We start from the raw sequence: 72089 nt of genomic DNA, 5'->3' as shown, positions 1-72089 counted from the left end.
CATATTTCTTCTTTAGATTCTTTCTCAGTTTGACTCTTGAACCATAAATTTCACTGTGAGCCACGACTAATGCAGAAGTCTTCAAAGTTGATTTACACAAGTAAAAGTTCTCTCGACATTTTGTCACAGTTGCAGAGAAAGCAGAACACACTCTTTGGTAAGCTGCTGAACATCATCAAGCAAACACTCATATATCTATTTTGATTTAAACCATTATTACTTTCATGGTTGTTTGAACATGCATGTTCTCTTCACTGTTCAGTTGTTGTAAGTGATACCCATATGTCAACACTGGACACTATTGTTGTGTGAACCTTGATATGGATTTTTCACATAGATGTTGATGCTGATAAGGCAAAACACCAATAACAGCCAACTCTAGGACAGATTTTCAAAAGATCGACTGCATGTCAAGATGTTTTATTACAAATGACATCCTATGTCATTTTGATTTTTTTTACACATATTTACATCACTCGAGACATAATCATCACCCTGCTAACACCCGCAATGTCAGCTATTAATCATCGAACTCCCCATTTAATATGCTCATCTGTTGCTTTATAATTAAACACAAGAACCCCACATTTGCCCCCCTTTTATTGGGGAGGCGATTAAATTAATCATGACATATGCTCGCTACCAGCCATTTGTTTTAGTTCACAGTGTCGTTTGTTAAAAACCTCTACCAAATTCATGTCAAGTATATTAGCACATTCAAATCCAGATGGGACAGCATACATGAATAAAGTTTTGCACAATTTTTCTTTCTTTTTTTTTTTTTTAAGTTTCCAGTAGTATAGGAGCAGTAGAAGTCCAGATCAAGTCAGCTCACATTACAAACAAACGAGTGCAAGGACCTCTATGATACAAAAATTATTCAAATCTTTCCTTAAGAATGTGTACTGTGTACGCAGATAATGGTATCAAGGGTTACATTTAAATAGAAATTGTGACCAATGAGAAATGAAGAGTTTTCTGACCAATCATTTGAGGTAGAGAGAGTTGTTCTTTCTCTTACTTGAAGCCATTTGTAGCCAGTGCAGCATGCCATACTGGTCCAAGTGAACAATACATAACACTTAATACATACCAAAATGCTAGCATGACAGCAGCATGTGCAATGGCTTTCGAACACTAACGCTAACTGCGTACAAACTAAACCAACCATTATTTCCCTCTGACCAATACGAAAGCACAATATGCTACTGCAATTAAAACATTTTTTCATGGTTTTATTTACCAGTTGTCCCCCGCAAGAAAGTTTAAAAAAACTTTAAGTGTATTCACATTAAATGGTTTTACTATCATTGGTTAGTTTTTGGGGAGCTCGCTGCCACAAAGGCTCCTGGCCAAGAAAAACCTTCACCATTTCTAAGCAGAAAAAAAGAGGAAGAATAGGTGTTGGCCAAGTGGAAGGGAAGAGCTGGTGTTTGTATGAGTGCTGTAAAAGTATTTAGCAAGACACATACAAGAGAATACAAAGCCTGTAACTGTAGAGCAAAGTAAATGTCCTCCTTATTGTGCCATTGATGCAGCAGCCCTCCACATAAAGGAGATACATTGTACTGTACTTCTGACACAGCAGTGGCACCCTCTCCACATAAAGGAATACATTGTCTGTACTTCCTACAGTATCCACAGGTTTAGCTCAGCTCATTTGGTGCTGTCCTTACCTGGTGCTTTCGTGAAGCTATAGGATCTCCACTTTCTGTGCGCAGACCAGGTCACTGTTAACCAGATCCACATGTGCATGAGGTCGACCGAGGGAGCAGCTTGTGCACCACAATCATGCTCTTAAAAGAACACGTTTCTCGGTTTAACTTACTATTCTTATTTTCACCAAGCCAAACGTCTTAAAGGGCATTGTGTTTTTACAGGTGTGACCTGAAGCACCTCCAGACACATGCCCAAGAAGACGTCATCGAATGGGGTAAAGCTCCAGAATTGTCTTCCGACCCAGTGGAGCCTCCTTGCCAGAGTCCCATCCATCAGAAAAACCCCCCCAACTGCATATGGAGTACAGAGTCTTATTATAACAGAGCTTGGGGTATATTAGTATTTGTTTTCTTTTTCTACGAATGGGCTTAGCCTTGAAATCACATCCCCCACACAAACAGGTTCTTTTCATGGTTGCTGCTGTCCAGGAATTCAAAGATGTTCTCCACGCTGACAAATACATCATCATCCCCTTAAACACGTAGCGCACGCTGGGACAGTAAGTGTGGAACACTTGAGGAAGTGAGTCTCTTTTTAAGTGTGAGGTTGAAGAAGCTATCCAAGAAATCCCACTGAGAATATCCCCATAGATGGTAGTCCTCATACTTCCACAAGCTCTTGATGGTTCGCTCTCTCTGCCTGATTGGAGGGTTTCCCAAGGAGGAAGAGGGTCTTTATCCTCTTGCCATCCACCACCTGCTCTTTGCCCCAAGTTTTTCGAAATGACCTCCCTGCCGTCATGCTGGGTGGCATTGATTTGACTACCATGAGAAATTAATCTCCCCTGTGCAACTCTTCGGTGGTGAAAGATTGGGAAGTATGCGACAGTGTCGATAAAGCATGAACTGCTTGAAATTGTCCTCCAGGCTCTGGAACCAGTCCTGGCTTGTGAGTTGAGGTTTTGCGCTGCAGTTGGAGCTGGTTACATCCCAGGTTCTAGGGCTGCTGTTGTGTCAGTGCTTCTGGGCTCCTGTGTGGTGCATGAGCTTTAGGCTGTGGCTGGTGTTTACTAGCTTTCCAAAAGGCTTTTTCCCCAGGTTCATGCCAGTTTTCCTCTTCCAGTGCAGCTCCAGGCTCCACTCCTCAGACGTAATCCATCGGGCCTGCCTCTGGAGTTCAAAAGGAGCCCCATATTGATGGTCCCTCTCTGGGACAACAGTCAGCGCACCGCGGCCAGGGAAAAACATGACACTCACCTTCTTGTACACCCTCCAGCGATCTCTGTTTGTTAATCCTGAGTGAAGACAAAGATCACAGATGCCAGTCAGACAGGGCAAAAAATATCTAACCCAAACAAAAGCTAAATATTGAATTGTATATTATATCATGGATGTGTTGTTTTTAGGGAGTTTAACATTCACACAAGTACACAAGTATCAAACAAGAAGTGAATTTAAAAAAAAATAAAACTTCAAAAATGACTCCCCTGGTCCCAGAGCCTGAAAACAAAAGCATGCGCTGGAATGGAATGGCGGTTGGTCTCTTTGAGATTCTGATACTAGCTCTAGGGCGCCCATGGCCACCAGAAGGGCCCACAAGAGTGCTTAAAATGTCCCATAAAGAGCGTGAATTTTTTTTTTGTAATACATCATATTAAACTAATCATACAAAATTGCAATGTTATGTTAATGGGCTGGCTAGCTAATACTTACTGGGTTCAACAATTCCTGCTGCTTCTGACAGACCAAGACAGCCAGTTTAGGACCCCATAATAGGCTACGGCCGGCCTGTGCTAGCTTTCAATTCCAAAATTCCAAAACCACAGCTAAAAAGCAGCGAACCTAAGCTGCTTAATGTTCCAGTGTCAACATAGTTCTATATAGATAGAAAAAAAATATTGATAAAAATCAAGAATAATCCATACCACAAAAAGAAAAAAAACTGAGATTAACTTCATGGCCATATCACCCAGCCCTACCTGAGGGAAATGATTACAGTGTGCTCTCTGTTAGTAACTTTTGCATACACAGGTGTACAATAAGTCATATAAAAAACAGACGACACTAAAATGTAAATTTCTTCCTCCCTATGAGTTTTGTTAGTGGTTTTACCACTACTTCTCCAAACACAAATCAGCCTACACACAAGCTTTGGGAGATATGTAGTTCCCTTAGTTTTTTTAACATAATCACAGTCAGATAAATTAGGCCTTGTCACGTTTTATTTAACCAGTGTCACTGTCTGGAGGAAGATTGTGGAAGTTTCTGCAAAATGAAGTAACCCCTGCCCACTTCAAATTTCTCACTATTCCGATCATCGTCATTGCCAGGGCTCGTTGCATTCATGACCCCACAGACACTCCCAGGGGAGTGGGCCCTCAACCTTTGAAGGAGAGGTTTTTTTTCTCTCTCCCCAATAACCATAAAACAAGGTAAATCCAAGTCAAGTCTGGGATCAGGTTAATCCAACACGCTTGTTAAAAAATGGGTCAATTTAGGTCAATTAAATAGAGACAGCTTACACTGTATAGCTATCTTGAAACAAAGGTAAAATTAAAAAAAAAAAATTAAGACCTTCTCACTACTTAAATTAGGGTACATGCCTACACCACCACCTTCAAAGTTTGTCTGAATATACGAATTAGCCCAATGCCACACCCACTCTTTTTTTTAAAATGTTTTTTTTAAAGAGGTTTAGCACCAATTTGCACTTAATTGCGAGAATCATTTTCTTCGTGAGTGACTTTAAATACAGTTAGAAGATGTTTCCTTATCTGCTACCTTTGCATGGACAGTCAAACAAACAGAAAAGGATGAAAACCGTCAGCCAGGGATCGTGTAAAAATAACACAGTAGCCTATAATGATTCAAATATTAAAGAGGGTGCCACTTACATTTTGTCTCTTATGCTTTCGACGATCTTGTGATGGTTGCTCCTGAGGAAATCAATGGCTCAAATAAAGTGCTGAGTATCGAGACAGTGAGTAGAATGGCCTTGGACGTTATGTCTCCTCGGCTTTTTGGATCAAAATGATAAAAAAATATAATATTAATCCTAGTTGAGTTGCAAATAGTTGTTGCGAGAAACGACCGAGGATCTTAAGAGTGTTTCTGCTTGATGATGCAGACGTGCCTGCGTCATCTTGCGCTGCTGCTACTGAGGACTGCTCTCACTCCCACTGAGATCCATGCACTTTTAAAACACACTCACACACACAACACACACACACACACACAACACACACACACACACACCACACACACACACAACACACACCACACACACACACACACACACAAACACAGACGCAAACGATGATATGAACAAGGAGGCAGGAGTCCGTCGTTACACAAGCATAAATACTTCAAACCCAATGTGAACACTGGATTTCTTCTGGTTCTTCTTTACATTACTTACGTATGTGCGATAAAAAAACAATGAAGTTATCTTTTTTTTCATTTGTAGGTTCTTATTGAACATCATGTGTTTGCCATCTACCATATTAAAATACCAGAGTACAAAGTCCCCACCCGCCTGTAAATTGTCCTTTGTTACATTCTAAAATATAAATTAGCTTACAGAATAATTCCGCAGCTTTAGCTACATGAGTGCCTGAATGCTGTTTCAAAGCTTTAAAGCCAGGAATATACAAGGTAATTTCGATGAGAAAATATTGTGGTAATTTATGATTTTGAACTGAAACACAACAAGTCTAACACTGGAAAAAATCTGAAACCCAGGCAAAAAAACTCGGCATTTGTTAATTTTTGTGTATTTGTAGAATGCAAACTCCTCCCCTTCACATTTGTTTCTCACTTATTAAAACAGGTGAAATAAAATACACACACACACACACACACACACACACACACACACACACACACACACAACACACACACAACACACACACATAAATGACATGTCTTGCATTCAGGTTTTTACTTAAAGTCCAAAATGTACTTAAAGTATCAAAAAGAAAAAAGTTACTTGTGGACCAAATGGACCATTTCGGTTACATTATTATTATGTATACTATATTTCGGGGTTGGTGACATGAATGGGTAAGCATCAGTCGTTTACTGTTGTATTGAGAGGAGCTAATTTTAATAACTTTATTTTCTCCTGGGTACTTGAGTCCATAAGGATATTCCATATATTTATAACATGATAACATTCACGTGTAAAATCTCCTGTGAAGTAATCAATAATTAAATCCACAGATAAGGTTAGTGGAGTAAATGGCACAGCAATTTCCCATGAAACGCAGAAGAGTTCAAAGTACTTAATAAGCCTTAAGTGCATATATAGTTACGGTAGTCACTTTCTACCACTGTTTATCATTTGACCTTGCTGTTCCAGAGATGTTCACGTGTGAAAACCGATCAACGAACATGAAACACATTTCCATACAGTGTGTCAGTCCTGAGAAGTACTTTCTAAACCATAAAAACTGCTTTGGTAATGTCCAATCTCCACTTTCCACAACACAAAGACAATACAGCCACAGTACTTGGTCCTCGTAGCTGGTTACTACGCCGCAGACAGTTAATAAACAGGCTACTTTGGTTTGCTAAATAACAATACACTGTTGCTACTGTAACTCTGTATTGTTTTCAGGCCACACAGTGTGTCACTGTGTTTCACTCTTAACCCCTGATTTTATCCTAAACGACATTATTGAAAATGAATCATTTTAAATCTATTATATAAGGCTGAAAGGTATATTCAAGCTGCCTATCTATCAGCGACATCATAGATCATTCGTTGCAAACAGCTTATTACGACCCACGGTTCAACAACTATAACTGTATGTTTATTGCTGTAACCATGACGACGAATGTCCTTTAACCTTGAGGAAATTATTATTTTAACCTAAACTTCAAGCTTTTCCTAAACCTTTTTTTGTGCCTAAACCTAACCAAACCGTCACTGTTCCATAAGCTTAACGCATTTCTGATTGTGACTATGATGAAGAAGGTCAGTACTCCTGCTGCCGTATATGGATTGCCATTTCAGGAGTTGCCCTATGGGGCATATCTGAGGGTAGGAATAAATGACATATATAGTGATATATACATGGTATATGGTATATATGGTATATATTATATTGTATATGGTTCAGAATTAAGGTTAGTTGCTCGTTAACGCTCATCTGCTGTCTATGTTATTAGCTTTTTAGCCTCTTTTAGTTCTTTTTTTCCCACATTTGATGTATGGTTAAGTCTGACATGCTCTCCATACCCCTAACCCTTTCCAGCAAAATAACGAACCTACCATATGCAGCAGGTGCAACGATGTTCAAGACCAAAACAGGGCAAAAAGGAGAATGAAATACTTGGTGACTGAGATTTATTAGGTGGTCCAAAATATGAATCCAAATGAGTGCTAATCTTACTTTATGTCTTTCAGGAGTGTAAGTATAGGCAATTGCTTGCAAACTAATTTGCCATAAAAACTTTAAAAGCAGGGATATGGTGACAAACTACACATTTGTTCAACTTGTTTCTGCCACACTCTCTATTAGCCACAATTTGATAATACAACTTTAAGTAAAGGTAAATATAGGAAGTGACCAAAACCCTTAAATCAAAAGGTCTGTCATGAAGTGTTTTACAAATTAAAAGGATACAGTATGAATACTGATGCTATTGAAACACCTAACACAAAGGAAGAATTGCGTCTTGATTTGAGTGCGTCAGTTGTCAATATTTGCACAATGGAAACTTGGGAATGTGCAGTTAAGAGGTTTATATGAAACTTTGGCTTTTAATGTTGGCCTTCAGGCAACAACCTCAACAACTACTGCACCACAATGAATTGCAAAAGTATTAAAAATGTTATTCCGTCCATAAAGTGGACTTTCTTGTATGCATCTGACATCAGCAAGAGCTGAATGAGCTGTCACAGAACAAACAGGTTTTATCACCTAGCCAGCCTTTCACAGCAGCTGTGTAACTAAGGATTTCATGTATTTGACAGCCTATAAAAGTGACATACTGTATGTCACTTTGAAAGGAGCGGTCAAGTAAGGTGAACGCATTCTTACAAGACGACTCACAGTTACTGGAAATCAATAGAAAGCCAGAGTTATGTTTTCTCTCATGTGATACGGTCTGAGGAAGCAAAGATACCGTATTGTGGGGCCATATCACCAACAGAGGAGTTATGGGAAGGTCTCTTAGCCTAAAAACAAAATAAGGACTGGTGATGGCCGAAATGCTGATTGCACAGCTGTCCTGTCACCACCACAACTGCACTTAACCCTTGCTGTGGCAAACTATGTTCTTCTGCCTCTTTATGGTCTGGGAGAAGAACAACAAAATGTCTCTCTGTGCTTCAAAACAGGAATTTTTCAGTTTGAACACAGCTGCGATCCAAAATCTCTCCTTCCTATTCTTCTCTCTCCATTTCCTGCATCCAACCAGCCATCCTTCTCAGGGCCATGTGCATCCTGTTGCCTGCTGGCTGTGTTTTTTCCCGTTTTTATTTTTTTTTTTTTTTTTCCTCTCTGTGGATTCATGCTCTGCAAGTGCTGCGGAGAAGTGAAGTGGTGATGGACACCACTGTCCCTCAGTTTTACCTTTGCTGAAAAGGCAACATTTGTCACTGATATCTAACAGAGGCAACAGCCAGTAAGGAAAACTGAGCTCTGTGACTCATTGTAGTGTGATTTGCGTCAGGATATGACCTTTGTTACTGCAATATTGTTGATTTTAATGGGGTCACTCTTAGTGATGTACCCAACTAAGGGTGTTTTAGTCCTTTTGAAATGAACCAAACTCAGTCCTCTTACAGTGGACCAAAAAGTGGACCGACAGGAAAGGAACTCAGTTCTTTTTGCGTTCACAGTGTGAAAGAGGACTCAGTTTTATGGTCCACTTCAGCTCTGATGGAGCCTCAGTCCTCTGTCTGTCCACACTATAGTTCCTCTGGAACTCTGGTTGTTTCATGTGTTCTAACCCTGCAGAAGTAGTCAGTAGTGGCATCAGCCATTTTCTATGGTGTGGTCTGCGGGGGCAGCAGCATCTCCACTGCTGACAGGAAAAGACTGAACAGACTGATCAAGAAGGCCAGCTCTGTTCTGGGATTCCCCCTCGACCCATTGGAGGTGAAATGGGCAACAGGAAGATCATGGCTAAGTTATCATCCCTGTTGGAGAGCGTCTCCCACCCGCACTGAGCAACTCCTCCAGTGACAGACTGCTGCACCAGTGGTGTGTGAGTGAGAGAAACCACACGTCTTTCCTTCCTGCTGCTGTCAGACTATATAACAAACACTGCACACCAAGACACACCAAAAACTTACAATTCACCATGTGCAGTAATAATTCACACACATCAACTGTGGAATTTCCCTTTTCTGCTGCTATTTTTAATATATTTTTATCTACTATGTATATTGTTTTCTATTGAAATTTTGCAGTTTTCGTCCTTTGTACTTTCCACTTTGCTGCTACTGTGTGACTAATAAAGGAATATTTTATCTTATCTTATCTTATCTCCTCGGACCAAACTATTCCTCGTCCACCAGTCTTGCTATCGTTACCAGCGGCCATGGGTCCATCCATGTTTTTTCGGGCATCTCTGTGCAACTGCTGAAACCTTAACTTAAAGCCCCCCTCCACTCAAGAATGTGTTTTGGTCAATATTGCTTCCCTTAAATGTTTGACCTTCACTGTACAGAATGATGCATGTTTGACACTAGAAGGCTGTTTTCAAATGAATCTGTTGAAAGTGAAAAATTTCTCTTCGCTTATCTAAAAACCAAATAACTGGAAATATGAGTTAGAGGGTATGATTAAGGTCCAAAGATCAAGACCAAGATATTATAAGGTTAATGATTACAGAGGTATTTGGATAAAGGACCACCTGTATGCTGGGAAATGGTGGTAGAGTTGTGAAATCTCAACATGTGAAATGATACAATATGACTCACCCTTGTCATACTTAGCTCTCCTTCCATTACTCCATCAGTGGTAACTTTACACACCTTTTCACCTTATTGCTTATGCAACAATGTGGGAGTCAAGGTGGGATGGGGGCTGGAGGGTTGGAGGGCGGTAAGAAAAACACAGTTAATAAGAAATGGAAAACTTTGCTGCTACTTTTGACATAGAGGAAGTATGTGCTAATCCTTTGTTGGGTTTGACACACCTGAGGGACTTGGGAGAGGATTACCTTTGGACTGTCCGACTCTCGTCAAGTGTCTGAATGGAACGAACGGGCCTTCATCTGTCCCTCCTCCCTTTGATAAGTGAGGGGCCCTGGCTTCCGGCTCCTCAGTCACCATGAAAGAATTTACTGGCATGATAGAAAAAGTGGCTCTGCCAGGATCTTTTTCTTCCCCCTCCTTTTCCACTCAGCCGCCACTTGAGGATGTTCTTCCCTGAAAAGACTGATAGAACAAAGGAGGTGTGATCAAGCTGTCTTATGAATGTCCCTGTCAGCTGTGGTTAAAGGCAAACACTTGCTTCCTTTCTAAAAAAAGAAAGAAAAAAAAAAAACAGAGACCTCTATTGGTTTAGTAACACAGTCTAGTAAGATCAGCAGCAGCAAGCTTCACAACACAGTCTGAAATACTTGTTCTTACTCAAAAATCTGTCTTCCTTATGCTTTGCTGATATTGCCAACTCGAGTTTCCAGAAAGACTTTGGTAGTGCTGACACACCTTCCTGTTTTGCTGCAAATACATTACTGATTTAGGTCAACTTAAGTGTCCCATCAGCAAAGTCACAAGAATGACATTAATGATTATAGGATGTTATTTTGGGAAACCTGGTGTGTTCCTTTACTCATTAGCATACTACAGCATTAAAACAATTTGAGAAATTGACCGAACTATGTCAAGGTCCACTTACTCATTATTCCAGAGCTTTTAATGTCATCAGCAGAGGTTGTTTTGTCAATTACCATCTCAAAGTTCAAGCATGAAAAATCAAGCCTTGCCTTACTACTAGTGTAGCATCTTTTTCACCTATTACCCACTGGTACATCACAGTGTTGCTGAGAACCGCAGTTGTAGTGGGTGTTTTCCTCAACGACTAAAAGAGGCCACAATGAGCCCATCCCACACTTAAAAACAAACTTTGCTAAGCAAAACAAATGTGAGATTTATACTTTTACACAAGGAAAGACTTCAAGGATGAAGACTAATTGTGTTTTTCTCAAATGTACATCTGGTGAACTCCCCCACTTCCGTTAAAGAGCAGCACACAGTGGCTTCTGTAACCTTTTCTATGAGACCTGGGCTATATCAAGCAAAGCTTGAAGTCCAGGATTGAAGTCCTAAAAGTGCTCATAATAATGGAAAGTTTGAAAATCTCCAGTTTTGTGACATCTGAGCAAACTCCATCTCATCAGGTCAAAGGCTCCAGAACGAGAAAATGAGTGGCTCATGAGATTGTTTTAGTCTGTGGCGTTTGATGTCAGAAGTCAAGTGTCGTGCTGCAGAGACGAGAGTGTCGTCCATGGTAAGTCACCCTCGCTGGGTGAAAATAAGCCCAGCGGAAGGCGACTACCCTGGCTTGCTGTTAAACTGATTCAGCTGTGTAGTCTTTTATCCTCCTCCTGCTGAAGAATCAACAGCCTTAGTCTGGCATTTACCATGTCCCACAAGACATTCTAACCCACAGTTTGGATTTACACTAGTGTACATAGAGAAATAGTGTAGCTGCATTCATGGTAAATGTTAATGAGTAGTTTGTGAGGACATTCCTGAGAAGGTCAAAAATATAAAAGGTGAATTCCAAATAAGCTTTAGACTTTTAGCCGCTTTGACCTTAAACATTAGAATGTTTTTGAAAATACCCAAAGCTTTGGCAAGAATGTCTCCTGTCAATATTTAATGGTGTTTTTTTAAAAGAGTGTCTTTTGCTTAGTTGGTGCACATGACAAAACTACCAAACATGGGCCTGAAAGGAAAGGCACACAGCTTAAATGTTTACAACAAAAGGGCAACTGTGTGAGCCATTTTGATCTATCTGTTCAAAAGGACTGGTCAGGAGGAAACAGGAGGCGCAGGAGACAGAGACACAGTCTCTTCTTGGTTGGCGTCACCTTTTATCAGTTGTCCACATGGCTGTCTACTGATAAACGCATCTGAAAAGGGTGCCAGTGATCCTGATGACACTCAGGGCTCTTCAGAGGATGCCCCTGTCTCACCAGATTAATTGCACAGATAATGGGGATGTAGAGCAAACCCACTTTCATTCACACTTTGAAATGGTTAAACTTGAGATCTCTTTTTTCATTCTAATGAACTCGGCTGCAAAGCAGAGTTGTGCAGAGTTGACGACTCAGATCTTTGCTGTGAAATGCTAAGATCTGAGTCGTCAACTCTGCACAACAGTCAACTCTGTGAGTAAACCTGCCATGATCACCCATGGATGTGATGACAAGAATACTACCTTATCTGGGATTTTAACACTTACACTCTAAAAGACAGGACCTCAAGGTGAGGTAATAAGGCAGACATACCTAAAGGCCTTGATCATGTCAACTTTTAACCTAATTAGACAAAAATTAAAAAAGTAAACCTGAAGCTTTCTGACGAGTTGACATTACAATAGCTTTTACAACTTGTTTGAAACTGTTTTATAAAACTGAAATAACAAGTCCCATAAGCCCTGGAGGTGAACACAGTCATGGAATAAGTCTGATTCCCTTCAGTGTGGTAAAAGCCACATCAACCATTTGATATTTTTCTTTATCTGGAAGCCCCACCCCCTAGTCTTTATCAACACTTTTGTTTTGATAGAAAACAGCAGCTTCCTCTCTGTCACCGTTACAGCCTGACAGTACCAGCGTGGCTCGAACTCGGGGTTGCACGGCCACCTGGCCGCAAGTGCGTCACTGTTTCATGCGCAGCCTGTTTCCTCACATTGTGCTGCTGCTCACTGGCAGCATCCACAATATTCATTTCTGAATATGTCATCTCTCAGGGGACAACGTGAGAGTTAGTAAGACCTGCTCAGCCAAAACTAACTGTGTCAATCCTTTAGCCTTTATATACAGTATCAGGAGGAAGTTGACTTACCATCTGTCTGTTATTAAGAAATGTCCTGGCTAGGTGTTAACAAGTTATTTTGGGTGCTAACGTCTTGATCACAGGAACATAACTTGTAGATTCTTGTGATATACTGCACAGTGAGTCTTTTAGTGTGGTAGTTTAGCTCGTGTGTGGAAAGACATAGGCCTTTTTCCCAGCAAACATTGGCATTAAGGATGGCTCTATTCAATTGTCCCAGTAAGTCATGACAGTGTGACGGTGAGCCAGCATTATCTACAAGAGGACGCTGAGATCAAATAGGCTAAATGGAATTCACCCATTGCCCACTTCATGATTTACAACTGTGTGTATCTTACTGTGTGACCTGCCATGAAAAAGGTTCACTGGACAGTCAGCACTGATATCACAAATAGGGGACGACTGCACCTGTGGGAACACCAGGAGAGCAAAGGTCAAGTTGTTGAGTCGTAAATGAATGAATTTCACTTGCTTCCTCTCAGTCTCCTGCCATTTCAGGTTTTAAAACTTGCTTCAGGTGGCAGCTTCTCTAAGTTTGGGTTGCTGACTATTAACATGTAAGAAATTTGCTTTCCAGCCACAGCCAAAATGAAAAGACGAGCGTTACCACAAGAATTCTACAGCCAAGATCGAGCCTGTGGCAATAATTTCAAAGACTGTTTACTGTTTAGGATCCCCATTAGCTTCTGCCTCAGCTTCCTGGGGTCTGTTAATATGCACAAATAAACACAAGACAAGATCTACCCATGGAAACATGAGGAATATAAAATAAATAAAATAAATGAGTGGATGACATACTCAGTTGAAAAAAAAAAAGACCCCAAAAAAGATAGAAGTTAGATATTCACGCAACACCATATCAAATAATATAAACAAAATTCGCTTGCAGTTTGAAACTTTTTGGATTATGAATTAATTTGATGTAGATTGATGACAAGTTCCAATCTGAGGAATCTCTGAATAAAACCGTAACTAATTAGTTTTCGATCTTAGAAGACATAACCGACCCTTCTCAGACTTTCTACTGAAATTGTGGCTAGTGTGTTTAAAAGAATTCAGGTTCAGAAGTTGGTTTTCTTGATGAACAACAGCATACTTAAATGAGGTTCGGTTAAGCCAGGCAGTAAGGAATGCATTTTCCATTTTGACAATAGTTTGAGCCACCAACATACTATAGCTGTTTAAGCGGCGTACATCCTGGATGGTGACAATCTCCGCAGTTTTTTTTTACCAGTTTCCAGTTTAGTAGATTCAGTATATTCTACATTTCTTTTAAAAATCCATTTACAGACTTTCATCAGTGATCAGTACAATGTAACCTGAAAGCAGAGAGAGGAAAAGGTGCTGCCAGAAATATCACATCACCTTAATGCTTGATTATTACTCTTAACAACAGTATGAATCACATCATTGCACTCCATCCTGTTGTGCTGTCCCACCTGCCTCTTTACCACGCTGACTGTTTCCAACAAAAACAAACTAAACAATATCAGACATACCACTTCCAAAATCTACAACTGACCCCTTAGACCTCAACAGCAGAGCCATTACACACACTCAATCAACACTTTCGTCAAATCTGAAGTGTCTATCTTGAATGCTAATCATAATTGTTCATGAGAACTTTAATGAAGATTTAAGCATGTCCCCAAATCAAAAGTAATCCAACTGGAAAATTCAATAACTGTATAGCAGGTAATAGGGAATTTATTTTACACAGCAGAATACAGGTGACATGTCACACATTTATTTAAAACCACTCAAAAATGTATCAAAATCAATTACCATTACAACAAAAATGTAGTAATGGACATAAATACACATCACGACACCTGGAAAACAGGTTCAAAGGTACAATGCAAAATTGCTGGATTTGGACATTCACACAATTTCAAGTTTTTTGTCAGACATTGTATGGACAATAGTCGACTATATATATCAATAATAATAATCTGTTTTTAATATCATTTAAAAACATACACTAGCCTGACAAGTTATGTCAGGACCTGTGTCATTCTTGTAAACATTTGTGGAGCATAAGTTAAACAAGAGCAGCTACTCTGATATGAGCTAATGTTTTATATTTGAAGTAAAGCTGGTACAATTATTTATTCATGTGGGCAGATATTTTTCCACCAGTCAAAAATCAATATATACAGTACGTAGTGAAATTCAGAGGATTATAGATTTGTAGATTCAAGATGAGAACTTTACAAATGAGGTTTTGTGTTACCATTACTGAAAAAAAGAATCTTTGCCGTGCCTCATATGAGATTAATTAATCCCTTTACGGTAATCACAGAAAGATTATCAAACATTTTTATCTCCATACCTGATCATATCAGGTTTCCTAAACTCTTAATCCTCTGTTTACATGTCGGTAAAAACAGCTAAAACTATACTGTGCTTAAGTTTGAACGCTTCATCTTGTATCCAGCTGTAAGTGTTGATATTGAGGAGTTATCCACAAAAAGAGGCATCTCTGGGATGTGTGCCAACTATCCTCTTGATGAGAGACTGGAGAGACTGATGGCTTACTAAGGCTACAAGGTGCACAGGGTTGCACGGCTGGGGGTTGTGATTATTGTCTGACCTCATATTATGTTACAGAAGGAAGTCTGTGCTGAAGCCGAAGGGGGGAAGAAAATGCAGAGCCACAATCCGGCCCATTGTTCCGGCCCCTCCTCCTCCTCCTCCTCCCTCCTCCCTCCTCTCCCTGCCGATCCTCGACCATCTCTGTTGCCCTGACCCTGATCATAACCTGGGGGGATGATGTTACAGGAAGCCTGATGCTCCAGGGGAGATAGCGCTACTCCACGGTGACAGCTCCCTCTTCACCTCCTCTTTGACTGGCTGCCTGGAGGAGGAGAGAGATGAGGGAGGGATGTGGGGTGATTGGGCAGAGAGATGGTAGAGGACAGCCAGATTACAACTCATCAATAAAAAGCTCATATTCTTGTGATATAAGATATGTGACATCTAAAAACACCCAGCTTGGAATAGTTATTTATGTCTGATATAGTTTTTTCACAAAAAGTTATATTATCTTGTTAAAAGCTCTTAAAAGAATATCTTTTCCAGAATCTATCAATATGATTTTTTTTGTTTTCAAAGGTTTACCTGCTGGACACTCTCTTAATTCGTGTATGTGCACCGGAACCTAGATTTTAGTTAAGCATAGCCCTCCTACATAAAAATCTGATTTCCTCATCACGTTTATCATTCAGGGCCAGAGTGACAGTCCTAAGAGATACTACTGCACTTCCTATAGCTCCTCACAGGGACCTGTCATCACGTGAAGTCAGCGTTGTCAACATGACTTGGGTAGAATAATGCAGTTTTTTCCATCCTCCCCACATGGCATGGCAGCAGCGGTTGCCTCTCCTTGTTTGCGCTGGCTGAGTGGGTGGCCCACTCAGCTACACAAACGCACCCTCTATCTCTCCTCAGCGAAAAGGAGTGTCTCTGTCAGTCACAGCGGATGTGTTTACCAAATGTGGGGGTCTTGCCTCAGCGTGCAGATGGTGTTTCCTCCCTGCAGCCAGACTCCACCAAGCAACACATATTACACATAATAACAGTTGACAGTCAGCAGAAGTTGCTGTGAAAATAAACTGAAAAGATGGTTATGGGCTCAAACTATGGTCAATAAGATTTTGATCTTGTAAAGTGAAGTTCACTGATGTCAGTGCTGAAAGGTGTCGTAGATTTTTAAGATGAATGACTGTGTGGGCTGCTCCGCTACCTGTACATACACAGCACATTAAATGTTTACCATTATTTTCTACAGCATCTGTAGAAAACATCTGTAGCATCTGTAGAAAATAATCTTTTTACAGATTTTTTCTAAAAAAAAAAAAACAAAAAAAAAAACTGAATTTTATCAAGCAAAACAAATAAAAGCAAGAGCTTCCAGGAAGCATACCAATAAAAGCAACAGAAACTCACAGTGAAACTGGCCTTATTTTGTTTGCCACGCCATGTGCGTATGCTTATTGCCCTTTAAGCAGAGCTATGATTAAGTGACTTCCTTATGAATCAATAGATGTCTGACACTTGCCAGACCTCAAAAGTACAACACACACAGGATGTGGTAGCTTTGAGTGACCATTAGGCGCTATTACATGCTTTATGGTAAGGGCACCCAGCATAAGAGCCGGAGGTAATCGCTCATCAAATGCAATTAAGATGCATGAGAGCATCGGGAGATGTTATCACCCAACTAAGAGCACCAGAGCAACTGATCAGGCCATCTTCGCTGCACTGACTCAACTTGTATGTTAAAGATGTGAAGTTGACAGCAAATAAATATGGGACTGTGGTTAGGTTGGGCTGACTGGTGCCTTTGTTCAACAAAAAGTAACAATTTGGTTTTCACATTTCATAAAAGATGATTTTGTTTTTTTTAATGTTATGTAACAGTGATGAGTGACGTGTTGTTCTGTTTGCAGAAATTGGCACCTGAACAGACTTCCGCAAACTAAATTTATACTATGATTATTATTATTGTTATTATTGTTAAAGGATCTATGAGGTTGTTTTATTTTTGTCACCTGATAAGTGAGTGGCAAAATACTGACAGCTACATAAACACAGAGTTTAAGCTTTGAAATAAAGTAACAGCAGATTTTGTTACAGGCTTCCAGTTAAAACTGCTGAGATCCTCATGTGTAACTCTAACCCTGAGCTGCAGGGAAACAGAAGCATGATTTGTCATTATCATTATAAATTCCACTGCTTTTGTGTACACTTCTGGTAAAACAGGTTTGTAAAGAAGCAGGAAAACGACAATATTTCACAGATGTAAAACAGGTGAGAGACAGAGAGGGAAAGAGAAGGGACAAAAATGATATAATGTTATGAAGCTGAAGCTCAGACAAACTGTGACACTGTGGCATATTTATATCATTCAGCTGTCAGACTTTACAGAGGCTCTTGCTACTGCCGTAACACTGAAAATTTCCCGGCTGTGGGATTTATAAAGGATTATCTTATTTATGATGTAGCTTATCAGATATCATGTAGAGAGCTGTATAGACATATAACAGCCTCAGTCCTGTGCTTATTTCAGCTGATGGCAATGTTGGCTGAAATGACGACTGATACTGACTGATATAACTGGTAGAGGTTTTACTGTAACATTTAGCTATCTCTTCAATACCAATGGTTGTATTAGGTCATCACAAGCAAAGCTACACATCTATGAGCACGACTGCTTTATGGTAATATTGCATTTAGAGGACTCTTGCATCAATGACTTTGTCAGATGTGCCAGATTAGCCTTTCTGATTATTTTCTGTGGTTAGATTGCCAGTGGAATTTCCAGATTTATTATGTCACAATATTAGTATAGAAATATAAAATGTCAAATCTCAGGTGGCAGCTTGTCAATGCAAGATTTTTTCCCCACACACAGATTTATTATTAATGGGACAGGGACTGATAAACAGTCACAGAAAAGTTCCTTATGTCCACTCAGACAAGCTTAGTTCATCTTGAATTACAACTGAGTGTTTCGAAGCCAACTTGCTATTCTTATAAACACTGGACTTCCAAATCGCGGCTGGTTATTTTCCAAAGTGACTGGCAAAGTAGACAAAGTTACCAACTGGAGCCAAAATTCACCAACACTGGCTGGCATCCCGCGTTCATTTCCCACCCTTAACATATGCTTACCTCCACTTTGGCGTCCCCCTCCTCCTGTGGAGCTGGCAGAGGAGCCTGGCCGGCTGCTCTGCTGTGGCTCCGACTGAGAAAACTGGGGGGCCAGAGCCAGGCCTCGAGCCTTGTTCTGAGCCTTGTTCTGGCTGGCTGCTGTGTCAGGTGTACGGGGAATTTTGGGCTGGCTTGCAAATGCAGGGATATAATCACCACTGTTGACAGGGAACAGAAGAGGAAGCAGGAAAAGAAATAAATGATGAGTAAAGGTTTATAATTTTTTTATTTACTTTTTAATTACAGCTCTGATTTCTCACTTGCAAAGGTTCAGGTCATCTTTTTATCTGATGTGCTCCTGAGTAGCTGTGAGACACTACAGTCATGAAGTCAGATATCATAGTTGTCCTGGGTACTTTACCAGCCTTTTACAAGATTCTTGCCCTTGAACCTTGATAGCATCCATTTATTGTTTCCGTCGACCGCCACCATTTCTGATGATAGCGTACAGATATCAGCAGGGTCATCTACAGCATACAAGTTCTTTAGGTGCAGATTTATCTTGTAATATAATTCTATAATATTGTGATTTTATTTATCTTTAATTTAATTTTTTAATTTATTTTACATTTAGTTTAGACACAATGCAGGTAATTTATGCTATGAATATAATAATAATCAATATTATTAGTAAGAGGTGTAAAATAAGAGACAGTGTGCCTTCAGTTTTAAGGTTTCAAGATACATATTTGGGAATGATCAAAGCAGATCTTATAGGCATGTTTCAACAGTCCAATGTTTCTTCCCCAGCAATTCACTATAGATTTAGTGAGATGCACCTGACTGCTGTTTGTACTTGACTTTGCCATATCATCATTCATATCATTGCCAGTGTTTTTAATTTCTGTTCAACCTACTAGGTAAAATAGAAGTTTAAAGGTAAAAGTTAAATACACAGTAAAATTACACTGTATTTTGCTTATAATTTTCATCAGCTGATAAAATAGTAACCACTGGAAAAAAGGCTTTATTGTGTGACTAAAACCACAAATAGGAAAATGTTCCAGTGAATCTGATGAACAGGATCACAGCAAGCAAATGGCACTTCTGCCTGCAGCCACACACTGAAGGCCCAAACTCAATGTGGTTATCAGCCACGCACCAAATGACTTAAATCCTGTGGAGAAATACTATACCCATACTATACCCACATCCTACCCTTAAAGTCAGCAACTTGAGCAGCAACAGGGTGACAAGAAAAACTTTCATGTCTGAATGAAAAAAACAGCCTCACCACAGGTGTAACTTTGTGTATCTGAATTAGTCTGAAGCAGAGCTTTGCTAAGAAATAAAAACAAAAAGGCAAAAACATGCTCATTTGATATTTGCCCAATTGCTGTATTGCTAAGATCCTATTCACCTAAATATCTATGACTGTCCTGAAATCTCTTCTCACTATAAAAATCTTCAGTCTCCAGACTGGGGGTGAGATGAGGCTACTGAAGTCTGACTCAGCCAGTCTGTATTGTAGAGGTGTTTTACATTCCTGGAGGATGGGGGGGAGGATAACTGAAGTGGTTCCCTGGGTCTCATTACTGTCGGTGGGATTCAGGAGTCAAGTTCCTCTGGGATTTTAAAGAAGAGGAGAAGCAGGGGAGGATTCATTGAATGGGTCTCTTTGTGGGCACTGCTCGTTTAAACGCATGTCACAGTCTCAGAGACCAGCTTGGCAGTGCTGAGTCACCGATCGGTCGAACAACACACTTGCCAAGTCTCTCCATAGACACACAAATACACTGACACACATCTCAGAATTTTGCAGGAAGCTCGGCTGAATCTTTTTGCATCATTTCCCTGATCCTGAACAAAATGTAGACTGTAAGACTCCCCATTGTGTTACTACAGTTTTGATGTTATTGTTGTGTTCAAGTGTTGTTGTGCGTCTTTTGAAGTCAAACAGATAATGTGTGTAGTTAATGTTTGTGTGTCAGTTTACCTGGCAGAGTGTCCATTGTGTTCCTCTTGGAAACGACCTTTTGTAGCTCGCTCTTCATACGGCCCGTCCAACTCTGACTCCTGGGACAACCGGCCACACTCTGAGTCTGAGTGTGTTTTTGTGTGTGACAGAGAGGAAGGAAATATTAGAGCTTCATCACACTAATTTTGGATTTATACCAAAATGGCTGGCTTCCAAATCTAAAATGAACTCAAAACTTTAATAAAACAATACAGGTGTACTGTTATACACTTATTGTGACTAACGAACACATGAGCAACAACTTGATGCCATGCTGACATGGCTTGTTTTATGGAAAGCCAAAATGCGTCATTAGCCATTTGGTGCCCATTTTGCTGAGTCTTTATCCCTTCTGCTTTCTGAGGAAGTTGCTGGAGCTTCCTTGCCTGGAAGTGCCTCATGTTCCTTGTGGACACTGGGCATCACTTCAAATAAATACAATATAAATCAAATAAAGAGCAGCAGGTGGAAGGGAAATTAAATTGTCCCACAAATATGCAGTTGATTTTCAATGTGCACAAAGTGTATTAAGTATGAAATCTGACTGCAAACATCTGATGAACAGCCACAGCATTTAGACATGGTCACAGCAGCATTATTTTACTATTTTGAATTTCTACTTCTATTCAATGTGCAAAAAGTATTCGAGTATTGATACACAGAATTTGGAAGATGTACACAATACACAAAAACGCACAGATCTACCCACCGATGCTGTGACGTAGAGAGTCAGCAGTGCTGGGGCGACTGCCGGAGCGCGTAGGAGGTCTGGAGCTGTATCGGGAAGGAGGTAGGCTTCCTTCCTCGCTCTTCTGTCTGCTCAGAGGGTATTCCCTATCCCTGCTAACCTCACCTCCCTGACTGCCAGCTCGATAATCCCTACACATGACACATAAACACAAACAATATAGCACATGTTTTGTAGGAATGTGCATGAGGACGTTCACAATATCACATCTTAAAACCGTTATCTTAATGGCTTCATTGGCCTTCATCAGTGTCAAGTCAGAAATACTATATAATAATTAAAGATTAGTGTTACTATTGTTAGTCAGTCATAAGACCATTTTATAAATTACTTCCTGTGAGTTGATACAGTCTTATCTCCAGGGCACTGATCCATCATTGCTGTCATACCCATTACTCTAAAATAATACTGTCTTTTATCTGTGTTGTCTACCTTACAGTTTGTATTGACAGTGATCTGCCTTTCATTACAAAGAAACCCCCGTTCCAGTCTCCTCCTGCTGACTCATTAACAATAACGTCAGGCTTTGTGTTGATTAATGGCAAAATATATTTTAACCCATTCTTGCTATGACCTACTGCACTAGTTTTAATGGCTACAGGAACTTCATTATCCATGTGGTTTAACAAAGGGGGCAGCAAAATCATTGTCAAAATGACCTTTAGGTTGAGCTAGGAGCTATCTGTGCTGTTGTAAATGGGTCAGCCTTGAGAAGAAAGAGGCCAAATGTCTGGTGTCGCACAGATGCTTTGCATAAGCAGGTCAGCTTAAGGCTAATTTGGACTGTCTGACAGTACTTGTGTGTGTGTAAGTAACTTACACTGTGTTGATATTACGATGAGAACCCGGTGTGACTGGTCGTTGTAGGGGCTCATCAACACTTGGTTGCGGCAGAGGGGTAGACTTTCTCTTCACTTTTGTCATGTTGGTCATAATCTACAAACCACAAACACAAATTAGTTGCATAGCAGCAACACAGGTTTGAAACAGGGATACCAAAAATCCTTAAAGCTATAATAAAGCTATAATATGCAAGATGATAGCATATTAGCATAATGACATGAAATCTTGCAATTTCCCAGGGGCTCAAATATTGTCTAATGTCCTGTAGTGTGCGCGCACACACACACGCACGCACGCACGCACGCACACACGCACACACGCACGCACGCACGCACGCACGCACAGACACACACAGACACATTTTCAGTTCCCCTTGTTTCAGGTATTCTTTCCTTTAGCTGCTTCATCTTGATGCAGAAGGAATTGTACAGCAGACACAATAACCAGACTCTAACAATAAGTCCTGTGCAAGGAGCTTATCTGCAGACTGCCAGCCTTTAACTGATGTTGTCTCCTTAATGGTGTATAGGCTTGAACTTGGGGCATGTTTAGCTACCAACAACTTGCTTGATTAAGTTGTGCATAGTGAGTTTATACTCTCTTACACCCAGGTACTCAGTGGTGAGAAGACTCTCCCCAGACAGTTCCCTGGGCTGCGGTTGGAGAACTTCCTCTTTGTCAAGGTCTGTCTCCATTAAATCTTCCTGTAACAAGATAATGACAATGAATCAGTTAAAAAAATACATAATTTGTGGTGGACATAAGTATGCAGTGTCAATAATTCAGATTTGGTGATAATATACAATCAAACAATGAAATCAGTACAGCCAACATCATGGCCCCTGCTTTGTTTCTGCAACTTTTATGCAAAAGCATCCCAAAGCATCCCTGGCTTTAACACCAATATGTTAAAGCCTCTGTTGATCAACTACAGTTACTTTGATGGTGTCTAATTTACTCAGCTATATTTAAAATGAACTTGTATGCAATAACATTGATGTGAGTTGCATACAATGCTTGGCACCAATCCAAAAGGTACCAACAAGAGAGCAGTGTAGTCTACACCTTTGGCACTCACTTTGTTGACAAGTGGGCAACATTATATCTATTCCCTGCTATAGCCATGGTAATTGGATAGGAGGTACAAAAAACACCAGCTCTGAGATCAAAAGAATAAAGCACTCAAACCCTCACACGCACGCACGCACGCACACACACACACACCTGAGGGACTGTAGCCATTCCCACTTTAACTTACTACCATATACCTTATCTTGATAACCCACTGTCCCACTAAATCCAATCTGCCAGGCTCATCACCCCCTACACACATGAACAAACACACAGGTGGGTGACACCCAATATCTGTGTCATACTAAGATTGCCATCTACGAGTTGGGGAAAGGTGTCAAATATGAGGTGTTCTTTTCTTGTTGTGATTTCTCTCACCCTCATTTTTGCTCTTTTGATTTGTTTTTGTTTATATATTCCTAAGGTTCTGCTGAACTAATGTGGAAATGAGAATATACTATGACGGTGAAAAACATCATCACATCATAGTCTAAAGAGAGGAGGACTTACGTCATTGTCGTCCTCTTCCTCTTCATCGTCGGATTCTGGCCCCTCTTCCTCAGCTGGGTGGAACAAAGGTCAACGATTAAACAAGTCAGTAAAACTTGCAAAAAACATCGGCAACAGATGTCACTCAGTGCTTCACTTTGGAATATAATTCCAAAAGGCTCAATTTTCTGCTTTGTAAAGCACCTTCTAACATTAGATTGACTACTAGCACATCACTACTGTCAGAATCAGAATCACAAGGAATTTGTCTCCGGTTTTACAATGCTTCTTGGTACATACATATAAATATAAATATATATACAGTTAAAAACAAGACAAGACAAGAGTGTTGGATGGAGACAAGAGTGCTGATATAATTATATTGTTGTATTTTATGTTTCAGGTATAAACAATGCTGCCACTAAACAACAGCTCAGACTGCAACTCTGCAAAAGAAAAAAACAATTATCGCAATATTTGAAATGACTGAACATTGGCCCATGCCTAGCATACATATTCATTAAGTATCTATTGTAACAGTAAATTTGAATTCACTCACCTGAGTTCAGCTGCTTAATGATGAACTCAATCTGTCTGTTGAGGTCTGGGTTTTCCTCTTTGCTGTAGCATCGAAGAATCTCCTCTATACTCTACACACATGAGGGAAACACATGTCACACTGGTTTACGCACATAACTTTATAGCAGACAGACAAACGCAGGGGCCGTTGCTAGCTTCAAAATCAAGATCAGTGACTCAGTATTCAAAGGTAATATACGCTGTAATAACATTTAGCTGTTGGCAAAAGTGCTCAATTCAGTGGGTGTGAGCTAATTATAATGCATTGTAAAAAAAAATATATGGTCTTCAATTACATAATGATCACTGTCTAATGTCTGAGGCTTCTGCCTAAATATGATATTTGCTGGACAGGATGGACAAAGCCCCTTCCACACACTCCTGCAGCTCCAAATGTCATTGCATGAAGAACAATTACATAAGTTTAAAGTCAGTTTGAAGCACAAATTCAGCCCACAGGCTCAGCATTATCTGGGTACAGTTACTGTGTCTTATGACTATGAACACCTGTTGGTTCACCATCAAACTGGCTGTGTGATGACGTGAAGGAAGACAAATGCAGAGCAAAAAAACAAACTGCGTCTTGTTTCCTCAAAACAGGTGAAGACATTTGACTGCTATCTCACCATCTCTCTGGCTTCCTGCCTCACAGATGGAATACACAGGATACTGTACAGGGCTCCATTCACATATGGTCGGACCTGAGGAAAGAGACACAGACAAAACACACAACCTCTTTTTTTATGGTCTCAGGCCATATGGTAACAGATTGTATGAACATGTAGCAGCTAGAATGATACAAAGGGGAAAAATACAATAGATGTGAATACCAGTATATATGTGTATATGTGTATATAAATATATATATATATATGACCTGTCTGCTAACATAGACCTACAGTAACTATAGTAGGTAAAAAGATTTAAAGCAATAGTGAAGCTGAAACAGCTTGACAACATACGTTTTTTATAACTTCTGATAAAAATGAACAAAGTCAGTGTTTATTTTTTTCTTACTTTCTAGGTCAGATTGTGTTTAGATCTTAGTTTCCATTTAGTGCTGACAAATGCTGCCAACTGCACATCTATTGTTTTCTGCCCTATACTGCCCGTGTTGATATATGTTGGATCTATGTTTTACACCCTCTTTGAGTGTGTGCCTCCTATGTACATTGTGGATGTAACAGCTGTGTGCAAGTGTTGACGGATGTGTGTATCACCTCGTGATTCTCATGTCCAAGGAGGTCAGTTAGAACCTTTAGAACATGCTTGGCGTTTTCTGCACACTTCCTTTTTCCTGTACAATGACAGCAATCCAACACACATGCACAGACACACAAACATAGATACATGCTTCAATTTAAACAACCCAAAAGTCTTTTCTGCTTATCCTACAATGAGTGGATAAACTTTCACTCAGATTAATAATTTCTTCCAGCCTAATATATTTTAATTTTCTTTGCATTTCATCTTTCTGTGTATTAAATAGTAAAACTGCTGATAAATCAAATGCAGTGCAGCATCTTACTATGGCAATTTTATAAAAAGCAGGCCCCCGAGCAACTGAGAAAAAACAGTCTGTGTTCAGTGCGTATGTAAAGTAAAGGGGGCTGATGTGAACAAAGATACACTCTAGATATGATAACAAGCTGTAAAAGCAAAAAAATTTTATTGAATTCAAACTTAAACAATAATGGTCTCTACTCTGCCCTTAATCAAATCATCAGAAAGGAAGAAAGCTGGACAGAGAGTCCATGTGATTTTAAAAGAGATAAAATTGATTTACAGTGACATCATGGACTGTTAATATGCTCAGATTTTCTTCCATATTTTTCCTGCATGCACTTCATGAAACTTTTGATATAGTATTGCAAGGCCATTCGGGTACTGTATTGTATGTATCTTTAAAGGAATAATTTAACATTTTGGGACGTACACTCATTCATTTTTTGGTGAAGAGCTCGATGAGAAGACTGATACCGCTCTCATGTATTGTAAATATTAGGCTATAACTAGAGGTATGGCTAGAGGCTATATATATGGTTGACTGGCAACTACTTAGAGGCAAGAAACAGTCCCAAAATGTCAGACTATCCATAAATTGAATTGTTTATCATTTAGATCAATTTTGTCCTTTTTTAAAATTCACTGTGCATTTTTCTGTTGGTCAGTTTTAAACAGCCACATTAATTGTACTTTGAAATATACATAAATACATCCACCGGGTTGAAGGGGTCTCAGAAGGGTTTGGTGTATGCTGTTATTCAAGCTCTGTATCTACCCGTGCCTCGCCTTTACCTTTCGTGCGCAGACATAGGTTCATAAGCAGCGCTGCAGAATACTCCAGGGTGTAGTCAGTCAGGCAGTCTGAATCTTGTAGCTCATCCACCAGCCAGCCTATCAAATCATCTGCTATCATAGCCGTCTGCTGGCTCCTCCTGCCAATACATGATGAGGAATGATGGATTTAAAGCAAATTAAACACTAATGTTTGTGTCCCTCAACATGACAAGAATTTTGGTTCATGCCTAAAAAGAATTGCATGTAAAGTTGTTATCGTAAAGGTTTCTGATCATCACATGTTAAGAGAAAATGTAATTGTGAATTTACCTGTTCGAGCCCTGTGTCTCTTAAAATTTGAGAGACACAGGTTTATGATGAATCTAGGCCGTCTACTAGTCAAAGTAATGAGAAAATCTCACTTTGAGGAAGACATCTGCTCTCCAATTGATTGCTTTATGTAGTCTCCAAACATGCACACACAATTACAAATTATCCTGAGTAAGACTTGAAAAATAACTTAATTTCAACTGGTCATTAAGGCTGCCTCCTGACTGGTTGTTCAATAGAAAAACTGGTACGTAATCTGGTTTCTAAACATGCTGTTAAAATTTACCTCTAAGGAAAATGAAAAGGCAAGGCTTTAAAAATACACTTATTTTCAAATTTACCTGAGACTGAGTTTCTGGAGGGCCACTAGTACATTCTCTCTCGACAGGGAGTCTTTTTCCTCCTTCCTGAGAGCCTCTGTCAGAAGTTTTAGAAGAATGGGGATTTGGGAGAGGTAAACCCGACCTACAAGCATCACCACAAAATGGAATAATAATCAAGACTAATGTTATACTCTCACTGGACATCATACTCTGAAATATACAACAATGTAATTTCAACTCACAGGTATTTTCAACAATGAAAAGACATACCTAAATTTGGTAATTAACTTCAGGTACAACTGTGAACGCTAGTGAGGACATTACAATACAACAGCATTAACTCCTAAACTAAAAAACAATGGATAAAACCACCTGTTACTGAGGAGAAATCAAGCTCCAGGGAGTTCACAAATTACCAATGTCACCTTACATTTTTTCTTAGTATTTAAGTTGTTCAAACCTTTTAAATTCAAAAACCTGTTTTCCTTTTCCAGTTGAGACTGATGCTGAAAAGACATTACAGTGATCCTACCACTTCAACTTTTCCCTGTTGTTGAGAATAATTGTTAACTAATTACTTTCTCATAAAATATTGTTACCATAACCACTTACTATGTAACAGTAAGTCATCTGTCTCAGCACAAATGATATTTGTCCTTACAAGATGTCCTCCATAGTTACTGGCATGCTGCTGCTGCTGCGGATCATTAGTGGTTTTTAAGATTCAATAAAAGGTCTTCCATGAATCTATATATCCTTGAATGCATCCAGTTAGACAATGACTCATCTTACAAAAGAAATAATTATGCTTGACCAAATGTACTGGCAGTTGAGCACTTACCCTCTGCAAGGGAAGCGAATGCATTGATGAGACGAGCCATGTATTGGCGGACAATCTCGTTCTTCGACCTCATTAAATGAAGCACAGTTTTCTATGAAAAAACACAAAATGTAAGGTACTTTAAAACTATATTTAGTGCTTACAAGCACAATCAGTAATATTTTATTGGTACTTTGAACAAAATGATCATAACTTATGAGCAGGCCTTACAAGTCCTGCTGATTAATGCAAAACAATCGTGTTATCTCAACAGCTGCTGATATTTCAAGATTTAAAAAAAGGAAATTTGGACTGTGAAAAATAATTATGAAAACTGATATAAAACTAAAATTATATATAAAGAAACATACTGTAGCTAGTGTTGCCAACATAGTCAGTGCTTTTTATATAGTGAATATAGAGAATGTCTTACAACATTAGTATTTTATGAACACCCAACAGCACCCTCATTGTACCTTTGCTGGACAGTTTGTCACTTTATACAGAAATGAAAATGAAACTTTGAATGAAGCATTCTAGCATTCTATTAATATTTTACTTCTAGTTCAAGTGGTATGGCTTAAGAAACCACCCAAACAGCTTTATGGAGCTGGCCTGGTCAAACCTAAAAGGGACATGATGGCCCGGCGATGTAAAACCCATTGCACTGGGTAAACTCACTTTTCAACAGTCATTTTCGCTTTTGGCTATTGTTGAACACAGAACATTTATGGTTGTGATTTGATTACAAGAAACTGACACCCTACTACTGTTATTGTGGCTCTCTACAGTAAATGACCCAAGTGTTGTTCAGAGGTGGCTTGGAGCACCGTGGCAAGTACATGGACAAAGAACTCATCTGTGAAGTGAGGATCATTTACTGTTCTGTAAAGGGATTATCTTTAACATGGCGCCCCACAGCTAAAGGCTAGGTGAAGGGAATTTGAAAAGAAAACAAAAGAAGGAAAAAAACAACAATAAAGCTTGTAAGAAAGAGATTCTAAGGCCTCTGAAAACCTTTTGAGAAGGTGAAATCTGGAATATAATGTTTCTTACTCTACGCCTTTGTTAAGATAAAAGGAGAAATTGCTCAAGAATAGTACTCAATCTGGAACATTTCATACAAAGTCTCAGATGAAAAGACTTACATTGATAACATTTTGGGAATTTGGATTAATTGCCAAGACAATGATTAGGTACAAGTGACTCTAACTATAGATGACTTAACCATAGAATACATGTCCTATCCAGGATGTGATGATGGCTAAGGCATTGTTAGTACCACAAATATTTGAAATGGTGGAACTCTGTTAACATTATTTTATTGAAATAAAAGATCTCTGGTTGATGAAACAATTTGTGGCAAACATTTCTGTACAGATTTTTGTGAAGTAATAGAAACGGTGCAAACCTCTCATTTTGAAGTTTGTGGTACATATTGACAGGTCAGTGATAATGATCACACAACAGCCACATGTGTGTGGATTTACATTCTTCCATTCTTGAAAGATATTTATCAAAGTATAAAGGGATAGCATGTCATTTGGACAGCATCCCAGACGGATATGGATGATATCTGAGATGCTATGTCTGGTTTGTCTCCCGTCTATGACCTTTACCCACATTGTAACATTAAGCTGATAGTGAGAAACAAACCTGTGTGCACCCAGCAAAGGTGCCAATTCACCAGCTCAGATGTGCATGAAATCAGTGCCTTGGGATTAATTATACAGAGTGGCCAGTGGACAAGAAGTTATTTTTTACTTTGGCTCTGATGACTGCATGGAATATAGTTTGGGCTTGGAAATGATGTACATATTGTTGCTTAAAAATCATTTTCAAAGATAAGTAAGTTGACCCTGATCACATGAGCTTGCATGGCAATGGAAGATCAATCACTGGCATTTTCAGTTTATGTCAGAGGCCGTGATTTAGACGAAAAACCTGCACTACAATTAACAATATGAAAAACCTCACAAAATGTGATTACAATAAAAAGGTCTAGGTCCCACCTGTTTAGCGCTGTAGCGTTCCAGCAGATCATTGCTGATATAGGCTTGAAGCACGGTGTCTCTTTGTTCACCGGGGAGCGAGCGAGTCAGTCTCTAAAAAAACGTGAGAAACAGACCCAACAATGAAGTCTCTAAATAATACAAACTGACTGTGAATGGTACTCTCCTCTCCTTCATACTTACAAAATGCTGTACTTATGAGGCGCCCTTGAGCAAAACAGCTATATTGGACTGCTATGTAATGGATTGCTTTGCTAGCCTGCCTTAAAAATATTATATAAATCTAACACCTACTATATATCACACTGACCTCCCTGTAACATGATGGCTTGTATTACTACCAGGGGCACAGTCTAAATAAATAATATACTTTATAGCTCTGAAGAACAGGAATGATTCACAAAGGCTTCACTACGGATTGGGAATTGATTTGATTTCAATGATTGTAATGACTTTTCCGTTTCAAGATCATTATTAATACCCTAATATTTTACTATAAACATACAACCACAGTTTAATCAGCCCCAAATAATGTTTAGCACTTGATAGCAAAACAAAAGAAAACATGCTTGCAAGGACAAAAGTATGAAAAAAATATGGACTACAACCTTAAGAGAGTGGGAAAAGGCAAGATGCAGTGGTTGTAGACATTAAAGACAAATGACTGTGAATGTGTGCAAAATGTGACACCTGACATAAGAGGAATAGGATTATGAATCAACTCACCCAGCGCAGTGCCTGAAGCAGCAGGGACGTGAGTCTGTCTGAGCCTTCAACCAGGTCTTTCTTTAGCTTCTCATAGTCCAGTGAGGGCAGCATTGGCACCTCCTTGGATCTCCTGGAGATTAATCAAAGAGACGTTGTTTTGTCAAGGCACTCATCAAACCCTGACCAGCAAAAAGCGCATTTAACAAAAAAACAAAACAAATTTAACACTTACTGTGGTGCAATGGATGCTCGTAGCATAGAGGAGGCCTACAAGAGAGAGCAAATTCGAGAAAAGAAGACAAAGAGTAGCAGTATATATATATATATATATATATATATATATATCAGAATTTGATTATTTCAGACCACATTTATCACATTTCTATTTTAAAGTGTGGAAAACATAACCCATGCGACTGTTCAAACTAATCCTGTCACATTCCATCATTGTGTCTCTCTGGCTGCCATACTTACCCAGTAATGTTCTCCATCTAAAAACAACCAAGTTAGCTACTAATAAGTCATTAGTATTTTTTTGGACATGCATACATCATGCTTGCTGTACATGCTGAATCCCCAGACATACAGTATAGTGCTGTTTGGCAACATTGCCCATGCAGTCAGTGACAAATAGGAGATATTTCAACATTTTTAAACTATCACAGAGGGCAGGTTAGTGTGAAACAGCCCCCCCAAATCCATTTTCACACCTCACTTCACTTGTACTCTAGGCCTGTATGTAGTTATTTGAGGAAAAAGGAAACAGAGGCTTCTGAACAGTATAGTATAATGGTGGGTGTGTATGTTAAGGAAAACTAATTACTACTGTTTTTCAGTTTTGAAAGGGGATTTTAAGACTTGAAATCGAATCTGAAGCCTGGGTGGTTCGGTTTAGAGCGGGAGCAGCGTAAGGTCAGGGGAGTGGTCCGTGACGTCTAAGGTATCAGGTGGTGTAGCCACATTTTTGCTTTGGTGTGCAGTAGGTAATGCAGAAGTGGGGGAGAACATTGAAACCAAGATTCTTCCCCAAATTCCTTTCTGTCTAAACATTTCAGCTGCCCTGACGAAAGCTGAAGGACATGGGGAAACGTTTCCCTGAGACATTTAACACTGATCTAAGGCCTGATTAAGAATGGCATCCAACTTAGGTTCATCACACATGCAGTGTATATTATGGACAGCGAGTATTCTCAGTCTCTATAGCAGCTTTTTAATAGGAGAATATAGAAAGAGTGGGTTCAAACTCAATCATTTTTTTGCAACAACGTCAGAAGGATGTAAAAAACTGCACAACAAAATTCTCCCATTTTCAGTAAAACTTTGATTTTAAGGTCACATTTGCGCTCATATTTCAGTTGGTCACCTACACAAAGCAAAGGCTTGACCTGAATCCTCTGACAATGCACAGTTTACATAAGAGGTGCCCTTACTCTCTTCACATTTTTAGTGTGCCTTCTCACTATTTACTCCTTTGTGACACTGGGGACAACTGAAGGCCATCTATTGTTGATATTATTGTCTAAGTAGACGGCTCTGCTCCCTGGTCACATCCAGGTTTTATCCTTTCAGCAAGCTAAACCATAGCAGAAAAAAAAGAAAAAACGTCTGTGACAGCCATTTCAATAATATGAAGGCAGAAAGAGTCTGATAATTATAGTCAATTATGGTGTTATGTTGCGATAAGTGGAACAGATTCTTGCCTATGTGAGGACAAACATGGTCCTGACTCAGCTCTCAGCTACAACTGAAACAAAATGCTTTTAATCCAGGTTATCAGGAATATTGACCATTATCCACCAGCTCCTGACAATCAGTGGGAAATTAATATTAACTACTAAATGCTGCTAAGCAAATGCTGTGGCTGTTCATTCTGTTCTCGTTCACAGCTTTTTCTCATACAACATTTAACCTCCTGACCTGAAATTCCATGGAAGTTATTTAAATTAACATTATTATATTATATGTTTAACCTGAGTGCCTGCTATTAATGGTTTTAAGAACCATCACAATTAAATAAAGTGTTCTGGTTATGTCTTTTCAAATGACTGTAACTTGATCCACCCTGTCTGATAACCTGGGCGTGAGAGAAGGGCTTTTACATCAAAGCAGCTTGTGTTGGCCATTCTTGTCCTGTCACAGCATCTGTCCAAATTCTTTCACAAACTGTAACGTTAAACAAATAGTAAGGGGAGAAAACTGAAACTGACAGCGTTTACCTTAAAAAAAGAAGACTGACAGCCGATAAGCAGAGTTGAAATGAGGAACAATGACTGTAGTCTTTGGGAACAAGTGAATTTAATGATGAGGTGCATCCTGAAAGAGAAGCTCTTGTTTGGCTGAACAAGTAGCCTGACAAAAGGGGTCATTCTTACTATAAACAAGGCCAAACTTTAAACTAGGACAATCTAGTAGGAAAATGGCAGGGGGTATAGACTGGGTACAAAGGCAGGCCAAGAAATGTATAACTAGTAAAGAAAGGGGAGGCAGACATAAAGACAAGGAGAGGAGAAGGTAGAGGAGACACGGCGAGGTGCAAGCAAGATGAGAGGTGAGGACCTGAGCGGTGACATGAAGTAAACATGAAAACATATGAAACTTACATAGCCATCATCATAGGGACTCATAGAGTAATATCCCTTTGTGGACAAAAGCATCACACACGCAAAAACACAAACACACAGAAAGAAGTTGTTCAGTTCAAAACAGAAAGAAACCAGATTTCACAAGCCAGAGTTCAACACCACAATGAATGCTACTGATAGTAAGCGAGACTGTCCAGGTATCAGAGTTTTGAGTAATTCTCCAGTTTTTTTTATGTATCTGTGTCATGGAGCCACACTGTAACAGCTATCAAAAAATGGCAACAAGGATAAGATATGTTTCACCAGCTATTTGCTGTTTAATTTGAATATTTCTACTCCAACAGCTAGTTTGGGATGCAATCAACCATAAGGATAATTTTTATTCTAACCATTATAATTAAGGCAGATTTCAAAAGTGGTTGATGAACTTCAGATTTTGTGGTGTTTGGAATTGTTCGTTTCCACTATTCAGAGTTGTGCAATGTGTATCTAACTTTCCAACAAGCCTTCCAAACAACTGTACTCAACCAGGATCCAGTTATCTTTTTCCAGGATACAAACTAAGGGATTATTACATGGCTTAAAGCTGGCTGCACAGTGGACAAAGCGGTACTTTGTGGCAGATAAACACACCTTTTTAAAATATATTTCGAAATTCCTTTTCAAACACAACGTCGACTTGACCAGTATCTGTGACGTAATGTTCTGAGAGCAGTTTTCCCTGCTTGTATTTAGGTGGAAGACTGTGACTACTATCAACACTCCCCGACATGCTTTTACTAAAAGCATTGTGCCTTGAGGCCCTGTGTTTTTTATTCCTCTACCAGTAAGGTGTGAGGAGAGAAGGAGCAAGAAGAGAGGAGGCTGTGTGCTCTCACTCACAGTGCCAGGTCTGGTGAAGTCGGTGCTCTGTACCACGCTCTGCCTCATCTGGCTGCTGAACAGGCGAACACACACACTCTGCAGGTACTCAGGGGAGATCTGCAAACACACAGCATGCCCCTTGAGCTTTGTGGGCAGAGGGAAGAAGAGCAAGCTTTCCATTTTTGTGTCCCTGTTTAACAGCTGTGTCATGTAAATACAGAATGTGTATAGAAAATGTTTCCATACAGAGTATATTAACAACCATGTGTGTATACATACTGCGTATGTGAGAAAGAGCCTAATTAAAGCCTTTATGTGTCCGTTTAGTGTTTGTGTGTGTGTACCATTCATTAGCTCATTAGTGTTAGTGTGTGTGTCTTTTTGTGTGTGTTACCTTGTGCCCATCTCTGTGTAGTTTGTGCCTGTAGCTTGTGTGTTAGAATGTGTGTGTTTGTTTGCCCCACAGTCAAGCTGACCTACCATTTTTCCGCTGACGGTGGCTTCCAAAGAGTCGACCAGCTCAGCAGTGATTCCAATCAGGTTGTGGTAGTCGGCCTGCATCTTGTTGAATTTCCGCATGTAGCTGCCGATGCGTCGGTCTGATTCAACCAGCTGGAGCTGCAACTGCTGCATGGCCTCTGCACAGTCACACACACATAGACAAAGGTTGCAGAAAACATTCACAGCATGAGTGATATTCCTGTGTAACATAAGGTTAAAGTGTTTGTCATAAAATATGAAATGTTTCATTTGAAAATTCAAATAAAAATTAATGGATGGATGTTTATGTTAGTCAATATTAGTCAGTTGTCTTTAAGAGAGCACTGAGTAATTATTAACCTCTATCTGCAACCAAGTGCAACACTGACAGAACTTAAGTTGTAATTTACTCACAAGAAATTTTCAGTTTTATTACAGAAAAATCAGTTAACAAATTAGAAATATGAATGATACCAATTATCTAGTGATGTATGTAATGAAAGCTGCATAATAAGGTCCACCCCTGTTAAGTGTGATCTGAAGATTTCAAAGAGTGAGGAGCTTTTGGTCCTTTCCAGAATATGGATTTGAGAGTTCAATGACAACCAAAAGAGTAACTAGCAGTAGCTCGCACTGACAAACACAAGTTGCTGTGGTTTCTGTATTTTCACAATAGATATAATATGATGGAAGGACAGATATAATGATTGCAATACACTGCAAAAAAGTAGACTATTGAAGAGGGATAAATGTACCTTTAGTACTCCTTCCACCCTCCTTCTGCATGACGTCTGTTAAAGATTACACACTGAAACTCAATTGAATACACAGAGCTACAGACATACAATATAAGATTATGTAAATGTCTTGCTTAAGTTTTACGTGACATAAGACAAACACACAGTATGTGTATCCTGCTTGAAGTGGGCAAAATCTTCACAGAAGACGTTTGTTTAGAATTAAGCTAAATCGGTTTACTGACTGAAGAGATATAAGTGTTCAATAGTTGTTTGTTTTAAAGGAGGGATAGGCCTAATTTATAAAGGTCAACCCACAGTTAATTTCACCTGTCAGTATGTTGCTGCCTGTTAAAGTGTTGGCACATTGAAAGATTAAGAGTACTAAATAACAAATTCGATTTTCCTTGGTCAGCCCTCAAGATAATAGTTGCCATGTTAAATGTCTATGCTTTGATCATTGGCCAGTAGTGTTTAGTTTCATGAATGTGAAAGGAGGAAAGTCGATCCACTGGGTTTCCAGTAAAAACAACAATTCTTGTTATCCTTCACTTGCCCTTCTACTCTGAAGGGGTAAGCGTGAGTTAGTGTCACATTAAGTCATGCCATGCTCAAACATAGCATGCATTTATAAACGCAAAACAAGACAGGATTTGGTTGCAGGATATGAAATGACCAGATCTGGGCAACAGTCCGGCTTTTAATGAATTCTTTAGTCACCTACAGAAAGGCTTTTTATTTGAGATTTAAATGTCCAGCTCAACCAGGAGAAGGAATGGAAACCACTCTGTGCTTTGCCTGTGTTAAAAGCTCCAACTTATTTCCCCCAAGATTTTGTTGTGTTTTCCCCCACCAGCTGATTTATTATTTAAAGCCACTTTCTAAAGACCTTTGTGCCCTTTGTTGAGTCGACACAACTTTTACTTAATGTTGCTTAGTGAGCCACATCTGTGAGAACTGCCAGGTGCTGCATGTAGTTCTCGAGAGTTAAGAACTGGCAGTTTAGTAGGACACCACTGCCAATGAACCAATTCAATGGCAGTGTTGGACTGAGCATTTCATGGATTAAACAAATAGTTTTTCACTGTAACTATTTTGCTGTGGTGGCAGGTTGTGTCATTTGTAATACAGACAGGTTCTGACACTGTTAGATTTGCATAATTTGCATACTTATCTCACACCACTGAAAGCAGCAAAGACAGTAAAACATAAAGAGTATGTCATCACTTGGTCTCAAAACAGAAATATAAAGTGACTCATCTGTACTCTGATCAGAAAGATATGAGAGGGTGCCATGATAAAGGATACATATAAATTCAGCAGCCGTGGGCTGTTGGACGGCTTCAGTGTCACTGACAGAAACTGCTCCAGCTTAGCCTTCAAATGTGGTATCCAGGAATCCTAAATATACCATTATATAGGTTGGAAGAGAATGTGGTTATGTTCATTCTGAAGGTGACACTGAGTAATAATGTTGCATGTGTAACAACTAGTTGACAATGACCAACTGGATAATGTTCCATAATCAGCCGAGCACCTGGAAAAGATCTTTGAAGGAGGGGTGGACAGTGGGGTTGGGAACGAAAGGCAAAGCATAGTAAGGCAGGAACTCTGTGGTCTGGCTTAGTGCTGCTCCTCGAGTCTCCAGGTACTGCTTGAAGTGTGAAATCCTCTCTTCAAACTCAGCTCTGTCCTGAAGACAGATTCAGGTACTCCAATGAATTGATTTATTTCAGGTTGCTCATTACATCATTAAAACACTTCCTCTGCTGAACAGACACATTCTCTTCAGTTACATGATTCTTTCTCTACCATCAACAAAAACTAAAAAAAAAGCATCTGCCTTTAAAAAGTAAACCAAACAAAACAAAACATTGCATTCATATAAATATATAAACTGCAATGACCTGCACAATGAAAGGCATATTACAGACAGATGACTATTTGTATGGTGCAACAGCCTTATCAAGAGGTCACTGAGAAAAGCCTGTAGTGCAGCTTAGTGGACATGTTGCAAAATAGCACATAATGATATTTAGTTTTACGGCACAGTTAGATTTCTTTGCAGATGCTCTCATAAAAAATGAATGCTCTTGTTAAATGATAGTTTATACAAAAAACAAAACAAAAAAAGTATGATCTACATACATGTCTACCAGGGTGCCTCCTCAGTGGGTAGATGGTGAAATGGATGTAAAGGTAGAACTCCAGGCTCTGGGCCTCTGCATCTGTGTCTTTTACCTCAGATGGAATATTCTCTACCCACAGTTCAAAAAATACCTTGTGATCTCCATCATCAAAAGAGCTAAGGAGGTCTTTCTAGAAAAATCACAGATAAAGAAGAATGGGTTGGGAAATGCAACAATTTACTAGTTTCTACAATAATATTATTTACATACGACACAATGATAATTGATTGATAAATATGTTTTAAAACAATTGAGTTTGCCAGTCTCAACTCTCTGTACTCTGAAACATCCAATTCAGTTGTTAGGGACTACTCTATGAAGCAAGCTACTGAGTTTCATAAAAGTAATATTAAAAACATAGGATAATATTTCTCAGGCTGTAACAACTGCATGTTAATAATTAGCAGTGTGTGGGCAAATTTCTGCTTTTCACCACTCTTCCTTTCATTCCTAGTTGCCACCTCTAAAAATAATCAACCAACCTGCAGGAGCATCAAGTTATAAGAATTGTATCATTTACCTGAATGACACGAGTCTTTGAGTCTCTGAAAGTACTTCCTTGAGGCTTTGAGACAAGCTTGCCTTTGCTTTTGCACTCCTTGTCGAAACTGTGCACTGTTTCTTCAAATTCCTCAAACTTAAGGTACTACAAAAGACACAAAACAAGCACAGGTGGCATTAACTCCACTGCAGAATGGAGCTGTGTTTCAAGTCATCCAGATTAAACAAGCTGCACAACTCTTCTCTCTCTATAATATCATGCTATATCCATCGTGGTTTCTTGAATAAAAGTTGTGCATCTTTTTTTTTTCTTTTAAATTTGAATGTGTTACCTCCTTAATCATCCCAAGAAGATCTGCTTCAGTTGCCAAGATGTCACCCATCTTGGCTGCCTCCCTGGAACTCATGTGAGTGCCCAAAACTTTCAAAACACCTACAAACAGCAAACACCTCTGCACTCATTAAATGGCATTTGTACATCCAGTGAGTATTCTGCAGAGCCTGCAAGGACATGACCGCACATTGCACTATTAATAATCATATGATACCACACAAAGAAGTTCATTGCTAAGCCCTTTCGTTTTAATAAGATGCAACTACTTTAAGAGTATTTGTGTCTCAGTCTAAAACTCAGGTAAAGCTGCAATACAAAGGTTTTAGTAATATTTTTAAACAAATCACACACACATCCTACAGCTACAGCGTGAACACAGAAGTCAGATTTGCTCTGCTTTCGAATTTTAACATTATCTTCAACAGTTAATTTGAGTGACTAAATCGGCGTTAGAAAACATTTGGCAAGCTAGTAGCTACTTGCTGACAAGCTAATCAGTTACATTATCTGACGTCGAAGGTGGACAGCAACATCATCCTCAACATAATCATACATCACTTACTTGTTGATGAAGGCTTATGTCGCTTGCACCATGTTCATCCGTAACAGAAACCTGTACAATCCATTTTTGGCAAGGCTTATGGGCTTCACTTGCACTTAATGCTAGTCAGCTAACCATTAGCTAGCAACCGTACACACAGAGGACGCTAAAACACCTAGCAACCAAATGGTTGGAGAACGCATGCTGGAAAGTTGAGGTAAGTGTCGTAAACACTGTACATGCTTTGGGAAAGCATGTCGTTTCATTAAAACCCTTTTATACACATTGTATGGTTCTACGACGAAGTGTTCTGCTTGTTTCTTATTTATCTAAAATGTGGTTATTACTGCGCGGACTCCTGAGTAAAGTATCCCTAGTTTCAATGTGTAAACTACAATAATGTCCGGCGTTCAGTAACGACAGATGGATAGTTATAACGTAAGTTAACGTTTACTTTTTAACTATGTGGCATGTTTTTATCTGGCACATAAAATAATAATATTCACTTCTATTTTGAATATTAATATCGTTAGCATAACTAGCAATGAGGTCGTATTTTCAACCGGAAGCAGTTTGCGTGTCAAAGGTCGCGCACATTGTTCTTGCGCGGTACAGTCTGTTTCACATAGTAATGAATGAAGTGTTACTCAAATTAGATTTCTAGCACACAACCATAGAGGGAAATCGATTGACTACGACATTAGAGTGTGCACGGAATAATATAATATAAGAGTTCCATCTTATTTGAGGTAAGCTTGGGGGAATTATGTACACAACATGCTAACGCTAACAGCTAGCCCGAACAGGATACGCTGCTGAAGTTGTAGTTAACGTTGTAACTATGAAGGAGGATATTATAACTTTGGCTAAAACTCCGATTATGCCTGACAGCAACCTTGTTTAATGTCGAGTAAGTGTATTTTAGTAGCCAACAACTTTTTCAGTTACACATTCATAACTAAGTACAGGATAAAGGTTGTGGCAAACGTGTCTAGTGTCAGTAAAGCAGCTGGCAATGTGTGGTCTAGGGATTGACTTAAAGCCTATAATGTATTGTAGTATTGTAGATGAAATACAGTTGTAGTGAAAATCACATTATTGGTGATTGGTTATCAAACGTTTTATCTCAATAGCAGCATCTTGTTTGAAGTAATAAGGTGTAACTTGTTTGAGGTAATTTTTGCAGGTTGTCTTATATTGAGCAGGTTCAAGCACCACAATGCCTCAAATCATAAACACCCAGAAAATGCATTTAAAACATGAACACTAATTTATTTATTTCTGTCTCTGCTCTGCTCTGCTCTCTTTCTTTTCTTTTCCTTTTAAAGAAACTTAACCGAATAATTTCTCTTATTCCTTTCCAAGGTCATAGACCAGAACAGAGATGGCTGGAATTCTGTTTGAGGATATCTTTGATGTAAAAGACATTGATCCAGATGGCAAGAAGTTTGACAGAGGTGTGTGAAATGTCTTTATTAAACAAGGCTGAAGGAGTTGGGAAATTAAGTTTTTTAAATACCAGCATATGCTTGTATATTGAAGTAGTCTCTGTTCTCTACGAATGTATTGGAAAATTCTGCAGATAATCAATCATCATGCACCTTACTCTTTAAAAAAAATCTCAAAAATCATGAATAAAGCATCTATCAAACTAAAGACCCAGATGTCTCTTAGTGTTAGTGCAAATCAAAACGGAGGTAAAAGGGATGTGATAATTTGTTGCAGTGTCTCGTCTACATTGTGAAAGTGAATCTTTCAAGATGGACCTCATCCTGGATGTGAACATACAGATCTATCCTGTTGATCTTGGTAAGAAAGTGACCTTTTTGTCCTTTGCTTAGTTTTAAGTTAAAGATTGGAAGTCATTAATTTGTTAACATAATCACAATTTGACAGTATACTCTATTATGAGAACATGTGGCTACATTGTTTAATTTTCATACTTCATCTGAATAAATTTGCACTTTTTTAGAAGTAAAGCCCTCCTCTAGCAAAGTGTTTTGGGTATACTCACTGGCTCCCGCAAAATCTGTCACACATTTAGCAGAGTTATGTAATATTCCTGTCTACTTCCAACCAAAGGAAATCAACTGAACTGTAGACATCAGTGAACCTTGAAATACCGGCACATTGAACCATGCATCAAAAACTCATCACTAAACCAAAGTGTCCCAACAGTCTAATGACATGATAAACTCAGTGTGGTCTTATGCGTGCATTTCATCAAGGTGACAAGTTCAGACTGGTTATTGCCAGTACGTTATATGAAGATGGAACACCAGATGATGGAGAGTATAATCCTCAAGATGACCGGCCGTCTAGGTACAACATTTGCTCTTTTAATATATTGATACATATAATATTACCAACACATGCTGTTTGGTGAACATTTTTATTAAATGATGTAATAACATTTGTCTGTACATTCTTAGTATGACTGCCTTGAGTGTTTTTTGCTAGTTTAGATTTGAGCTCTCATTTCACTTTGTTTAAATTTCCAGAGCGGACCAATTTGATTATGTGATGTATGGGAAAGTTTACAAGATTGAAGGTGATGAGACTTCAACAGAAGCAGCCACGCGCCTGTGAGTGATGTTATAGTATATGTGTTAATACAGTGACTTAGCCAAGAATACCATTAGTATAATTGCAATAACAATTGGCATGGACTGGTAATGAATTTAGCATTTATGTGATAATTTACCTGCCATTTTTATTTTATGAAAAAGTAACATCTGGAAATTGTGTAAGCCAATAGTTGAATTCTAGTAGCTTTTCACCAACATAAATTCAAAAAGCAGAACTGCTTTTGCAGCCTCCATTTTCAAATATAATGATAAATTTAACTGAGGTAACTAACCATATTTTACTTTGCCTGAAGAAAGCGCTATAGGTGCTTTGTAAGTAAATTATCATTATTATCCTATGATTAACTATTAACAAAAAGTCATTACAGTGAAGAGGGAATGCATGTGCCTAGAATCTGTTGAGACAATAACATTTACATCAGATGGGGATTGTGTTTGAAAAATGTTATAATCTATCATTTATTAATTTTAATCCATGGACATGTTCCTTCTTTCAGCTCTGCCTATGTGTCTTATGGTGGCCTCCTCATGAGGCTGCAGGGAGATGCCAACAACCTTCACGGCTTTGAGGTGGACTCCAGGGTTTACCTCCTCATGAAGAAACTGGCCTTTTAAAACCCAACTGTGCTCACCCACTTTCCCTGGTTCTTTCAATGCCACAGTCAACCTTAAAGTCTAACTGAGCTGCGAACTGAAAACATTTATATTCCCAAGTCTGGAGCACAGGCCATCTCTAAGAGCAGCTCACAGACAGAACACATGGAAGCTGTAGAAAATATATTTTGTTTTTTATTCTCATACGTTTCCTCCATGGAGATGGACTACAGACTAAAGACTGTGACACTTAAAAAGTACTGCAGCTTCCATCTGCTGGCAAACTGTAAATAAAGATTTCTTTTATACAAAAGGATTCTTTGATGTCAGTTGTTGGTCATCTTGGATCATATATTATTTTTTGTCTTGGCATATTTTTTCCTAGAGGTTTTCTTCCTATACCTCAGCAGCTGCTGAAGCGCTCTTTCAAACATGTTGAATTTGGTTTTATTTTACAAGTTCATCTGTAAGACTTTTTCTCAATATGTAGACTGCAGGCAAGCTGTGTGCTCTAATAAAGAGGGCAGGCAAAGGTTTCTTCAAGAAAGTGTGCTTACTGGGCCATATAGCTCACAGGGTAGTGGTCTTTGGAAATAATGTAAAGGATATACAATATACATCAAATTTATATTTATTCTTAACCTAAATTAATACAATGTTTTTACTTTTATCCCTAAAATTAATGAAGTACTGATATACAACTCTGAAGGCAAGAAATGCTTTATGAAGATAGAAGATACTTCTCTTTTATAGTGCTACACAAACAAAAATGTAATACCTTTTAATTGTTGTTTCTAAGTTAGTTCTTAAGTGTTCAGCCTCAACTCGAAGTCCATAGGGATTTAGATTGGCTACACACTGCTTTATTTTATATTTAAAAAACAATGGCACAGTGGACAGCATCTCTTTCCACAAACTCTTTCCCATGTAAGGGACTATAGGTACTAATTAAATGGTAAATGGACTGCACTTATATTGGGACCAGCCATCAGGGGCAGTTTGGGGTTAAGAATCTTGCCCAAGGACCCCACCGCCCCTCTCATTAATGGACGACCCACTCTACGTCCTGAGCCACAGCTGCCCCTTTATTACAATTCCAATGAGAAGTGTTCACCATGAGGACAGTCTATACAGAGTAACAGGAATGTTATATGCAGGGTGCTGCTTCCAGTGAAAAGACGCTTTGAAATCATTATTTTAGGACTCGAGTAGCTGCTACCTTATTTGGTTTTAATCACTTCTCTTTTTTTTTTTTTTATCTAAATCTGTTTTTTAATGCTTTGCATCCTTGAAAAATTCCCAGACCAAACAGCCTCTTAGTGCTGAAAACATTTCAGATGTTGACTTGATGCACTGACAAGTATTTTAGGAAATTAAATTATTTTGCTCCCAGCTCACAGATGGGAAGTTATTATCCGGGATGCCATAGGCTACTGTTCTACTATATTTGCGTGATTTGAGGCAAACTAAAATGTGGACTCTTGGGAGACAGAAAATTGAATTAAGGGTGAAGAGGCAGCATTTGTGTACAACACAGGCTCCTCAATGTCAGTGGTAATTGATGTCACAGGATGGGGAGTAACACTGCCACTAACTCACACAGACTCCTGATATGTACTTGAAAAGATTTAAAGAAACATTTGAATGTAGTGATGCTGTAGAGTGAGCGTGTAGCCTTAAAAAAAAAAACTACAGTAATGTATATTGTTTAAGAAAGAAATTCTTAAACAATATACAACACCTGTATACCTGCTTATTCATGCAATTATCTAATCACCCAATCCTGTGGCAGCTGTGCAATGCATAAAATCATGCAGGTACAGGCAAGGAGCTTCAGTTAATGTTCACATTAAACATCAGAAATGGGGGGGGTGATCTCAGTGACTTCGACTGTGGCATGATTGTCGGTTCCAAATCAGCTGTTTTGAGTATTTCTGAAACTGCTGATCCCCTGGGATTGTCACACACAAGAGTTTACTCCAGAGTTTTCTCAGAATGGGGCAAAACACCAAAGACAGTGAGCAGCAGTTCTGTGGTCGGAAATGCCTTGTTGAGGAGAGAGGTCAGATGGGAGTGGCCAGAATAGTTGGAGTTGACAGAAAGGCAAGGTCAGAATTTGGCAACAACATGAATCCATGGACCCAACCTGTCTTGTGTCAACATTCAAGGCTGGTGGTGGTGGTTTGGGGAGTGTTTTCTTTCTTAAGGCCTCTTAGTACCAATCACAATTTACCATCTTCTAATGGCTACTTCCAGCATAATAATGCACCGTGTGAAAAAAACAAAAGCTGTCTCAAACTAGTTTCATGAACATGACAATGAGTTCAGTGTACTTGATTGATCTCTGTAGTCACCAGACCTGAGTCCAGTATCCACATCACACCACATCTTTGGGATGTGGTGTGATGTGCAGCTGACAATCTGCAGAAATTATGTGATGCAATCATGTCGGCATGGACCAGAATCTCAAAGGAAGGTGTCCAACATTTTGTGGAATCCATGCCATGAAGAAGTCAGGCAGGTTTTATTCCTCATAGCGATGCTTGGTGTTTGGTGGTATACTGCATGCTTTTGAAAGTCAATAGCAATATTTCAGTCATGCAGCTGTAGGTTCTGTAGCTGACTGTGCTAATGATTAGTGACTTGAAATTTAATAGATTGCATGTCCAAATAGTTAAAAGCATTCAGTGTTTAATCAAAGTAGTTATTTTAGGGTGGAAAGCCACAGAAACACCAATTTTACCATCATGGGATGTAGACAGATTAGAGCTTGTATCTTTGACACATCATGCACTGCACCGTACTGTGGGCTTTTTGCTCACCTGGTGACAAGTCTACCTTTTTCAGTGTAACACTTGTGCAGTTTATAATAATGCTGTAGGCCTTTTTTATTATTGTGTATGTAACACACGATTAAATATCATAACTTCGATTTTCTCTTTTTTAGTTTACTCCCCCCCCAAAGCTTATGATCTTTTTTTAGGTTTTAGAACATGCTTAACCATTTTTTTTTAATTTTTTTTTTTAATTTTTTATAATTTTCATTCATTTTTTTGTGAAAATCAAATGAAACTTGTTCAAAAATAATTAATCACAGGCGCTCTTGTTTTGTCTAAATTTCATTATTACTGAATCACAGCACACACAATAGTCACATGGAGCATTGGGTTCAGTTCTTGGGGCTCGGCCAAGGTGTTTGCTATGTTGAGACAACCGGAAGTGATGTAGTTAGATGTAGGTTGGATTTATCTGCGCAGGAGCGTCCGGGTGCGTTTGCTTGTGCAATGTTTGCAGAGCTGCATTCTCAAGTTTAACCTGCTGAAAGAGTTTGCGACGCCTCACGAACAGAAACCTTCGCAGTGCATTTGTTAGGACATGTAAAACAATATGTGTCTCTTTTTTAAGCATTTGTCCTACTGGGAGCTGACAGGCTTGGTAGCATTCCCTTGCTGTCGGCTGTAATTGGAAGCATCGCACTCAGGATTATGTCAGATGCGGTTTTTTGTAGAGAGACAAGAATTAAAATGTATCTTGAAGAAGAATGAACGTGTACAGTCGTAGTATAGAAAGGTTATAGCAGACAAATACGATGGATAATCGACGAAAAAAGAAGCTGACATTCTTCACCATTGGGCTCATTTTTCTTCTTAGCGGCGTGGAATATGGTAAGATGTGTTTTTGGGATGTTATTGTGGCAGGTCCATGGACATCTAAATGCATTAATGCGTCTGATAACAACGTAGTCATATTTCATTACGTGTGTCAAGCTATTGTAGACAAAGGCAGTCATATATTTTGATTAGTAATAGAGGAGTGTTAAATGCCATGTAGAGTGAACTTTACTGTTCACTGTCACACTTTGGGACTATGGAGCAGACACGACTATAACTTAGTTGTTTGACAACTTGATCTGCTCATCTGTTTTTTTTTTTCTTTATGTCTGAAGAGGTGTTTTGAACACACATATGAGCCTATCTGGGAAAGAATACTTAAATTTACTAAGTACAGAAGTGAGTCAAAACTCCCCCCTTGCAGCTTCACCCTTAAATGAATTTTTCTGTTGATTGTTTTTTTTCAGGTTGTTAAAACCCATAAATATGAGCCCCGTCTTCTCACCTGATTCATGCTCTAGAATGGTTAACATTTAACCGAAACTTTAGTCTTAGTCAGCACATCAGGCCTAGTTTACTCAAATTTTACTTGAGCCATAATTACAGTTATGTTCTCAATACGTTAAAAAACAAACAAGACAAAATAATTATGCCAAAATTCTACCTATAGCTCAAACTTTCAGTTTTTGTTGTCACTACAGCTTTATTTGTTGTGTGTTTGACTTTATTCACTGAACATTTTGGTCCTTTATTTTGAAAGGTGTTTAACAATCATTTGCACTTTCCCATTCACTTGCATGGGAAAGTGGGCTTAGACTTTTGGACCCCACTGTATTTACGAACACATGTGATGGGAACACCATACAAGTTAAAGCAATCTCAATGAACAGCACCACTAACCACACTCTAGTTAATGCCAGCCCTTGTCTTACACTGTAAGTAAGGTTCAGAAAGATGCATACAAAATTGGATACAGCACACTGTAATGCAATTTAATACAACAGTGCCGTAACAAATCTACATAGGGGGGTTCTATAATTTTCTGCTTGCTCACTGTAGATAAAATGTCCTAAAACATGTGACAAAGAAGCAAGAGTCCATGCGCATGACAAGTAGTTTCATCACTCCCACATACAAGTGTCTCAGTCAGGGTGATGCAACCATGGCATTCCTCCAGATGACAAGAAAATTTGAGCAATTATTTATTAACTCTCTGGAATTTGCTGAGAACATGCTTTATTGTGTGTCTTCTGACCCAGAAATTGAATTTGGATTGTATTGGGTCAGCACTACCCTTTGTCTATGTGATAAATAGGCTGGAAGCACTGACAGGGAGAGAGAGCTACCACTGCAGCCAGAGTTAACCTTTGCAGTGTGTTCTTGCGGTGGCTCTTTCATTATTACTAGCACTGACATGGCAAACATTTCAGACAGGCCTTGTTTCACACTCATCTTAGCTTGCTTCTAGATCTTCAGTCAAAACTGCATGCAACACAAGCACTAAAGCATTAATAGTTAAACATACACGTTTTGATGGAAGGTAAAAAGTTAATCATGACTTTATGGTTATCACGGAAAATATGTGTGCAATGATAGTGAGATGATTTATTAGTGATATTGCACCACCTGAAGTGCTCAGGGGAGTCGCAGTGGTTGCAGTAAGGTGAGATGCCATGGTAATGGATCTTTGATGTGATGATCTGTGATTTTGCTCACTTGTAGGTAGTCCAACAGAGGTACAGTGTGGTTGGGATATTTCCAAAGAGTCTGCATGGCTCCATAGAAGGGAAGACTGACTCAGAATCTGAATCCACCTCCATTTAAGCCAGTTATTCTGGGTTAAATTCAACAGCTTTACAATAGACAATGTTCACATCATATGTGTTGTGTCTTCCAGTTATGGCCCAAGACACATAAGGTGTTTTGAGTCCAGTTTTTTCATTTCAATAAGAGTATTTCTAAGCCTTTAGCTAATACATACTAATAGATAGATAGATAGATAGATAGATAGATAGATTATATTTATATATCATAATATATGTTAGTTGTTTTTGAATAATAACAATAAACTTGAGACTAATTCCCCTCACATCTGTCTCCCCAGCTGTGATATTGCCCACAATATGGAAGTACTTGCAGACTTTAGATGCAGCACCTTACTTCCTGGGTTTGGCCCTATCCGCATTCAGCTTAAGTGGCCTCCTGTCAGGGCCGCTGTTTGGTCACTTGTCTGACAGTACACGAACAACCAAGAAGATCATCTTGTTTGCCAATGTTTTTGAGATAGTTGGTGAGTCACTCATATTTTCTTTATTTACACCACCACTCAGTTTAGCCTGGTGGTGTTGCCTTCAGAGTTCCAAGCAAAGCATGTACACAAGGTCCATTTGAAGTGCCCATTTTAAATGTCATACATATGAACCATCAACCTTATTTTTCTACTCCTTTTCACTCTCCAGGTAATTTCATGTATTTCATGGGCTACTCCAAGTGGCTCTTACTGTCAAGCAGATTGGTAGCAGGTGAGTATGTGCAAAGAAATACTGGGACTGGAAATCCATTTAGCAGATTGGATGCCTGTAGAATACAGCAAACCGCATAGCTTGGCAAGATGAAGTTCTCTCATCTGAAAACATACAAGTTTACATCATGTAATGACGATGTTTATCCTTTCCGACCAGGACGCAGAGCTCCAGGTTTCAATCTTAATGTTTCAGTGCTGATATTTTCTAATGAAATATGTATTTTCTTCAGGCATTGGCACGGGTGCTGGCTCATCTATCTTTGGCTTCCTGACCCGAAGCACTGCTCCAGAGGACCGTGCTACAGTATTTGCTGCTGTTATGGCATGTCGACAAGCTGGCCTTCTGATTGGTCAGTGCTCCTCTGCTCTCTGATGGCAAACACCAGAGACTGCCTGCTGATCATTTGATTTGAATTTTATGAACTGTAATGGCTTGTATTTGTATTCTTTACATGGAAAATATCACAAGATTCCCACAGCTTTCCAGATTTGAGTGGGCAGAGATTACTGGCCATCTAGCCTCCTGACACATTTCACATAATTATTGTTCATGGCACATCTGCTAAATGAAAGGTCATGGGCAACTACACATGATGAATCAAACAAATAGGCTGTTTGATTGTAGTTCCTCTTGAGATTTATTTGCTCTTTACCCAGACTATGTAGAATGATTCATTTGAAGGTTTTACATATAGTTAAAATGCATGTTTTAACTTTGTGGTTGATACAGGTCCAGCATTTAACATCTTCCTGAGGCTGTGTGATTTCCACATGGGCCCTTTTGTGGTTAATAAATACACTGCACCTGGGGTAAGAACCAAAATATGGCAGTTTGACCTTTGGGACATATTCTTTTCCCCAACAAAGAAAAGCTGTAACACTCTTCTTCCGCCCCCTGCAGTTGTTCATGTGCCTGCTGTGGATTCTCCTTCAGCTGGTGGTGGTCTTCATGTACTGGGACCTACCACCTCTGGAGAGAAGGAAGGCACAGGAAAGTTCGACAAGCAAGAGCGGGGAAGAGGAGAATGAGCAAGGGCTTGTGGAAGACGAAGAAGAGGACAATGATGAGGGAAAGCCGCTAATGAGGTCCCAAGAGCTGGTGGGGTCTTACGGCTCAGTGGTGACACCCAACCCCTCAGGAAACAACATCTCTGCTGCCTCCAATGCCACGCTGAATCACATCTCCCCACCTCCCTCTCCAACACCATCAGACACCCAAGAGTCCTCCAGCCCCTTTAAGAATTTCAGCATATCCCGAGGTAAATGACAGTTAATTAGGTAAATAAGTCATTTCTCCTCTTAAAGGATCAAAGCAGTCTGTTTACAAGTTTATCTCCTTACCTATAAACCATGTATAATTTACCTGTTGGCTGGCAATTTGACCATTTTCAAATACATTCTTTACAGTTTGAGGTTTCTGGCTGTATTTTCCCACGGTGCCAGACTGACAATGATTTCTTTTCATTTCTGTAAAGTGTAAAAGTCTGCTAGCAGACTTTGAAAACTTTGGATTGAATAATTGAGTAAACAGGTGAACGTGGCAAAAAAAAAGAAAAAAAGAGTAGCATTGTAGGTCTTTCAATGAAATGGTGGAAATTCCAGTAAATAATTTAATTTATCTCTCTCTCTTTGCTCGCTATTCTCCCACTCTTTGCTCTGACCTTGCGGTTGGTCTCCCACTCTTCGGTCTTTGTTCTCTCTCTGATTTTATCTCTGTCTCTGAAGAGTTCCTGAGAGAAGAGGTGGTTGTGCTGCTGGCTGCTCAGTTCATCACCCTCTTCAATCAGACTGCATTGGAGGTGCAGTAAAGCCACACAGACAGACACACATAAATATCATTTATGTTCCCTTTATACTTCCTTAGTCAGTCTTTAATCTAGTGCGATGATCTCCAGTTTTTTTGAAAGATATTGACTTGAAATAAACAAACCCATGTAATTACATTTGTAAGCAAGAATGAAATATTTTTACGGCAAACGTGAGACTGAGAGACCAAAATGTCTTGTGTCAACTGTGCCAGAATGTGTTCACCATTCCCTCCTCAGACCATGGTGACTCCATTGACTCAGAAGTACTTTGGCTACGGGGAGCTGGAGAACAGCGTCATGTACTGTCTCTGCGGTGTGGAGGTGATCGCCGGCTTCCTCTTTGTGCGTTGGCTGAGCCGGCGTGTCGCCGAACGGGTGGTCCTGGCCATTGGTTTGATCATCTGCAACATCTCTGGTGTCTGGTGCCTCATCTTCCTGGCTAACCCACTAGGTCCGACAGCACTACATTTTAAGTTGCTGTTGTTATCATTATTATTATTGCACCCCCAGATCTTTCCCAAGCCCCTCTTCTCTGATCTCCCTCTAAGTCTCAGTTTAACTGCAGAAGGTGCATTATTTACTCATGTTTGCTTGTGTGACTTTTGAGACCTTTCGTTAAAGCACATATACAGAGTTATCTGAATAACCCTGTAAGTTCAACACCCTGAAATCTGGGTACACATACTCCATATATACTCTAGATCCAAAGTATTTGACAAGCAACCTAATGGATATAGGAATCTTTGTGATCAAAAATGCCCCAGTAAAACATGTATGTATCATACTTAATAACTGTTGTGTTGTTTTCTCTTCCATTGCACTTTGTGTTTTCTGCAGGGGGTTTTCCATGGCAGCTGACCGAGTTCATCATTGGGGTGTTTCTGCAGGTTTTGGGTTTGCCATTTGTCGCTGTGGCTCAGGTTTCCCTCTTCTCCAAAGTCACTGCTGAGAGAACACAAGGTAAGAAACAGCACCATCTAGTGGACACAAGAATGTATTGCTTTTTGAATAGTATTTGATTTTTTTCTTTGCTTTTTATAGCTCATTGTAGCTGTAAAAAGTCCTGCACCTTGTATTTTTTGTGAGTGTGCCTTTAGTGCATTAACCATAGTACACAGTCTTTGATTGAGCTTTTGTGAATTTGTGTCTTGTCTCGGTGTTGCAGGATTCAGTCAGGGAGTGCGTCGCTCAGTGGGAGGTCTAGCTACCATCCTGGGCCCGCTGTGGGCCGGTGGCCTCACTGAGAACATGTATATCATGTTGGGGGTGATGATGGCACTGCTGGCTCTGCTAACGGTAAGTCAAAGAAAATGAGATTGCGAGAGAAAAAAAAAACTAGAAAATCAGCATGTCTGTGGTTATGTTAAATACATGGACCCAGGTTTGTAAAGGAATTATGGCTGTTACTGTTTTGGGGAATTAACAGTTTATGTAACCATGTGAAGGCTTAGATGACTATTTCTCCACTCACAGTTTTGGCAGACATTATTGTTGTGCAGAGATTCAACCAAATCTAAATGAATGGAACCTTATTAACCACTAAGGCTGGGTATTGAACCATACTTTTTGAGTTTTGACCAACATCTATCTGTAGCATTTAGGATCAAGATACTAAAGCTGGTGTCAAATGCATTTTCAGATTTTTTTTATTTTTTTTTTAATTGATCATGTATTTCCTGATCTCAGAAAAACGTTCTTATTTTAGAGTATATTTTCTACAACCAAAGTTCTTTCTTTAACACTGATTCACTGAGAATTTTACCATATTTTGTTAACTGAAAAAATTGGCTAAATTGTTTATATTCCTCAAACTAAGGTACTGAAAAAAATACACAAACTCAGGTTTTTTAATGGCACCAATGTCAAACTATACCCCAACCCAGAAACAACTTAAATAAAACAAATGTAAATTCACCATTGAAAGGAACATTACCTTCCCTAAATTCCTCTCTGCAGTAGATTACTGATTTTCATTTATGGGGTGTGAATGATGCGACTGTATGAGAGGATAATTAAGATTAATCCCCACACCCTCTTTTCACCCAACCCATTTGCTGTGCGCTCATATGAATAAAAATAGCAAGTACTCTTTGATTCGCCCTCATTGCCCGTGTGACAATGTTTAAAATCAGACCCCGTAATTTGTGTAAATGTGCATCTCATTCCTTTTTCAAGCAGAAATTACAGTGAGAATCTAATTAGAACAAATAAGAAACAAACAAACCACAGAGAAGGGTTTAAAGTTAGGAATAGGAGATGTGAGCTGACATCTTATACCTAGCAGCTCCCCTCGGATTAGGGAACAAACAAGCATAACAAAATGCTTATAAAGCTTGTAATGAAGCGTGGGCAAACCACAGCCCAACAAGCAAATGTTTCCACTATCACAGAGAAATAAGGAAAGAAAACCAGGCTGTGTGCCTGTGAGAGAAGCACTCAGTGTGTGTGCACTTAAAAAAAGGTAAAAGGAAGCCAATCTTACAGTTCTTTCTTCCATATTGGATCCACCATAAACCTCCCTTCACAGCCCTTTTATAGCTTTTCTATTTAATACATTGTATCTTTGTGCTACAGTGTATTAAATAATAGTATCATGTACAGTATTTTTCCTTGGTTTGACAGTAGCTCTTCTTCTTTCTGTTGTCCTTGGTGAAATCTTGAAAAGACCTTTTAGGAGTCAAACCTTTTGATTTAATCCGCAGAAACTTTTGGGAAAAAAAAAAATTAGTAAAACAATGAACAGAATATAGACAACAGACGAAATCATAGTAGAGAATCACATATTCATTTCCCTTGCCTCTCAGAGCTTTCTCACTGAACAGCTTATCACATTTTGTATTAATACTGATCTAATATTTTTAATGCAGATGATGCTGGCTTTCTCATATGACCGTCTGGTTGAGCCTGCTGCTGAGGAAGAAGCTGACAGCCCAGACAGCTGTGGTTAATCCAACAGGAAAAGTGGATATGGAAGGTAGCTATTTGCAGATACAGTGCTAACAGACCTGTACCACATTTATACAAGAAAATTGATGTTTTTTTTCAGAAATGTACAATATGAGTTAGCTAGTTACTTTTTTTGAAATATGGGCCGGAAAGAAAATACCAGTATTTTAAGCCGTCTTCCTCCTCCAATCCTTCATTTTCCTCTTTCTGTGCACACACCCAACAGCACACACCTTACCACCTCCAGAGTGTTTCCCTAAAGCTTGGACTCCTCAGTTTTTGTGTGCAGAGGCAGATGAAAGCATTGTTTTGCTGTATATGTATATTTCCCATGGAAATATAGAATCCTGATCGCACCACATGTGCAAGCTTTGGTTGATAATGGTTCCCGTCCGTTTGTGTTCTGCAGCACCAACTTGGTGCATTACACATTCTGCTTAACCCGTTAAATGACTGTTAAATTAATTAACATGCAAAAGGGTTGTGGATTCAGCTGACCTCTTACTTTGTGCTGTAGGAGAATCAATTAGCTGTTTAGCCTTTTATACTTACCTCATCTTCTGCACAAACAGGCATTCAGAATATTTATCAGCTCCTGAACAGAACCATTTTTATCTGTAAAGAGTTTCTTTGGCATGTAGAAAAACAAGGCTTTATTCTCCTCTTAAGTAAAATACTTAAAAGATTTGGCCAGACTTTTACTTAGCAGATACATCAGATGGATTTTAACCTTGATCAAACATTATGACAATCTGCTTCTTGATTCACAATCATTTAATCTACATCTGATATAAAAAAGGTTTCTCCTTGAACACACCTAAATATTTACAAAAGCTCTTGCATGTGATTTTTGTGATTCTTGGTTTGATTCTTAGCAAACTGTATTTATGCATTTCAAAATTTCAAAGTGGCCTCTATCATTGAAGCAATGTGTTGGGTCAATCTTTGTAAAAGAACTACTAACACTAACCCAAAAGAATTGAATTAATGTGGGTTTTAATAAAATTCTCAGGGAAACGTCAAATACTTGCAGTCTTTGTTGTGAAAACGGTCACATTAGGAGATATTACACTTTGGCTCAACATTATCTATCGGTAAATTAATTCTACAAATATTGGAATCTGCCTTATAAAAAAATCTACAGATATCTCTCAAAACTTAATTGAAGGAGGCTATTAAATTTTCAGATCTGCCTGGTGTAAAGGCTGTTAAATGATGAAACAAGTTTCCCGCTTTGAAAAGAGCTGAGCAATGCAAATTTGTGGTACTTTGATGGCGATGTAGTACATACTTTCAACACAGGTGGGTGCTCTCAGTCTTTTTTCCAAAGTATGTGTTCCCCATTACTGATGAGTCTGATGTGTTGATGTGTGATCCTCTTCAGCCAGAAAATTCCATAAGTGCACTATTACAAAAAAAACACATTTAGGGAAAAACATCTAATGGTTGTGTCAGGTGGTAACACAGAAAAACACACAGCTATCAGTCTAACAACAGTTTTTTTTTTCCCCAAATGCTTTAGATGTTTGTTTTTTATAATTTGTTCAAATTTTATATCCAGACACCAAAAATCTGTTATGAACTGAGAATATTTATTTCTTTATTTATTATGTATTTATTTATTAGATCTTTTGTGGGCGCCTAACATGTACATTAATTTTTTGTATTCCTTGTCTCAATATACAAAAACATAAACTTTCACCATACTTGACTGGCTTGTGTTTCGTTATTCTGCAGGAAAACCGAATGTGTGTACAGAGTAATTATAAGAGCAGAGAAAAAAATACAATAATACTAAAAATACTACTAACAATAATGATAATAATGCTTATATTATATAATTATTATACTGTATATAAATACAGTATAATTCACATGAGTTGAATTTTCATATACTTCTTTACTTGCAAGTTTTTTTTGGAAGGTTTTTCACCTCAGATAGGAAACCTACAAACTGACTGGAGGTTTATCAGGAATATTTTAAAATAAAACCAATACTTAAAGTTTTTAAGGGAGTACTTTTTTATATGTATTATTCACTCATCAAATTTAGAATGTTATATTTTGATAAAAGTAAAATAGTTAATACTTATATAAAAGAAATATTTATGTATTTTGCCAGTAAACTTCATCCATTTTTTAAAATAATTTAGTATTTTGGTATTTTTACATATTTGATTATTTAATTTTTAAGGAACCATGAACAAAATATTAAACATAAATATTATTTAATGAATTGTGTTAGGGATAAGTCATATAATTTATCATAATAGTAATTTTTTTCTCTTTTTGGAAAATAATAAAGATAATTGCTTTTGTATCCAGTTATAAAAAAAAATAGATTATGCATTTATATATTTTTTTCATTTATCTTACAAACTCTAACTTAAAAAATCTGTTTCTGAAAATGTATTTCCTCAAGCATGACCTTGTATATACCACAGCATTTAATATACCGTTGAGTAGAATAGATTTCACCAGTGAACATATTTTTTAGTATTTTAATATGTATATTGTCTTAACAAAATATATAAATGTATCATAAATAAAATGAAAATAAATAAAATTAAAAAAATTAGGCAAAATGAACATTGTAGAAATTCAAATGACAAACTATATTTATGTTTGCTGTATTAAAAAAATGTAAAGCATGCATGAAAAACCATTCCCTTATCACAATATTCTCAGCTTGTAACAGAATAGATTTTGTTTACTAAACAAATAATTGATTTAGTCAAATTATTATTAAATCTGCAGCACTTGAATTAATATAATTCCAAAGTGTTTTTGCCATCGTATTTCAAATCAGAAATCTGTATTTCATATGAATATATATATGTATCAATTTTCAAAACAGTTGTTGGTAACTGAATTTATAATTGTTCAAAAATAGAAAAAAAATGTTAGCTAACAACAAATTTAGTTAAATAAACTGACAACAGGGATACATGAAAGACTAAAACATAGCCTACTTTATTTTTAAAAGCAACACAGAAAGCAGCTACAGGTCACAACAAGTGGACATGGCCCCACCGGGGGTCGCTGTAACCTAACTGACCTAACCTATTTCTCGCTCATGACGACATGTTGTCTCATTGGTGACGTGGTAGCGAGGGGGCGGGGCCTCTACCATGAACTTTAGTTGAACCCATTTTGATGTTGGGCGGGGGCATGCTTAGAAATGTTACGACACAGGGCCAGTAACAGAGATATTTTGGGGTTTTGATTTATTTATTTATTTTTTTTTTCCCTAACTTGATTCCCCCACCCACCCCTTCACACCAATCCACCAACCCCCACACTCATCCGTCACACACACACACATACGAACACACACACACAAACTGCAAACACACTTGGCCTGCAGCGGCAGTCTGACCGAACAGCGACCCTGCATATCAGGGTCAGAAGTGCAGAACACGTCGTGTGTCATATTAACAGTAGTTGTCGGGGTAAGTTTGGTAAGCTTGCTCCTCCTCCCTCCCTGCCAATCACAGAGATAGGTTACGAGGCATATACAGCCAAATTCGGTGATGGTAATGGACATGAACTTTTGGTGAACTGCGTTTTTCCTCGACTGGGGGGGCTACGAGGGCAGGTGGAGTTCAGTGGGACTTTAATGTTTTGTGTTTTTTTTCTTCTTCAATCTCGTTCCCCAGGCTTGATCACTGATTGACCCTCACAAACTGGGCTTGGATAGATGGCAGGGATGAATTTGGATGATGCGCTGCAACACTGGGGCTTGCGGGACATTGCAGCTTAGCCTAACATACATATTTTACACTTGGGAGTGTGGACAGAGCCACACCGCAGCACCAGCCACCACTTTTCCCCACATATCGCCTTTTTCTTGCCCTTTCACGTGCACTTTACAAGACCCTTTCCCTGTTCGTGGGACAACTTAGCAGTTCAGGAATAATACCTTCAACTTGGTCATTATAAGACTTTCATGAAGTGACCTGAGATGGGTAATAAATGGATAGGAGTGCTCTCAAGCTTGAACTTCTGAGCTTTTGAGCTGCCAAGTGTATGAAATATTTAGTCGTGCACTGGTGTCACGGATTCTTAATGTTTGTGCAAAAACTGCTCTAGCCACAGTCAAATCAAAATGGTGGCACCAACAGAAACCTGTGAAAGTCTGTGAGTGTCCCTGCATGGATCGCACTTGAATTCCGTGTTAATAATACATGTGTCGCTCTGAAGAGGTGCAACATCTCGAAAGCAAGGCGGTTATGGGGAGGAAAAAAAAAAGAAAAAAAGGGAGACGCGGAGTGCTTGAGTTGTGGTATAATGGGGAGAAAAAGAGGATGCACTGCGACAGACACTCTGCCACAACAAAGGGTAAAATACAAGACATTCTCGTGCCAAAGTTAGACTTTAGCCTAGTTTCTTTAGTTTAAAAGGTCATCTGTAGAGTCTGGTTTTGTTTGGTTTCTGCAAGAAATGGAACTCCTACAGAAAAATTGAGCTCAACTTCTGACACCCAGGGCTGTGTGACTTGCAGAGGTTTTTTTTTTTTTCTTCTTCATTGGTCCTATCAGGAAAGCAGAGTTGTGTAATGCTTCATCTGACTGAATGATTAATTAAGTCTGCGTAGCCTATAGCCGGGGCACCCTGGGCTGTGTTGTGCAAGCTAGCCAGCTGCTACTGCACAGAGTTCTGTTTTGCCAAATGGGTCACGCTTCAGCTTTCTTCAGCGCTGAAAGTTTTCTTCTAACTACATTCTTCCCCCTCTCTTTGATCTTAAAACATTATACACTTACTCTGGATTTGTAATTCTGATGGTCTTTTCGACCTTTGACTTCGCACTAGTTCTGTTTCAAGTCTTGACCTGTGTGGTCGATGAGATGAGAGCAGCACATGAGGGATTAAGGATACTTATGTCACTTTTTACACCTTTTCAAACCGTTTAATTAGTTTTCAAACTCTGTGAATAGAATACTAATTTCTACTTGTCATTACAGCACCTTTTCCCCCTTTTTTAGTTCCTCTAATGCATCTCTGTCGGTCCTCAATTCCTCACATGAAAATTTTAGTCAGATATGTCATGTAGACAGGCCTGCTCTGGAAGCATAGAAATAAGCATTAATTGTTGAGGTAAACATTGGTGAAAGGAGCCAAAAAAAAAAATTTTCTGGCTAAGTATTGAGCCCCACAAATGAAGAAACAAGGTGAGAGAGGAGCTTCTTAACAGAGAGAACATGAGACATGAGACATATATCATTGCTGTATATTATTCCTTGTGTTTTTTTTTGTTTTTTTTTTGCCATTAAAGTTTACAAAGCTAGTTTACAGAATCTCTTGAAAAACGGGGGTTGTTATCTTTTCAAGTTTAACTAATTACTGTTTCTGCTGCGGCGCCTCTGGGAAATATCATCCTATCTTAAATTTACACGTCCCCACTTTTCATCACAAACTTTCCTCAGTTCGGTGTCGCCGTTTTAATTGCATTCTGACCACGACTATCCCACACCCGCACCCACCAAGCTAACCACAATGTACCTCCGCCCTCATCTGTCCCCTCTGCTCCAAGAACAGAGATTACTAGCCCATCTGTATCACCAGAGCCAGGCCACGCTAAGCCGGTGGGAGCCCTGCTCAGCAAGGCACCGCCGCAATTGTTAACCCTGATTAACTTGATGTGGCGTTCGGTAGAGGGAACAGTGTGAAAATCAAGCCAGTGCCGTGACCTAGTGCCCTGCCGCTGAACCGAGGGGGAATTGGGCAAACTTGGGGAGGGTGGATGAGAACGGGAGCCGGGAAAAAGAGAGAGGAGTGAAAAGAGAATAAAAAGAGAGACAGAATGATGCCTAAAGCCGCTTGGGGCTTCTACCAAAGATTGCACTGGAGGAACTCGTATATGCACAGAAATATCTTCCTGTTTTAGTGCAGTGAAAACAGGGTGTCGGTTACAATACAGGCTCCTGCAGTACAATATAAATTGGTATGACTTTCAGTGACCGTGGGATGGGCTTCCTCAGGGCTGCCGGGTACAGCAGAGGACATTAAAGATTTAGTTATAACTACTATAGTGAGATTATCATTACACACAGAAGACAGTGTAGATGTTTGCTGAATAGCATGAACTGGAGCATAGTTTAAAGATGGAAACATATGGAAATGCATACACAGTTGACTTTACTTCATGAATTAATGTTTCAGTCATGTTTTGTCTCCAAGGCACAACAGGCTTATACTACTTTTAACTTGATAAGAAATTCAGATGATGTCTGTCCTTTTAAATATCACTGCAGCCATAAGTCATTTATTCTGGTACATTTGCATTTGTAGGAAAAAATAATTAAATACAATACAATTCCCTGTCGGATAACATTTGGACTCTTTATATTAGCTTTGACTTGATATAACACTTCTTATTAAATCAGTGCTGTGCCGTGGATAATGCTCTATTATATGTGTTTCAGTCTGATCAGCTTTGGAGGATTCCTCCTCACAGATGAGCCTGAAATTATTACTGTTTGCGAAGATGCATTTGAAAATCTAGTTTTTATAACCTAGAAATGCATCACTGACAGTGGCTCAGTTGAAAAGGTCAAGTTAAACTGTACGTCAACAGTAATGCCAGATTTGATATTTTGCTTATGACATATTGTTGGACCAAGTCGGCAGGAAACCATCATCAGGCACGTTGTCTGGCAGGATTTAAGCTGGTGTGTTCAAATGTGAGCTTAAAATGCAGAAACACCCAAAATAGAATATTGTCCATATTGTGGCTTTACATAATGACCAAAAATCTACAAGCTCTGTTGCACCTCAATGAAGAAATATTTCCGTGATGTTTTTTTTTTTTTTTTTTTTTTACACACACAGTTTAAAGGCAATACATTTATTTTTTTTATAACTAGGTCAAATGTAGGTGAAAGAAAGAGATTTATGAAATGAATACAGTTTTTATTCAATGTTAAGCAGAGGCATCAACTGGAAACTGCCAATGCCACTGTAGTTAAAACAGATGAAGAAATGATTAAACATGGCTGTGGGGTTGAGAACGCCACATCCAGTGATGACTGACCGAGTGACATTCCCTCTCTGACTAATGCACGGGTCCTCTGTGCGGCAATATTCGTCTGGTCTGGATGGCCGTGACCTGTAAAAGACTATGACTACAGACCGCAGGGTCTCTTTCTCCTTCTCTATCTGTTGTTATATCTTACACATTTGAAACAGGGTGAGATTACCACTAACACTTGATGGAGTTAATTGATTGGGACAAATTATTCATGGTAAGCTATTAGGGGGCGACATTTCTACTACATCTATATGATTTTAAGCACTCGATTGGCTAATGAACTAAGCATTACTTTGTCAGTCCATTTCTATTTCATTTTAAAGATTTCATTTTCAGTTTAGGTTTTTCCAGTACGTAGAAAAGGTTGACCCTCAGGATTAGGAGTGCAGAATTTTAATTTGAAGCTGTGTTAGATGTAGTCATGTTGCATTGAGTTTAAATTAGTTTAAAATGTGCAGAAATGTTTTCATCCAAATATGCTAGAATATTTATATAAAATCAATAAATAGGGATTAACAAAACTATGCTGTGAACTACTACTACTACTACTTATGTAGTTTTCCTGTGTAAAATGAGAGGTGCAAAGAATTCCGCTCAACATAGCTGTCTCCTGACTGTGTGATGTTGTGGTGATGTTGTTATGGATTAGGATGCTTTAAGAAAATAATACCTTTGCGCAACGGCAATGACACCCCCAAACAAATGCAGAGATAATAACATGTTGAACCCTGTGACAACCCCAACAGGCCCCTCCCTCTCTGAGCTCCTGGCCTTTCTCCTTTGACCTAATAATTAAGCTGCTTTTGGCATTATAAGTTGAGAAACAGCTCTGCCAATCTGCAGTGACAAATCTCTCTCAACTGAACCACTGCTTTGTGGAGGCTGCCGCTGTCATCCTTGCAATGCATGGATGCTTCCTTGCTCCCATCGTTTTGACTCCGAAATCTTTTATCCTCCCACTGAGAAAGTAAACCTACATTTGGAATCTGTGTGAAAATGAGTACCACAATATCATAAACAGCCAAGTGCTGAGCATGTTTCATAAGCTGACCATTTTGATTTGATGTCATAAATGTGAGAAATTTTAATGAGGAAAATATAGAAGCTTTGGCTACATGTATGAGTGACTGTGGCACTGTACTAGGAGCCTGTATCTACTGAAAGTCATTAAAATTGGAGTAAAGTCAGAGAAAAGATGAAAACATTGTGGTTGGATGGTACATGCTGTAACAAAGTGTGCACCTTTTACTTCACATCAAATATGCCTTTCATTAACAACTAACATGCCTGCAAACTATGCCGTAGGGTTACAGATTTTTTAATGTACATATTTGCCTTTAAGGCAGCCATTGATTTCCATTAATTTCCCCATGGCATAAAAATCACTCGCAGACTTTTGAAACTTGCTTACGTTGCACTATCCATCACATTCAACATCAAGTCTGAACTGATTCCAATAAAGCTCTTTGATTGGAACGTGTGATTGGAGAAGTCTGGAGAGCGTTACCTCACATCGATAATGCAACTTTGACAAAAACTGACAGACAGCAGCATGGTTTCCAAAAAGGTCCACACGAAAGTAAAGTCAAAGAATTTGTAGTTAAGGGACTGAAATGCGCACAGACATTATTATAGTCCTTTAAGCATTAAACCGAAGCTGTGATAACTTGACTGGTTTACCAAATAGCTGAAATATTAAATATTCTATATGAAAACACTATTCAGGGAAAATATTTTGTGCATTTGTGTCGAATACAGTACAGTTGGACAGATTTATTCAAACAGGGAACAGGAAACGTAACACGAGCTAACCTCAGCTCAGCATGTTTGGTCAGGTGAGAACTGATGTTTTTACAGAACCAAATGAAATCACTGAAAAGCCCAAAGAGACGTCTTCAAAACTTAAATTTTGTTCATTAGCAGTGAAAATGTAATCTAAACCTACTCAGAGAAACAATCACAGGCAGGGTATGTGAAGGCAGTTGACATATTTTAGGCAGCGGCTGCTCACACTCGCCTACCCTATGAATGTAGCTTTAATTATCGCGCTTACTAAACTATTCCCCTGTTTCTTCTGAACACAATTTTTTAAAAAGTTCAGAGACAACCCCAACTACTTCAGCAAAAGTTGCAGGGCCAGAGATCAGATTCCTTTAGACCTGTAGGTGTGATTACACCCTGGGCTCAACAACAAACAGTCAAGGACATCCTTCTCCAAATGCATCTAGTCGTGTGAAAACATTGCTAACGTTGTTGGCGCAGTTTTTGGACAGGGGGTTTCTCAGCCTGCTCTGGGTTAGACAGGGCGAATGCTAAGAGAAACAGACAGGAGGGTGAGGGAGGAGGGAGAGACTGTGTGAGGCAGGAGCCAGCAAAGGAGGCTGGAGGAGCCTTGCAGAAGGGGGTGTCCTGGGACATGCTAGTATTATAAAGCAGTGACCCAGGATAAAGCGCAGGGGACAGTAGCAGTTTGATTTGATCGGGCAGTGCTGTGTTGTTAAATCGCTCATTAAATCCAATTAGGGGGAGATAGAGGGAGACAGAACAGAGGGTGTGTAGGGGCGATAGAGTCTTACAGCTCCTGTGGAAAATTGCGTGCCAAGGCGAGCAGGTGACAAACTCCAACTCTGAACTCCTGACCTAGCCGTGGGACTCCCCACTTCCTCACTCCTTCTCACTCCTCTCCTCCCCTCGTTCCCTCTCAGTTGCCCACTCGCAGCTTTCACCTGCGACCCCTCTGTCTTTGTACTGCTACAGTGAGGTGTGAGGGTGCTGGACATCCTGTGACACAGCGATGTGTGATGTCAAAGAGCAATCACTGACCAGCCTTACATGCAAAATAGACTGTCAGGCCAATTAATGTCTCATGAAATTAAAGAAAACTACTGTCTGAGTGTTGCTCTCATGTGGTGCCGAGTGCATTCACGCCAGAGCAGTGCTAGGACAAATGCCACACAATTACATAGCATAACACCACCCTGCTGTGGCCTTACAATAACCTCTCTCTAAACTTTCAGAAAAAAAAATTAAAAAAAATTAATAAATAAAATTAACCATGGACAAATGCCCCTAACCCTCCTGGATTTGATAATCCATCCCGTTCCTCCCACTCTTCATTTCACTTTCTTCCCTACTTAATCTTTTTCTCCAGTTTTCATGGTTTATAATGTTTTTGTCTCCGAAAATTGAGCGCAATGGTTTCAGGCACAAACAAACAAGGACGGATTACAAGAGACTTTGACAACTTAGTCATTCTCTTCATAAGGTCTCCTTTGGTTTGGTGATCTATGAGTTCACTCTTGTTTACTTCCCAGACTGTCACAACACTGCTGCTCTAAAGCACAGTGTTTGTCCAACTCTTGCTCCTCTGTTTGTCCCTTATCTGTGATTCATGCGTCATGTCTTGGCGTTGCCTGTCCTCTCTTATCCAAATCTTTGCCACCTTTTTTCAAAGGTATTTACCCTTTTCCTAAGACCTCAACTTAGAAAAAACACTTTCTTTCTGAGTGGACCTAATGCTTATATAACTGAATTGCAGTGGATACAATATGAAAAACACACGAATTGCCTTGGACAACTAATTATTTTGCAGTGTGTGACATGGCTTTACAGCTGTACACTGGTAAGTAAAAAACCTAAGATAACAAAGTACCACCTGTCATGCCAGTTTATGGTATACTGTAACAGCATAGGAGAAACTATGGTTCTTAGTAAATGACAATGGGCTGGAAAATTTATTTATGCTGTTCACTATATGTGGAATGTCTGGCAAAGTCTCCTATAACCAGGGCTGGTTAAAAACAGTTGGGACTTCAGACATACTGACATGATTAGTCAAGGGCATATTTTGAAGAGGCCTAAAAAAGTTTCTAGTAATTGTGACTAGATTACTAGATTACTCTAGTAATCTGTTTTTATTTTAAGTAGTTCAACTGTTCTATTATAAATTATTTGTATAGAGTAGGGCTGAACAATTAGTGAAAATATTATTGAAATTGCAATATGGCCAAGTGCCATATCCAAATCATAGGAGCTGCAATTGTTTGTGATAAAATGTGTCACAACATACCATATATGAAGCATTGTGCTGCCAAAGAGATATCATCATTTTTTTCAGAGGAAATAAAATGCAAAAATGACCATTTCAACTGAAATTGTGACTCCTATCGCAATATCTGCCAAAATAATCGCAATATGTTTTGGGGGGTTTTTTTTGCATATTGTTCAATAGACCTTTTTTTATTCATTTAAAAACAGTTGTATGTCCCACAGTTTCTCCACATGATGGTGTAACAGCTGATTTCTCTACTATATTCTCTACTAAATTCTGGTAGGAAGATGTATTAAATGGCTGTATTTATCCGTTAATATTTCTTGCCCTAAAAATTATCACATTTCAGGACATGCATGCCCAAAAACATATTTGTATGACTGTAAAAAAAATTGCTATATGCTTTATTATGAAATGTAAACTGATTCAGGCCCCAAAAAAAACATTAATGAGGACACAGCCTGTGTGTCCTCATGAGTAGCTACAGTTTACAAATGTGGAACGGCCTAATGAAATAAAATGTGTTACTGCTACTGTGTTTCATAAAACAGTAGTGCAACACTTGGAGGAAGTTGTGGTTGGAAAGTTAATGTTTCTCATGTGTTGCTGAATTTGTCATTTCTACCAATTTTCTTATCAAATGATTTAAAGCTATTACAATTTATTACTGTATACTTGTAATTGTCTTTGTATTGATATTTAAAAATGTTTAAATTACTAATTAATCAATCTGCTACATCTAGTTATTTGACTCATTATTAATAAAAAAATACTGAAATATGGTGAAGTTTTAACTTTCAATTGTGTATTTCATAAGGGGATCAAAATAGGTAGCTATAGCACTCTGGCATTGAATTGTGTGACTGCCACACTAACGTTAACTAACTTGGCTATCTATAATTTACAGTGCATCATGGCTAACAGGTTACTCTGCCCTGTGGCTGTCAGCAAAACGCATTTCTCAGCCATGGGCTGCAGAGTCGCTCTATGGCTGTCTTAGTTTTTTTCTGCCAGAATGTTTGAGGAGGGGTGATATTGTCCTGGATACCTGATTGAGTTAATTGAGGGTCATAAATGATATATGTCTCTAAATCCCTTTGATGGTGGCAATTAATCAAAGCTTTTGATTTCATTAAACTGGAACTTTTTTCACAAAATGCAAAGGGCCAGGAGTGGAACCTTGAGAAACACTTCAGTCACACTGTGTTAGCTGAGGAGCCATTTTAATTAAAAGTGCATTTATGATATTTCTGATACACCCAGGCTCCCAGAGAAAATCTATTTTCATCTGAGAGCAGACATGTGACACTTACTTTTATAGATATTTAATGGCAAATTTTGCCTGCACCATTATCATTGTATTGGAGTGGAGTCTAAGCTGATTTAGTTAGCATGCCAACCGACTAGCCCCAGCCTGGTTGGCCCAACTCGATACTTTTTGATAGTGAGTTGCTGTAGCGTCCAGTCTGCCCTGAAGAAGTAGCGCTGCTCAGAGTGCGTATTATAAACTCTTGTATCGTAAACGCAATGATGGCTGAAGCTTTAGGCAAGACTGGTAAATAAACAGCTGTTAATGTTAATGGCAAAACTTACAAATAGCTTTAAATGTACATAGTACTATATAGTATTATAGTATTAGTATAGTATTAGTATTATATAAACTTGGAATGCAGTCCTTGTTGAGCCTGGTTTTCATTTAACAAATTTGCCTTTATTCGCATTCTTATTTCATGCACTGTGGTTAATTCTCTATTATCTGCATTCTGATCTTGGTATTCCTTTATAATATCTCAGTTTTACATGTGTAGCACCAAGTATGTTTATCACAGACTGTAAAACATTCACTCCTGGGTTTGCCTCATGTTCTCATTTATCTTCTTGTCCTTACTTTGTATGCAGACATTTACTGGTTCCTTCTGGGTCTGTATGCAGATTATTGGGGCTCTTATATCTTTAAAATCCTTGGTTGAAATGACTTTTTATGTCCTCAGGTGCTGCTTTGGTTATCTGTCCCTAAGGTCAGACTGGGTTACTCCTGGCAGAAAGGCTTTTAGGTTCTCTCTTTCCTTTTATAGGAGCCACAGCGAAATGATTTAAAACTCAAAGTCCTGCTTTGTCGTGATGGACTTAAACTGACAGTGAAAGATCTAATGGCACACCCAGTATGTTTAACGATCTTAAAAAATGGAATGATAAAACTACCTTTGGCCTACGAGCCTGCTGATTAAGTAGGAATATTATTAACTGATGGAGGCAATTTGTTCCAACTTTGATATGTTGGGCTGTATTTGTGTTTCATATCCTTTATCTTTGCCATGTGTACATATGGTAAATGTACATCATGCAAATTTTCTGCTGATAAGTTGGAGTGTACTTTAAAACTTGTTATGCACATTTGTGCTATGACTTTTCTGCTTGTTGTCATACTACGCTCATTGTGATTTGTAATTTTCTTGTCAATTTAAAGTGAAATAACTATCAATAAAACAATAATAACTTCACTCTCTCACTCTACAAAATTCTTCTTAAGGTTATAAGCAAAAAATACACACAACATTTTATAAAATATAGTGTTATAGTATAATGTAACGCATTGAAATAAACTGTTAATTAAATATATAATTAAATATATTTGACATTTTGGTAATACCAGTATTTAAAATGATATTTGATGTTTACTGCACAATTGCAGCCACAGTAAATCCAATGCATTTTATATTTAATTGTACACAATATTTTATCACTGTAACATTTACAATAACTAAATGATTAACTTCAGTCATATCTCATATAAGTAAATGAATAAATAAATAAGTTTAAAAATTAATTTAATAGATTCCAGTTAAATACATTACGTTAAATAGTATTATGTCTAAAAGTACTTGCCATTGACTCTCAATATTTGTGATTTGTGCTGTAATACATTTTATTTTAATAGTCACATTTAGGTATTTTGTACTTATCAAAAGACATTTTCTCACTGCACTTTTTTCTGTTGTTAAAATATGATATTGGTTTAAAGTGTGCGTTTCCATGGTACACACCAATGTTGGTGTCATAGAAACCCGTCGCTCATATGTCATCAAAGGATTCAGACTGTATTACAACATTTCGTCTGAGTCATTATGTAGCACCCGACCATTTAACTGTAAAGTTTTGAAAACTAAGTCTTGTAGCCAGAAAGTCAAGTGTTCCCACCCTTAGACTAACAGCCCAGAGCAGAACAGTCTCCACTATAATCTTACTGGATGCCCCAGTTACATTGGGAGATGTGTCTTTGTGTGACCACCGAGGAAGTCCTCCAGGCTTCTGGAGTCACAATAAAAGTCAGCAGAGCTGTCGTAACCTTTTCTTGACCTCTGCCATTCTGTGCTGCGTTCACTGAGCTCTTGATCTTCAGCTCTCTCGTCTCTTGACTTTTTCCAGCCCAGAAAACAGACATACATAACAACTGACAAACTCCTCTTCATGTGTAGCACCACAAACGACCCAGAGAGCGGGCTCGATGGGGTTTCACAGCATATTCGGCGTATTGTCTTGCCTTCTTTTCCTGAATATGTATCAGGATGGCTGAGGGGGACAGTTATACCAAATCTCTTTGTCAATCCCTCAGGAACAGTAGAGAGATCTTTCCTAACAGGCTCTCAGTCCCAGAATAGATGACAACTTTGACACTGATGTATCATGTCTCAGTAGTTCAGACGTGGAAGGCGGCCTGCATACTGCACAGGCAGCAAGCCAACAGAGGTGCACGCGGAACGTAGTGGGGGGGAGACCTATTTAAAAACAATCCTATCTGTGGATCCACTGTGGGCTAAACAAAGGATTGGGCCTCATTAAGATAAGAGTGTCCACGAAAGCAGACCAGTTGTTATGTGAACATGCTGCCAGTGAGGCCACCGCGAGGCAGTGGCCCATTTATTTTCTCTCTCTCTCTCTCTCTCTCTCTCTCTCTCTCTCTCTCCCTGAATAACTGTGTGCCGTTCCAGTGCATCATATGTCTTTGCTAGTAGCGAGCGTGCTCATCAGCGTATCCCTTCCATCCCCCTTCATCACGTCCATGTAGCTGCCAGTCATGTGTATGTGTCAGGAGCGGGAAAACAATAATAAACATTGACAAACGGGCCCGGCTGTTTTCCTGATGTGCCACAGAGCAGAAGTAACACTGGGAGGTTGGGTAGAGCAAACTAATCCAAAAAAACCCCCCAAAAAAACCACTTGTTCTTGGAAATTCAAAAATAAAACTTGATTTTTGTTTTCCAGGTCAGCTCACTAATGACAACAACATTAAAAATGTTCTGGATTGCAGTTTGGTCAGTCTGTAAACATCAGCATAGGCCCACTTTTGTTTGCTTGTTATTTTACGATTTTTTTTACTGTTTTCACTATAATTATTTTCAAATGGAGTAATCTTCTCATTTGTCTCCAATGAATTCTCCAGTTACACATTAAATGCAAAAGATGGAGCAGCACTTTTTAAGAGATATTTATTAACAATTATAAAATATCAAAATCATTATTATCAAGGCTATACGTGACAAAACAGTTTGGATCCTATAAATTAAGTTAACACATTTAAATGAACGAAAATAAAAAAAAATTTTTAAACTTTTATTATGTGCATTATCACCTAAACGTCATTAATATGATATTTAGTGCAATTTACTCTAACATTATGCATGACTAATTAATAAATATTGAATAACAGGTGCTCTTTGAAAACAAAATTTCCTCCTTATGGTTTAAAAGATTACTAAGCTATGTATATTTAAAGAATATAAAAACAAAGTGTTTTTTTAAGGCATATAGGCTTATATTATATTTTTTCATAATAAAATTAAATATATAATATAGTATAATATAATATAATATAACATAAATAAACGTGATTAAAATGATTAAACATGAGTTAAAATCTCCAAAAGTCAAGTCCCTGAAAACACAGTCTACTCTTGGCCCTGGTGGATTTTAAAACATGAGAGCCATAACTCAAAATCTGATGTCTAGACCTAGTAATTAAAGCTGCCTAAACGGATTTAGAGGGCGAAGATGCTCTTTAAGATATGATGAATTAATGCACGACTTTCAGAAGAAATATGTGTTATCCGAAATAGAACAAATATATGTTAAGATACATTTCTCAAGAACGTGTTCAGTCTTCTTTCTGGTATGCTATAACCTCAGAACTAGATTTACCAAATCTTTCTGCATAGAAATGTGCTTCCTATATGGCCTGTAATATTAATCTTAAAGCTTGTTTAAATTCTCTAAAGTAACTTTTAAATTATGTGCACCTAAATCATCCAGTTAAACAATAGATTAAAAATAGATTAAATATATTTTAAGAGGAAAGACACTCATATGGAGAATTTTTGTAACCTTGATTATTCAGTGGTAAATATTATGTGTAAAAACATAAACTCGTCAGCCTTCGTCCTCCATTGTAAAGTTTATATGGCAATTAATTAATTTATTAGTATGTCCAAACTGTTAATAACTAGAGGTAAAACGAGACTAGACATCAAAAACATGTCTTATTTATATCAATCAAAATATTCAGGTGCGCTCTTAGTGAAAATTCAGAATACATGGAATGAATGGGTTTGAAGATGGATCTGTCTGTATTATGAATGCACTTTCTATTCCTTTGGAAAAATACAAATATTCAAAATATAGGGAATGGTCTCTTTCATCTGTCGGAGCTGTGCTTGTGTTCTATAAAGTGAATGGAGCCTTAGTAGCAGCTGAGACTGGGAACTTAAAAACAATGTCCCCTGACATCATCACCAATGGATAGGATGCTTCAAACTAACAAACAAAAGCTTTCAAGTCGTGTAGTGCATCCGACATGTGTTTAAGCTTTATTATTAGAGAATAAAAAGAAGCTTAGCTGTTAACTCAGACACCATGAACTCTGAATGACACAGGGTTCATGGAGAGGTTATTGGTTCAAATTAGCTGAAAGATCTGCAGGGCCGACTGAGGCTATTTGCTATATGGCAGATATGCTCCACTAGGGGGCAGTGCATTACCTTGTTTTTTTTTTTTTGGGGGGGGGGGGGCTGCTGTTAAGGGCAAAGTAATGAATGAATAGAGAGAGAGTGAGAGAGATATGACCCTCTGATGAACTGCAAATCTGCTGGGAGCTCAGCGGGGCATTGCTGACTGGTTAAATGCCAACGCTCCACCTGTGAGAGGAGAACAGTGACAATGATGCATCTGTATGCGTGTGAGTGTCCGTGAGTCTTTGTACATGTGTTTGTATTTGCTTTTGTCTGTTAGTGCTTACATGAGCTTTTGGTGAGTTTTTGGGTGTGGTTAATCAAGCTAATATGTGGCCAGCTGTGCAGCAAACACAAAGTCCCACATTTCAGGTTTGGCGACTTTTTGTTGTATCCTTTCTCATTCCTACAGATGAAACCCAGCGAAAATTTTGCTCACAGATTAAATTAAGACTATTTAAACCTTTTGCTGCCAGATCACTTCTCTAAACAATCCTGTGGCCCCTCTTTTCTTGCTCCACTTTCTGGACTTTTTTTTTTCTAACCTCCCCTTTTTGGCTCTCTCCCTTTCTTTTCTCCACTTTATTTCGTTTCCTAACAAAAGCCAGGACCGGGAGGCACATGATTAGACCGCCACTAATTGGTATCAGATTCACAGGTTTGGATCAGCACCGTGCTGGCTGGAGCCAAAGTATTGCTCACATCTGCACAGAGAGTGGGTCGCTGAGAACCCAAGTGTGTCGAGCCGTTTGGCCCACCATCAGTTTCCCCTCACAGAATCGTAGGCCTGCCATCACGCACAGTGCTAAGGGGCCAGGCGAGCTGCAAGCACACGCATGTATGACAGCTTTCATGTGAAGGCCAAACTCTGATCAGAGGACCTCCGTATTGACACCTTTCATGGTTTGTTAGCACCTTGACAGTGAAGAGGCACGACAGCTGAGATGTCTGCAGTGTGACGGAAAGAACTGACTGGCGCGGGGAGAAAGCTGATGTTGAGGAAGGTGGGGCGGACATGGGGATTAGGGAGTGGGGTCCGCCTACCATATATTCTGCATTCGTTGCCCCCAGACACAAAAACTCACATGCACAGACTCACGCGAAAAATATAAACATAAAATGCAGACACACACTTTCACTTGTCACCGCTAATATACTCTGTCAGTGAGCAGTGTATTTTCTGTGGGGTTTTTTTTCGGTTAATGAAGGAGGAATTTCATGATTGGCCTCGCCACTGAATATGTTTTGGCAAGACAGCCCAGTTTGTTTCGACTTTATCGCAGTGACATGAGTTGGCAGACCGGGGGGGCTGGGGGTGCAGTGGGTGCAGTGGGTGGGGGCTCGGTGGATTGCATTGCCCATAAGCGATGATGGGGGGGGGGTACCAAGGAAAACAGAATGGAGAAAAAAAGAAACAAAAAAAGGAACAAGAAGAGTGCGGGGACACCTGCTTGCTCACATAACATGTTCTCCTTCCCCAGGGGACATCCCTGACCCAGAAAACAAGTACCTAGCAGGTTGTCAGTGGCTAAAGGATGGTTTGTGGCCATTAAGCTAGTGGAGCGATAGCATGCCCACCACAGTACACAGACTTTGCCAGCAGCAGACACTTGGGAGGCTGCCATTGGATATGAGACAGCAGCCACAAGGGGTTTCCTGCCAATAGTCCAACAGCGCTCCAGCGTCAAACACTTGGCAGCTTCAGCACCACCTCTCTTTTGGTTAACCCCTTATCTAACCTGACAAGTTCAGCAAGAACACATGTTTGTTTACAACGAGCGCCTTCAGGGGCGATTGCAGGAGGAATGGTGGATACACAACTGCCCACTCGTACCTGTCAGGCTGTGTGGCTGTGCTACCAAAACATTTAGATTTAAACGACGAGCAAGAGTATGGCAGGAGACCTAGTGCCCTTATGCAAAGTTTTTCCATATCCTTGATGTGTTTGCCATGTAGGAGATAGGGCTGATACATAGTAATCAGTACTTATGATGATATGTAGGTCAAATGTTGAGATTTGTGAGTTAACAAAAGATGAACAAGACAGGGACAATGGTGAAAAACCTTGTTCTCAAGCTAAAAACACAAATCACAGTAAGTAATTTCAGAAAATTTATTATCCATAGTGGTATTATCTGTCCCTGCCTC

General features: G+C 38.9%; 3 protein-coding genes and 1 pseudogene across 6 annotated transcripts; 2 read left to right on the top strand and 2 right to left on the bottom strand.

The window, feature by feature from the left end:
- Positions 1–2055: 2055 nt before the first annotated feature.
- LOC111234409 lies at positions 2056–4004 on the bottom strand (annotated as a pseudogene).
- Positions 4005–14444: 10440 nt separating this feature from the next.
- armc9 (armadillo repeat containing 9) lies at positions 14445–38932 on the bottom strand. Its single transcript, XM_022745913.1, has 25 exons — positions 38809–38932; positions 38245–38345; positions 37932–38057; positions 37371–37541; positions 36760–36915; positions 36531–36623; positions 35241–35265; positions 34486–34643; positions 34024–34122; positions 30792–30826; positions 30578–30689; positions 29852–29944; positions 27861–27951; positions 27038–27161; positions 26385–26524; positions 25307–25383; positions 24713–24787; positions 24067–24157; positions 23529–23581; positions 22553–22651; positions 21925–22040; positions 21066–21235; positions 20336–20441; positions 18361–18557; positions 14445–15541 (listed from the first exon to the last, which is right to left on the bottom strand). Exons 2-25 carry the CDS (start codon positions 38317–38319, stop codon positions 15519–15521), a joined length of 2505 nt encoding a protein of 834 aa, XP_022601634.1. The 5' UTR covers positions 38320–38345; positions 38809–38932; the 3' UTR covers positions 14445–15518.
- Positions 38933–39372: 440 nt separating this feature from the next.
- Positions 39373–42506, top strand: polr2h (RNA polymerase II subunit H). 2 transcript variants are annotated; one of them, XM_022770261.1, is made up of 6 exons: positions 39373–39536; positions 40153–40244; positions 40513–40596; positions 41016–41109; positions 41289–41372; positions 41873–42506. In XM_022770261.1, exons 2-6 carry the CDS (start codon positions 40172–40174, stop codon positions 41988–41990), a joined length of 453 nt encoding a protein of 150 aa, XP_022625982.1. In that variant the 5' UTR covers positions 39373–39536; positions 40153–40171; the 3' UTR covers positions 41991–42506. The 2 variants fall into 2 exon arrangements, with proteins under 2 accessions (XP_022625982.1, XP_022625992.1); XM_022770271.1 differs by lacking the exon at positions 39373–39536 and adding an exon at positions 39637–39697.
- Positions 42507–45237: 2731 nt separating this feature from the next.
- On the top strand, positions 45238–66307 carry LOC111226897. 3 transcript variants are annotated; one of them, XM_022752395.1, is made up of 12 exons: positions 45238–45634; positions 47685–47870; positions 48040–48102; positions 48335–48454; positions 48835–48914; positions 49006–49363; positions 49830–49903; positions 50150–50363; positions 50750–50872; positions 51078–51208; positions 52780–52886; positions 65931–66307. In XM_022752395.1, the coding sequence occupies exons 1-11, from the start codon at positions 45559–45561 to the stop codon at positions 52858–52860; spliced, it is 1506 nt and encodes a 501-aa protein (XP_022608116.1). In that variant the 5' UTR covers positions 45238–45558; the 3' UTR covers positions 52861–52886; positions 65931–66307. The 3 variants fall into 3 exon arrangements, with proteins under 3 accessions (XP_022608116.1, XP_022608033.1, XP_022607959.1); XM_022752312.1 differs by lacking the exon at positions 65931–66307 and adding an exon at positions 53085–54578; XM_022752238.1 differs by lacking the exon at positions 65931–66307 and having other exon boundaries at positions 52780–54578.
- The last annotated feature ends 5782 nt before the right edge of the window (positions 66308–72089 follow it).

Source organism: Seriola dumerili, unplaced genomic scaffold, assembly GCF_002260705.1.
Source record: "Seriola dumerili isolate Sdu_G_001 unplaced genomic scaffold, Sdu_1.0 BDQW01000002.1, whole genome shotgun sequence".
In the NCBI taxonomy this organism is placed as follows: Eukaryota; Metazoa; Chordata; class Actinopteri; order Carangiformes; family Carangidae; genus Seriola; species Seriola dumerili.
This window is presented reverse-complemented; position numbering and strand designations above follow the sequence as displayed.

Coding starts and splice junctions, on each gene's coding strand:
- armc9 (XM_022745913.1), bottom strand. CDS start 38,319: ATGAGTTCCAGGGAGGCAGCCAAGATGGGTGACATCTTGGCAACTGAA. Junction 30,690..30,791: donor CGAGCATCCATTGCACCACA/GTAAGTGTTAAA, acceptor ATTAATCTCCAG/GAGATCCAAGGAGGTGCCAA. Junction 20,442..21,065: donor CTCTCTACGTCACAGCATCG/GTGGGTAGATCT, acceptor AAACACACTCAG/ACTCAGAGTGTGGCCGGTTG.
- polr2h (XM_022770261.1), top strand. CDS start 40,172: ATGGCTGGAATTCTGTTTGAGGATATCTTTGATGTAAAAGACATTGAT. Junction 40,597..41,015: donor GATCTATCCTGTTGATCTTG/GTAAGAAAGTGA, acceptor CATTTCATCAAG/GTGACAAGTTCAGACTGGTT. Junction 41,373..41,872: donor ACAGAAGCAGCCACGCGCCT/GTGAGTGATGTT, acceptor TCCTTCTTTCAG/CTCTGCCTATGTGTCTTATG.
- LOC111226897 (XM_022752395.1), top strand. CDS start 45,559: ATGGATAATCGACGAAAAAAGAAGCTGACATTCTTCACCATTGGGCTC. Junction 48,915..49,005: donor ATAAATACACTGCACCTGGG/GTAAGAACCAAA, acceptor CGCCCCCTGCAG/TTGTTCATGTGCCTGCTGTG. Junction 50,364..50,749: donor CTTCCTGGCTAACCCACTAG/GTCCGACAGCAC, acceptor TGTTTTCTGCAG/GGGGTTTTCCATGGCAGCTG.